The sequence below is a fragment of the Macaca nemestrina genome, chromosome 17 (genome assembly GCF_043159975.1).
Source record: "Macaca nemestrina isolate mMacNem1 chromosome 17, mMacNem.hap1, whole genome shotgun sequence".
Taxonomy (NCBI): domain Eukaryota; kingdom Metazoa; phylum Chordata; class Mammalia; order Primates; family Cercopithecidae; genus Macaca; species Macaca nemestrina.
In genome coordinates, this window is record NC_092141.1 from 64,036,166 (window position 1) to 64,106,315 (window position 70,150).

At 50.8% G+C, this 70,150-nt stretch overlaps 1 protein-coding gene across 2 annotated transcripts; it reads right to left on the reverse strand.

The window, feature by feature from the left end:
- Positions 1-10,182: 10,182 nt before the first annotated feature.
- On the reverse strand, positions 10,183-35,873 carry LOC105472419 (tensin 4). 2 transcript variants are annotated; one of them, XM_071083120.1, is made up of 13 exons: positions 35,783-35,873; positions 30,398-30,931; positions 22,975-23,398; positions 21,747-22,174; positions 19,611-19,697; positions 19,185-19,310; positions 16,976-17,068; positions 16,781-16,858; positions 15,046-15,114; positions 14,035-14,203; positions 12,934-13,002; positions 12,661-12,687; positions 10,183-12,054 (listed from the first exon to the last, which is right to left on the reverse strand). In XM_071083120.1, exons 2-13 carry the CDS (start codon positions 30,834-30,836, stop codon positions 11,913-11,915), a joined length of 2,151 nt encoding a protein of 716 aa, XP_070939221.1. In that variant the 5' UTR covers positions 30,837-30,931; positions 35,783-35,873; the 3' UTR covers positions 10,183-11,912. The 2 variants fall into 2 exon arrangements, with proteins under 2 accessions (XP_070939221.1, XP_070939222.1); XM_071083121.1 differs by having other exon boundaries at positions 11,231-12,054; positions 21,747-22,123; positions 35,783-35,870.
- Between the last annotated feature and the right edge of the window lie 34,277 nt (positions 35,874-70,150).

A 70,150-nucleotide genomic window follows, 5' to 3' on the forward strand; every position in this document is an offset into this window, starting at 1 on the left:
CCTAGGCCCAGGCCCACAGGGGTTTATGTTACAATATAAACTGGAGCCTTAACAACTTGGACAAAGTGTCTCATTTTTAGGGTTGAGGCGGGGAGTGGAGGTTGTCTTAAGAATGCAAATGGGGTCGGGCGAGGTGGCTCACACCTGTAATCCCAGCACTCTGGGAGGCCAAGGTGGGTGGATCATGAGGTCAGGAGATCAAGACCATGCTGGCCAACATGGTGAAACCCCGTCTCTACTAAAAATACAAAAATTAGCTGGGTGTGGCGGTGCGTGCCTGTATTCCTAGCTACTCAGGAGGCTGAGGCAGGAGAATCCCTTGAACCTGGAAGGTGGAGGCTGCAGTGAGCCGACATCGTGCCACTGCACTCCAGCCTGGGCGACAGAACGAGACTCGTCTCAAAAAAAAAAAAAAAAAAAAGAATGCAAATGGGCCTTGTAAACCCCTCCACAGGGATATTCTTAGGGCTCTAATGAGTGGGGAAGGCGCTGCAGGCCAGGGAAGGGCCAGCCTCCAGTTGTACTGTCTGCAGTCAGCAGCCCTGGGGCACTGGCAGAGGATGGGAGGGTCAGTGCAATCCTAAGTGGTGGGTGGGCAGGGAGGGGATAAAAGGGGGAAGAGCAGAGGCTGCCAGAGGCGGATCTCAAGGTTCTGGGGTGGGAGGTAGGAGAGGGGGCAGACCACACAGGAGGCTTTGGGGAGAGCAGGGCAGGGTCACGGCTGGAGAGGAGAGAGCAGGGTGTATGTGTGCATGTGTGTATGTGTGTGTGCATGTGTGCATGTGTGTATGTGTGTGTGCATGTGTGCATGTGTGTATGTGTGTGTGCATGTGTGCATGTGGTCGGGGGAAGGGAAGGGATGGCTCTCTCCCGTGGCTGAGAAAGGTCATCCCCAAGACCAGGGTTGGGACCAGCACATTCCTCTCCGGCAGGTCCATTATGAAGATGGGAAACCGAGGTCTCGAGGGGCCTGAACTGGCTTGTTGGAAGGTGTAAATGAACTGGTGGCGGAAGCAGATTAGAACTCAGGGCCATATTCTTTCCTCCAGTGTCTCCTGGTGGGATGAAAAGAGGAACCTAAATAGGAAGGGGCACTTCGGCCACCAGAGAGGTGAAGCTAAGCCAGGGGCTTTCATTTGGGAGGAAGGAAGGGGGCGCAGTTTCTGGGCAGAAGAGCCATGATCCTACGCAAGGGGGATGGATGTGTGTGAGGTCCTGCTGGGGACCACACACCTATGTGGTGGCCTTATATGCCTGAGCTCAGGGGCAGAGGAAGGCAGTGGAGAGGCCTCTGCTTGGGACCCTGTGTAACATCCTCCAGAGGCCTCCTGTTGAATACCTTCCTTGGCCTGTAGGGCTCTCTCCGAGTTTCTCCAGCCCCTTTAGCATGACGCTGCCAGCCTCAGGGCCTTTGCACATACTGTTCCCTCTGCCGAATCACTCTCACCCCTGCTCTTCACAAGGCTGGCTCCCCGACCTCCAGCCTTCAGCCAAATGTCACCTCCTATGAGAGTCCTTCTCTGACCATCCTAGGTAAAGAATCTCCCTCAACCTTACTTTTCTACCAGCTTGTTTATTTCCTGCATGATGTTTTTCACAATTGTTCCCTGGGTTCCCCTGTTTTTCTAAAACACATGCTGGTCTTATTTAATTACACTTGAATCTCCAGAGCCGAGTGCACAGTAGGTGCTCAACGAATGCTTATTGAATGAATAAGTGAATAAAAAAGGGCAGCAGTCCTGGGTGGCTGCAGGGCTGAAGGCTTCTTACAAGGGGACAAGGGTCCTCTGCTCAGTTCTGCCTTTCTCTTCACTCTTCCTGCTCTAACCCTGTGGGGTCCCTAAGGACAGCCCAGGTGGCAGAAGCCTTCCTGAGACAGGAGAGCTCAGTGCGACAAGAAAGCTGGCACTTCGACATCCTTCATCTTTTGTTGTTGTTTTTGTTTTTGTTTTGAGACAGGGTCTTACTCTGTTGCCCAGGCTGGAGGGCAGTGGTGTGATTATGGCTCACTGCAGCCTCAACCTCTGGGCTCAAGAGATTCTCCCACCTCTTGAATAGCTGGGACCACAGGTGTACACCACCACGCCGAGCTAATTTCTGTATTTTTTTTTGTAGAGACAGGATTTTGACATGTTGCCCAGGCCAGTCTCAAACTCCTGGGCTCAAGCCATCCTCCTGCCTCGGCATCCCAAAGTTTTGGGGTAACAGGTGTGAGCCACCCCAGCCAGCTAGCTGTCTTTCTATCTATGCCTCTGTCTTTCTGTGGGTTCCTTTGCCTCTGGTCCTGGTTCTCTTATTTGGGCCTTATCTTTCCATTTTCTGTGTCTTGCTATCCTGTGCTCCTGTCCCTTTTCTCCCTCTCCGTCTCCCTCTCCCACTCCCCCTTTTTTTCTTTTTTTTTGAGATGGAGTCTTGCTCTATTACCCAGGCTGGAGTATAGTGGCGTGATCTCAGCTCACTACATCCTCCACCTCCCTTGTTCAAGTGATTCTCCTGCCTCAGCCTCCCGAGTAGCTGGGATTACAGGCGCACACCACCACACCTGGCTAATTTTTGTATTTTTAGTAGTGACAGGGTTTCACCATGGTGCCCAGGCCGGTCTCGAATTCCTGACCTCAGGTGATCCACCTGCCTCGGCCTCCCAAAGTGCTGGGATTACAGGTGTGAGCCACCATACCCGGCCTCCCCCTACGTCTTAAATCTGCCCCATCACTGAGTTTTCCTGTGTCCCACTCCCCGACACTACTCTGTGGTCTGCCTGGAACTGAGGCATGCCCTCTCCTGCCACCACAAAAGACCCTCTGCAGTGTGAGATAGGCTCTGTCATAATGCCAAGGCTGCCCGGCTTTTGGGAGGGGAGGTGGATGGAGGAAGTGAGAGTGAGGCACCAGGGATCTCCCCACACACCTGCTCCCAAGCGTGTCTGAGGGCTCAGGCGGCCCCCACCCTTCAGGGAGGGCAAAGTGGGTGGTTTTCTGTTCATCTTCCTCCTCTCCTCCACCATGCATTAGTTTCCATCTTGGCAATTTAGTAGAATGATTGGCTGCCCTGTCTGGGAGGATGGTCTTCATGGGGGTATCTCAGAGAGTCCTGCCCAGCTGATGGGAGGGGTGGGGCGGGGATCTGACTCAGAACTCAGGTTTTCATCCCTATCCTAAGCTGGATCCTCCTGGCTCTCCCCATTTCAGGAGAGGGTTCCACCATCATTCCTGTAGGCTGGAACCCTGGAAGTCCTTCTAGATAACTCCCTCCCCCACTTCTCACTCCTGTTCCATCTCAAAGTCCTGTGGGTTTTAACTCTCAGTATCTCTCTGCTCTATCCCTGCTGTCCTGCCTCCATCCAGGTCCTAGACGTAGCCTCCACCATTGCTTCCTTTGCTTACTCTACAGCCATTCTCAGCTTATTTATCCTCAGTTTTTTGCTTGTTTGTTTTTTGACAGTCTCGCTCTGTTGCCTAAGCTGGAGTGCAGTGGTGCAATCTTGGCTCACTGCAACCTCCACTTCCTGGGTTCAGGCAATTCTCCTGCCTCAGCCTCCCAAGTAGCTGGGATTACAGGTGCATGCCACCACGCCTCACTACTTTTTATATTTTTACTAGAGATGGGGTTTCACCATATTGGGCAGGCTGGTCTTGAACACCTGACCTCATGTGATCCACCCATCTTGGCCTCCCAAAGTGCTGAAATTTTAGGCGTGAGCCACCACACCTGGCCCCCAATCAGTTCTTCCTACAATACCAGGAAATTGAGTCCTGTCAGCCTCTTGCTTCCCTGGCCTCTCAGGGAAGGGTCAAGACCAAAGCCCCCAACATGGGCTGAAGGTCCTGCTTGGCCTAGCCCCTGCTGACCTCACCAGGCCCCCTGCCCTTCACACCCCCTTGCTCTCTGGGGCCGCTAGCCAGACTGGCCGTATTGCATTCCCTTCCACCACAGGGTCTTTGCACATGCTGGTCCCTCTGCTTTCCAGGCTCCCAGTGCCCCCTTCTCCACATCCCCGACAATGGATTTTCTTTCAGCTCTCATCTCAGCCATCATCACCTCCTTAGGGAAGCCCTCCCTGACTTCCCTGAGCAGGTCAGTTCTCCCGACTATTCATTTCAGAGCACCTTGCGCATCTTCTCAACAGAAGAGTGTTTAGTTAGGCATTCACAGTGCAATTACTCTGTATCTTTGTCCCTCTTTTCTTTTTATTTTTTTGAGATGGAGTCTTGCTCTGTTGCTCAAGCTGGAGTGCAGTGGCGTGATCTTGGCTCACTGCAACCTCCGCCTCCTGGGTTCAAGAGGTTCTCCTGCCTCAGCCTCCTGAGTAGCTGGGATTACAGGTGCCCGCCACCACACCCAGCTAATTTTTGTATTTTTAGTAGAGACGAGGTTTCACTATGTTGGTCAGGCTGGTCTTGAAACCCTGACCTTGTGATCTGCCCGCCTCGGCCTCCCAAAGTGCTGGGATTACAGGCATGAGCCACCGTGCCCGGCTATCCCTCATTTGTATAAGCTCCATGAAGTCAGGAACCTCATTCATCACTGTAGCTCCAGGCTACCTATTTAGAAAATAAAAAACACAGCCCATTCAGTTCTGTGTGAATTTCAGATAAAGAACAAATAATTTTTTAGCATAAATGTGTCCCAACCCATCTCTAAGGGCTAAGCACAGTGCCAGATACACAGGAGGCCTGAGGCAGATATTGAATGATGACTGAATACATGTAGCAAGGGGCTTTCTGCCTGTCTCTTCAATGCCTACTTCCCATAAATGCTTTTCTCCTGTGCTCTGTACCCTTGGCACCTAGCAGCCCTATTTCTTCTTCGTCGTCTTTTTTTTTTTTTTTTTTTTTTTTTTTGAGATGGAGTCTCCCTCACTTTGTCACAGGCTGAAGTGCAGTGGCGTGACCTTGGCTCGCTGCAACCTTCGCCTCCCGGGTTCAAGGGATTCTCCTGCCTCAGTCTCTTGAGTAGCTGGGATTACAGACGTGTGCTACCACACCTGGCTAATTTTTGCATTTTTTTGTGGAGATGGGGGTTTCACCATGTTGGCCAGGCTGGTCTCGAACTCCTGACCTCAAGTGATCCGCCCACCTTGGCCTTCCAAAGAGCTAGGATTATAGGTGTGAGCCACTGTGCCTGACTTATTTCTCCATTTTGTAAGACGGAATGTGTCTCTGTAGATTGCCTTGATTTGGGTCTCCTGTCTTCTGGCCCTGTTCTTCCTCTGGGTTTTCTTCTTCTCGGATGCCCCTCCTCCTGGTTTCTCCATGCCCTTTTTTTTTTCCTTCTTGTTTCTCCATATCTCTTTTTTTCCTGTCTTTTCTCAGGAAAAGACTCCCGAGTAGCTGGGACTACAGGCGCCTGCCAGCACGCCCGGATAATTTTTTTTTTTTTTTTTTTTGTATTTTTAGTGAGACGGGATTTCACCGTGTTAGCCAGGATGGTCTCGATCTCCTGACCTCGTGATCTGCCCGCCTCAGCCTCCCAAAGTTCTGGGATTACAGGTGTGAGCCACCACACCCGGCCGGCTTCCAGTTCTTGATCCAAAAGAAGCAAGTGTGTGTGTGTGCATGCATAGATGGGAGTGGAGTGAACTAAGAATATGTCCCATGTCAGTGTTCACAGGGTGTCAAGTCTGAATTCTTGGAGGAGAGAATATCGCTTCCTGGGGCACGTGTAAGCCCCTCCCCCAGCTCCTGGCCAACCCCGTTCGCCTGGCTCTGCGTGGTTCACATGGGAGCACAGCGCTTATTTGTTGAATGCGTGAATGAATGAGTGTGTGTTGCTCGCCCTCCTAACCCCCTCCTCATTCTTCCTCTCTGGTTCCCTCCTTCCCGGCTTGTCTCCCTGACCCCCAGGCCTGCTCCCAGCCAAGCTCTACTTGCCTTTCTTGGCTAGTCCAGATGGGGAGAGGAGAACACTGAAAAGCCTTCCAGGAAACAGTTGCAAAATAAGCCCCCGGCTGGCCCTGGGAGCCCGGGAAGTTGAGGATCTCCTTTCCTGGGGCTGAGGGCTCCAGCCTGGTCTGGACTGAGGCTTGGTGGGGATGGGGAGCACGACTGGGCAGGACTCTGCCTGGATGGGTGCTGTGGATTGGGCTGTGTCCCGTCAAATTGGCATGCTGAAGCTCTCATTCCCCATGTGACTATATTTGGAGATAAGGCTTTTCTGAGGCTTAACTTAAGGTTCAGTGAGGCCACAAGGGTGAGATTCTAATCAGATGGTGGCTTTAAAATAAAAGGAAGCGAGGGAGAGAGATGTCCTTCTCCATGCACACACACTGAGGAAAGACCATCTGAGCACACAGGGAGAAGGTGGCTGTCTGCAAGCCATGAAGAGAGTCCTTACCCAAACCTAGCCATCATGGCATCCTGATCCTGGACTTCAAGCCTCCAGAACTGTGAGAAAATAAATTTCTGTTGTGTAAGCTGCCCAGTCTATGGTATTTTGTTATGGCAGCCCGAGAAGATGAATAATACAAGGGGGAATGCAGGCCCCTGGTCCTGCTCTGTCTCACATAGTCCTCCCAAGCTCAGAGAGAACCAGGGACCCAGGCCTGGATCAAGCAGGCTCCTGCCCCAGCGTGTCTCAGGGTGAGAGCTCCTCTTTTTAGGCTCTCATCCCTTCCCTGGTCCCAACTCCAGGTTCTCATCCCAGCATTCTTCTCCCCAGCTTCAGCCTCAGATGACATCTCCGGCCTCCATGTTTCTAAAGCATAAATCTGGTCAATTACTCCTCGGCTGAAATGTCTCCCTGATGCAGGGCAGGCGAGCCCCAAATTGGGGCTTAGCCTGGGAGGGTTCTTGGCTTCATTCAGGGAATAATTCAAGGGCAAATGGTGGTAGAAGAAAGCAGCTTTCTAGAGGTGGCAGTGTCACAATCCCGTGACTGCTCCTCCAGAGCCGGGCTACCCCAGTGTGCTGAGAGCTGCAGCTCAGTAGCTTCCACACTCTTATTTGCACCCACTTTTAAACACATGCAAGTTAAGGGGCAGAGTATGCAGAGATTTGTAGAAAAAGGGTGGTGACTTCTGGGTCATCAGGTTGTTGCTGCCATGGAAAGGGGTGGTAACTTCTGGGTGTTGCCACGGCAATGGTAAACTGACATGTCACACTGGAAAGCTCCTCCTACCTCATCCCTGTTTTAGCTAGTCCTCAGTTTGGACCTGTGTCCAAGCCCTGCCTCTGGAGTCCAGTCCTGCTTCCTACCTCATCCTCATTACCTATGGGATAAAGCTGAAGCAGGGTGCCATGTATGACCATGCACTGCATAGCCTACAAAATCGTACACGGCAGGCCTGAGTCCCACCTCATTAATTCAGCAAGTCTTCAATCTCCAGACATTCTCAGCTGGCACCCAAGGGTCCTGAGGGTCCTGTTGCTGCCTTTTTCTTCTGCTTTCTCTCTCACCTACTCCCTTAGGTACCATGTACTTGAGCCACATCAAACATGGTACATCTTTTCACACCTGTGTGCTTCACACACGAATGTCTCCATCTGCTTTCTCTGAACGCTGGGGCAATAGGATGGGCATGGACTTGAAATCCTGTTTCTCTGCCATTTACAGTTAGGAGAAGTTAACCCTCTGAGCCCCAGTTTTCTAACCTGTAAAATAGGATTAGGCATATATAATGTGCCTCTGATTATATGTAGCACATGAGAGCCCCTCCCCCTCCTAAAAGTTGGTTTCTACCTCTCTTTGCATGCTGAACTCCTATTCATCCTTGAAGACCCAACTCAAATGTTACCTTCTTGGTAACATTGCCCTCTTTCCCTTCAAGTGGGTAAAGTTTATCTTTTCCAGTTTCTACTCTTTCTGCCAGCCCTGCATAGCACTTGTAAACCTCTGTTAGAAACACTGTCATATTTTTCTGTTTTCCTGGTTCACATGAATAAAGCACACAGCCAGAAAACATTTGTTGCATGAATGAAGGCATTGGCCCTGGGTTGAAAGCCTTTAACCCTGCCCCTGCCCTGGGTCTAAGACCTTGCCCTGGGTCTAAGCCCTGGCACAAGAGTGAAGGACCAGAGGCCAAAGATAAAACAGAGCAGTGAGCAGCCTCAGCCCTTGGTGGGTCATGGGCATGGGGTGGCGGCTGGTCAGATGGTCGGGGTAAGGGCACTTCAGTCTCCTGAAGAGGTCTCTGTAGCCTGAGAGGAGGCAGGGTTTAGTGGGTGTGGGAACCTGAGTTTTTTTTGTTTGTTTGTTTTTTGTTTTTTGTTTTTAGAGACAGCGTCTTGCTCTGTCAACCAGGCTGGAGTGCAGTGGCACGATCACAGCTCACTACAACTTCCGCCTCCCAGGTTCAAGGGATTCTCATGCCTCAGTCTCCCGAGTAGCTGGGACTACAGGTGCGCTACCATGTCCGGCTAATTTTTGTATTTTTTGTAGAGACGGGGTTTCACCATGTTGGCCAGGCTGGTCTCAAACTGGAACCTCAGTTTTGAGAGACGATTGGCAGTGTGAGAGGTTCCCGGTTCCCTTCTCATGAACTCCAGCAGCAGCTGGACTCTGCTGCATGTCCAGCCACCTGGGACAAAGGGGTGAGGAAATTCAACTGGAAAAGAGCAAGAAGCTGGAAAGGTTTCTCTGCGAAGGGGTGATCGAGTAGAGAAGACATAATGAGGAGAGATGGTGAGAAAGGAGAGAGAGGAAGTGGGAGAAGAGAGGGAGGGAGGGTGGGTGGTATGTGTGTGTATGGAGATCAAGAAAGGGATGGGGAGGGATGAAAAGACTCGGGGGAGAGAGACACTGGAGCGGGGGCTGCGGCAGGGGTTAAGACCGAGGGCTATAAGGCCTGGAGCCTCCTGGAGAAAACTCTCCTCTGGTGTTCCTGGGTGGATAGGAGGGTGGCTCCTCCCCTCCTGGCTCCTGGCTCGGTGGTTGTCCTGCCTCCCCTCTGCCGTCCAGCCCTCCCAGCCTGTCCAGCCGTCCAGCCCCTGCCGGGCTGGCTGCTTTGCCCTCAGCAAAAGTCTTAAGTTCTCTGCTAAATCTTCTTAGGGGAAACATGAGCTGTGGCAAATGCAGCAGAAATGATCGCCTTCCACGAACTCTGTTCCATGCTGGGCTAAGCAGGGCCAGAGCAGGAGACTGAGAGGAGTCTCCATCTGGAACTGCACTGGGGCAGTGGAAAGGGAGGCAGGGTCTACCCGGCGGGGGTTCAAGGCCCCTGCCACTGGGTCACATAGCTCAGCCCACACAGAAGGAGGGGCTCTCCCGTTCCCAAAGCTCTTTAGGAGAACAGAAGTGCCACAGCCTCTCTTGCATCGCTTGCTGAGGCCTTCTCAGGGCATGCCAGCCTTGGCTTCCTAGTTGCAGTGAAGTCTGGAGCAGGTCTGGGAGGGGGGCATTCCTCTGCGACTGGTTTAGGGGAGGACTGCCACTGGAAGGAGCTGGGGGTAGAACTCCCCACGCCCAGGGTGGGATCAAGAGGCCATAGTCCAGTTCTTTTTCTTTCCTTTTGAGACAGAGTCTCACTCTCACTCAGGCTGGAGTACAGTGGCACAACCACAGCTCACTGCAGCCTTGAACCCCCAGGCTCAAGTGATCCTCCCACCTCAGCCTCCCAAGTAGCCGGGGCTACAGGTATGTGCCACCACACCTGGCTAACTTTTTGTATTTTTTTGTAGAGATAGGGTCTCCCTGTGTTGCCCAGGCTGGTCTCAAACTCCTGGGCTCAATCCTCCGGCTTTGGCCTCCCAAAGTGCTGGGATTACAGACGTGAGACACCACACCCAACCACAGTCCGGTTCTTCAGGGCGGAGCTGGCAGCTCTGGGGCCATCTGGTTTCGGGGACTCTTCCGGACTCTTCTTGAGGAGTTCCTGTTTTGCCCGCCTCTCCTTGCCTCTCAGTGGGGGCTGAGTGAGACTTTGGAATCCATCAGGGGCACCATACACACTCACTTTGGACCCCAGGAAATCACAATCCTCCTGTTTCCCTGGCAAAGAGGCAGGAAAGGGGTGATGAAGAAAGAAGAGCAAGCGTGTTGGGCGTGTGGGGGACACAGAGTGGTTTAAGCAATGGTTTACGACGTGGAAGCCTGTTGAGCCTGTAGTGCCGTGGCCAGGAGCGTGGGAGGGAGTGTGGCACACCTGGTCTCCCCTAAGACACAGCCACCCCCTCCCAAGTCAGGCCCCCTTCTCTGTTCAGGTCTCCATCTCCGAGGGCACAGCCCTGACTGCCTCAGAACTTACTGTTTTGCAAAGACAAACACTTTATTTTTCATGATAGGAGCTGTAGCGGAGTATATGGGGGCCTCTGTCAGCCCCCAGGCTGGGACTGGGCCCTGTGACCTTGAGAACCTCATCTCACATTCTGCAGACTTTGGCGGCAGGGCAGTGCTCGACCACCGGCTGGGTGGGCTGGTCTCAGCCTCTCCCGCAGGCCCAGGGCTGAAATCATAACCATCAGGCCCAACCTTGGCCAAAGATAATGCAGCTTTGGCAGGGCTAGCCGCTGGGAGGGGGCAGGCACTTGCTCCTCCTAGAGCAAGAGTGGGCTTCTTCCCTGACCCTCCCTTCCACCCCGGTAGTGTGGTTTCCTTAGGAACTCAGGCCTGCGGGAGAAATGGTTCCAGCTTCTGGAGGCTGGGTGGGGGTGGGGGTGGGAAAGAGCCCAGCTCCTCCAAGCCTCTTAGGGAAGCGGCCTCCTTGCATTCTTGACTCTCTGCTGCCCCCATGTGGCTGTGAGGTTGGTTGAAGCCACATAGCAGTAGAGGGGCGTGTGTGTGTGTGTGTGTGTGTGTGTGTGTGTGTGTGTGTGTGTGTGTGTGTGTGTGTGTGTGTGTGTTTTGGAGCGTGGGTTGGGGGAGGGCTCAGCAAGACAGGAGCTGAGGCAGAATCACAGAGAGATGGCCCTTATCTCTACTCCCACCGCCTAATATGCAACATTAGGGCAGCTACGATACCAGCTTTGGAATATTCGCCTATCAAGAAATGGAAAGAAGCTGGGCGCGGTGGCTGTGCCTGTAATCCCAGCACTTTGGGAGGCCGAAGCAGGTGGATTACTTGAGGTCAGGAGTTCAAGACCAGCCTGGCCAACATGGTGAAACCCCATCTCTACTAAAAATACAAAATTACCCGGGTGGGTGGCACATGCCTGTAATCCCAGCTACTCGGGAGCCTGAGGCAGGAGAATTGCTTGAACCTGGGAGGTGGAGGTTGCAGTGAACCTAGATCGCACCACCGCAGTCCAGCCTGGGTGACAATGAGACTCCGTCTCAAAAAAAAAAAAAGAAGTGGAAAGAAAAGATGGGGTGATACTCATTGGCAAGGGGGTGCAGGACAGCTAGGTCTCCTCTGACCAAGGGGGCAAGTTCCCCCTGCTGAGCTGCCCGAAATACCATACCCAGCTTGGCCTGCAGCATCCTGGCTGGGTGGACCCAAAAAGCCACCCAGAAAGTGGGAAAAGGAACAGAGGAACAGATATGGAAGGAAATAGAGTCTATCAATTCCCGTTTTGTAGTCAATCCTTGAACATCACTGGCTGCAAGCCAGATACCCCGTGGGTCAACGCCAGGCACCTGAAACAGGGGCTGCAGGTCTCTCGCTCAGATATTGTGTTGGCAGAGCCCAGGTCGATGGGGTCAAAGGGTTCTTGGAGGTTATTTTTATGCAGGGGTCTTCAGATGTGGGCATGCTTCAGAATCATGCAGGAGGGTGTTCAAATGCCCACCAGCATCTGAGAACAGCTGATCTTGTCTATTGGTCTCCTTCTGTGGTTGAGGAAACTGAGGCCTGGGGGGTCTGGATGATGGTGACTGCTGAAGGCCATAGCAGGTTCAAGGGTGTCAACTTTATACCAATCCCCCTAGTCCCACAGATTGGTCTGTCAATATGGCCACAAGCCACACCCATTCAGGGGGTGGAGGGGGGCTCCTTGGTGAGTCCCTGGAGGTGTTGGGAAGGTGCACAGGCAGTCTCTCCCCTACATCCTTTCTGCATCCTGCAGCAGAGCAGTCACCAGGCTGATGACCTGCGAGGCTGGCTGGACCGTGTCATACTCCGCAAATAGGTGGCACACGTTCTCCTGAGGCTCTGTCTGGCTCTTGGCCACAAACCCAAAGATCCTGGTGGGGAAGGGCAGTCTGAGTGAGGGGTGGGACCCAGGGAGGCATCAGGCTGGTGGGAATGGGGTGGTGGGGGGCCCTCAGCCTGCACCTCATTCCTCCCTGCCCCTCCCTTAGCCAATTGGCTCCAGCACCTCCTTAAGATGGGGCTCTCTGAGGAAGAAGGTGCCTCTCCTGTCAGACTGGGAGATTTCCAAGTTCAAGCTCTGGGTTTCGTTTGTTTTGAGTGGGGGCTCCTTGAGGACAGGACCTGTGCATTCCCCATTAGAGTGGAAGCTCCCTGAGGGCAAAGATGCGTCTTGATCATCAGACTGGGACATTCCAATAGCTTGAGGCTCCCTGAAGTTAGAGCCTGTACCTCTTGCAGAAGATTGAGGGCTCCCAGGCTCATGTCGCCTCTATCAGCCCAGAGGCTCTGAGGGCAGTGAAAGTCTTTCCCATCAGATGCGAGCTCCCTGAGGACCAGGGCCTGTGCCCTCATCAACACCTTGGACTATTAAAGTCAGAATGGGGCCTCTTTCCTTCTCTAGTTCCCTCCCCATGTTGGGTTTGGGGCCCTGAGACAGGGACCCCTCTTTGGTAACAGAGTAGACAGGAAGGCCTTACCAGGAGGGCTTGCAGTACTTCTGCCACCTGTAGGAAAAGAACACGATACCGAGTAATGAGGCTTTGCTCCATGCCACAGGACCCTGAAGGAGCCGCAGGACTGGCCAGCTGTGTCCCCGCCCCAGCACACCCCACCCTACCCTCATTCTGTCACCCTGACCCCTTGAGGTTCACAGGCTCCCTCTGGGATCCCAGTCCCAGAGTCGTCAGGACACCTTGGTGGGCAGCTGGGCCCTGGACGGCCTTCTTAGTTTGGCCCAGCCTTGAACTTACTTCCGTTGCTCAGGGTCCATACCACAGAAGCGGAGGGTAGTGAGGGGGTAATGGCGCCGGAAAAACACCCTAGGAGGAGGTGGGGAGAGAAGGGAAGTGATGAGAACCTGTCCCAGTGTCACCCTGCCTCCAGCATCTCTTGTTCCCCCCAAGCTCAGGTGCCCTGTCCTCTAAGAAGTCTCTGGGTTAGACCTCGACGACCGCTACGGCTTTTCCCACCGGGGGGTCCTGCTGCCCTGCTCCTGCCTCTCTCCTCTCATGGGACTTGTCTGCCTGTGTCTTATACTCTGGGGTTTTCTTTCATACCCCTACCATGCCATTTAACTTTTTTTTGGTCCCCTAACTTTTTGAGGACACGAATTACATCTTGGTCATCTCTTGTTTCTCCCTGTGAAGTGCTCAGCCCTGGATCAGGCTCCTGTTAGACTGTGAGATCCCAAGCCTGGGGAAGGGATGATCTCATTTCTCTCCGGGTCCCAGTGTCAGCCAGAGTCTGGCCTAGGGAAGATGTTCCATCAATGGGTGCAGACATGATCAGCACCCATGAATACTAGTTAACTCCATTTTCCTTCTTTTTTTTTTTTTTTTTTTTTTTGAGGTGGTGTTTCACTCTGTCACCCAGGCTGGAGTGCAGTGGGGCGATCTCAGCTCACGGCACCCTCTGCCTCCTGGGTTCAAGCGATTCTCCTGCCTCAGCCTCCCAAGTAGCTGGGATTACAGGTGTGCGCCACCACACCCGGCTAATTTTGTATATTTAGTAGAGATGAGGTTTCACCATGTTGACCAGGCTGGTCTTGAACTCCTGACCTCAGGTGATCCACGCGCCTCGGCCTCCCAAAGTGCTGGGATTACAAGCATGAACCACCACGCCCGGCCTCCGTTAACTCCATTTTCATGTCACGATAAACTGGGGCTTTGGCAGTGGATTGAGGCCTGGAGGAGGCAGGGAAGTTGCCTGGAGTCACTCAGCACATCACTGGCCCCGCTGGGTCATCCAGGACCCTAAACTCGACCTTCATCCCTGATCCGTGACTGTCTCAGCTATCCCCTCCAGCTCTATGCCGCCAGCCCTGCAGCCCTAGGGCAAGGGAAGGCCCTTACTTCCTCTGGACATCCGTCAGGGTGATGCCCTGCTCTGTGACTTTGAAGTGGACCACGGTGGGCGTGGGGAGGACGTCCCTCTCAAAGGTGGTGGAGATGGCCTTCTGCACGGCCAGGGCTCCGGTCAGGGTCTCCACGCTCACTGAGCTCAGGTACAGGGTGTGGCAGCCTGTGGGAGGCAGACACTGTGCTGGGCCACTGACCCAGGCCCAGGGGAGGGGGTGAGTCTCCTGTTCAGGAATCCAGTGGAGCTCCTCTTAGAGCCACCCAACAGGAAGTGGGTGTGTGGGTGATCACAGTCTGAGGCCAACCCCAGAGGGCTTTGGGATCTTCTGTGGCTTTGCATCGCCCTGGCCCCTGGCCCTCCAGCATGGGGCAGGGGAGGGGAAGTTGCCCTGTGTGTAGGGGTGCCCAGGAAAACATCCTTCTGTCCACACTTAACGACTGCCCTCCTCCCCACACCTCTACCCTCAAGGTCTTGGTTCATTGGCGACAGAAGGGACAGAAGACAAGAATGGGGAGGGAAGCCGTTCGTGCTCCGGGCATAGAGCAGGAGCTGTCACTGAGACAAGTGCTGATGTGTGCTGGCCTCTGGGAGTGTGGGTCAGGGACCTTTCCCCTGGTGAAGGCTAGAGGACTCAGACCTGACACCCCATAGAGGATCCCAAACCTGGAAACACCTCCAGGGCAGGCTCCTCAGACCCAGAGAGACTCTAGCACATGTGCACGTGCCCGTGTGCGTGCCCGAGAGACTGCAAGTTCTGCCACCCCACCACCCCCAACCCCACCCCACTTCCCTGCTGGCCTCTCATCTTGTTTTACAGGGGTAACGGGGGGGAGGGGTGGCACCTTGTTAAAGATGCACAAACGAAGCTGAGATGGGAAACACGTGTGGGCCTGTGCGTGTGTGCGTGTGTGTGTGCGTGCGTGCATGCGTGCGTGTGGGCAGGGTCGGGAGGTGCCCTCTTGGGGCACAGCCAAGCTTGGCGTCTCCCGTCCTGTACCACTCACCTGCAGATTTCCTCTGGCAGGAGGCTGGGCTGTCTGTAGAGTCCGAGGCCCCATCTGCACCTCCCAGTTCTGAGCCAAGGCAAAGAAACAGGCCCCCCAGAGGGGCGGGGGTGGAGTGAATGGACCCCTCTCACAGGAACAGGCCTCAGGAATCCCTTTGAAGATCTCCCACCTCCACCCCCATCTCCAGGAAGTGACTCAAACCAGGTGTGATTACCGTAATTAGGCAAACAGGCCACTTTGGGCTCCCTAAATGCTTAGTTTGCAACCCTTTTGATCTCTTCTTCCCCTCCTCGCCCTCTTAGATGGCTGCCATGATCTTGTCCTCACAGGCCCCTGACCTCCTCACTTCTTTTGGACCCTGTCCCAACCCCTGACCTGTCTTTGTGGAAAGCGAGGAGGCTCTCACCAATGCTCCTCTGGGACTCCCCTGCGCCGATGCCCTTCTCAAGCTTCTCCTGCATACCCTTGAGATGCTCTGTTCCATCTGAGCTGTCCCCCTACCTGGCTGTACGCTCTGGATAGGGCATGCTGATCTGAGTTCAAGGTCTGACTCTGCGGGCCTTTGGGCAAATTACTTAACATCTAGAACCGAATCCTTCCCTTCCCTTCCCTTCCTTTCTCTTTCTTTCTTTTTTTTTTTTTGATGAAGTCTCGCTCTGTTGCCCAGGCTAGAGTGCAGTGTCGCGATCTTGGCTCACTGCAACCTCTGCCTCCTGGGCTCAAGTGATTCTCCTACCTCAGCTTCCCAAGTAGCTGGGATTACAGCCACCCACCATTACGTCCGGCTAATTTTTTGTATTTTTAGTAGAGACGGAGTTTCACCATGTTGGTCAGGCTGGTCTCGAACTCCTGACCTCAAGTGACCCCCCTGCCTTGGCTTCCCAAAGTGCTGGGATTACAGGCGTGAGTCACTGTGCCCAGCCCTTATTTTCTTATCTGTGAAATGGGGATGATAACAGCAAAGTCTGCTTCACAAGCTTGTAGTGAAGCATGAATGGGTGAGTGAGTGCTCAACAAATATTGGACCCAGAAAAAGAAAACCTCTCCAAACTATTTGATTTAGGCTCTTTCATCCTCTCAAAGCAGGCTGCTATTTATCCAACATCCATTCTATGCCAGGCATTGCGCTAAGAGCCTTGCCTGAGCTATCTCATTTAGTCTGCACAGCAATCCTATAAGTGGGTACCATGATGATTGTCCCCATTTTATAGATGAGGAAACCGAGGCTCAGAGAGGTCAACATTCTTAAATTTTCATAGCTAAGAGGTGGAGATGTTGAGCGACTCCAGTACACGCAATTTTAACCGTGACACTAAAATAATCCACTGGCCGGGCGCGGTGGCTCAAGCCTGTAATCCCAGCACTTTGGGAGGCCGAGACGGGCGGATCACGAGGTCAGGAGATCGAGACCATCCTGGCTAACACGGTGAAACACCGTTTCTACTAAAAAATACAAAAAAAAAAAAACTAGCTGGGCGAGGTGGCGGGCGCCTGTGGTCCCAGCTACTCGGGAGGCTGAGGCAGGAGAATGGCGTGAACCCGGGAGGCGGAGCTTGCAGTGAGCCAAGATCCGGCCACTGCACTCCAGCCCCGGCGACAGAGCAAGACTCCGTCTCAAAAAAAAAAAAAAAAAAAAAAAAAAAATCCACCAACAAGGTAGAAATGAACCCCATTCTAGTGAGAACAAACAGGTCCCCCACCTTGGCATTCCCTCTTTGGGGCCCAGACCCACCTCTCTGCGGGATGGTGAGTTTGCAGGGCAGGGCCAGGGCCATGATGGAATGCTGGCACACGAAGGCAGAGAGGCTCCCTGAAAGGAAGCAAGCAGCCCTGCATGAGTAGAGCTTCCCTAGCCCACCCCACAGTTCAGAACAGAGACTTCGCTGGTCCCCCATCCCTGGGGAGCCTGGAGGCTGGGGAATCTCACCAAAGTAGGGCTCCTCATCGGCTCCTTTGAGATGCACTCCTTTGGCAGAAGACTCGATGAGGAAGTGTCGAATAAGGTCATTGCTGTCCTCGCCTGGATAGAGAAAGAAGAAAGTGCATTCGGATAGAATTCTACCTTGTGGCTGGGCGCAGTGGCTCACGCCTATGATCCCAGCACTTTGGGGGGCTGAGGCGGGTGGGTCACTTGAGGTCAGGAGTTCGAGATCAGCCTGACTGACGTGGTAAAACCCCGTCTCTATTAAAGATTAAAAAAAAAAAAGCCGGGTGTGTTTCACACGCCTGTAGTCCCAGCTACTCGGGAGGCTGAGGCAGGAGAATCGCTTGAACCTGGGAGGCAGAGGTTGCAGTGAGCCAAGATTGTGTCACTGCACTCCAGCCTGGGTGACAGAGTGAGACTCCGTCTCACCGGAAAAAAAAAAATGCCACCTTGTCCATCCCCCTGCCTCTCACTCCCACAGAGGAGGTGCCAACACATCTGCTCAATGACTCCAGCCACACCCCCTTCAGAAAACCTTTCTCTTCTTCTTCTTTTTTTGGGGGTGGGGTGGGGAAACCTTTCTGTTGCTCAAGAGTTACCAGGGATTTTTTTGTTGTTGTTAGACATTGTCCTGCTCTGTCTCTCAGGCTGGAAGTGCAGTGGCGTGATCTTAGCTTATTTGCCTCAACCTCCTGGGCTTAAGGAATCCTCCCACCTCTGCTTCCTGAGTAGCTAGGACTACAGGCGTGCCCCACCACGTCTGGCTAATTCTTCTGTAGAGACAAGGTCTCACTGTTTTGCTCAGGCTGGTCTCAACTCCTGAGCTCAAGCGGTTCTCCTGCCTGGGCCTCTCAAAATGTTGGGATTACAGGTGTGAGATACAGAGAGGCCTAGGGAATTTTTTTTTTAATTTATTATTTTTTTTTAGACAGGGTCTTATTCTTTGGTCCAGGCAGGAGTGCAGTGGTGTGATCATGGCTCACTGCAGCCTCAAAGACCTCCTGAGTTCAAGCGATTCTCCTGCTTCAGCCTCCCAAGAACCTGGGACTACATGTGTGCTCCACCACACCTGGGTAATTTTTGTAGAGACAGGGTTTTGCTATGTTGCTCAAGCTGGTCTCAGACTCCTGGGCTCAAGCAATCATCCTGCCTCGGCCTCCCAAAGTGCTGGGATTACTAGCGTGAGCCACTGTGCCTGGCAAGGACACTTCTTAATTATTGTATAGATAAATGTTGACTCTTTGCTCTGGTTTCTGTCTCCTCCTGCCCACCAGGTCATCTTTGCTGGAGCCACGCTGGCCCCGGGCGTGGCAGGGGGGCGGGGGGCTGGGGGAGGCGAACAATGACCTTCTGACTCCTTTCCACTAATCCACAGCGTTCTCCTCAGTCTGGGTTCATTGCCTCTTGCAAGGTGTCCTTTATAAGCAACACCCTCCTCAGAGGTCACTTTCTTATTGTGACAGTGAGGCGTACTGTCAAGAACACAAGGCTGGGTGTTTCATCCTCCCTTTATCACTTAATTGCTCTGGGGTCATTAAGTAACTCTGGGAGCCTCCGTTACCTCATCCATTAAATAAGAAGGTGCAATCCTGGGGTTTGAGTGAGGCCTATGACCCAGGTACTTTGCGTTGTAATCATGTTTTCATCTGTCTCCCTGGTGAGGTGGCGTCTGGGTCTGATTCCTCTGTATCCCTGCAACCTCACACAGTGCCTGGTGTGTGGCGGATGCCCTGTGGATGTTTGCTATCAAATGAGCGTGGGAGACCACAGGAAAGCATGTGATAAGAGCTATCACACACACGTGTGCTGAGCTCATACACACACGTGGTAAGCTATCACCCGTGAGATAAGCTAGCTACGCATATAATCACACATTAGGTTCCCTGGAAATGAATCCAGTTTGACTCCAAAGAGAGCAGCCTAGAGGGGGGCTGGGACCCTCCTCCTTCTCTCCCACCGGGAGGAAAAAGCAGGGAACTGGGGGCGGGGCTCGGGAAGGCAGAAGCACTCAGGCTTGCTGTGAAAGGCATTTTTCAGGGTGCCTTGGGGCTGGAGGGCATTGGAGAGAGTACTGGAGTGGACACTTCTCCTAGGTGCTGTTTTAAGACTGGTGCCATGTCACCCTGAAAGCTAATGCCAGAGCCAGGACTGGAAGCTACCACACCCCGCTGCCTCCATGAGACTTTGAGCGAGCACAGAGACAGATGCATACCTGGTCGATTCTGGGCAGATGGGGGAACCTCCTTGACCTTCAGGGCCAGGCCGAAGGAGCCTCGGTATGAAGAGCTGTCCCTTATGACAAAAGCCCCTGGCTCCTCCTTCCTCAGCAGCTCGATTGCTGGAACAATCCTTGAGTCAGAGATGGACACCGCCCCACCTGGACACCCTCTGTCCCCCGTAACAGAGCAGATGTTACAGAGTCACCTTTTGTCCCCAGGAAGTTCTTTCTACTGTCAAATCTCCACCACTCTTGCTGTGGTTCCTACTTCCTTGGGAAGTCATGAGGTCAGCAGGACATCCCCCTCCCCTGCTTCCCTGGACCCACTATTTGCCATTCCTTAACTGTAACCCAGGGCCCTGCCTGATGCAAAGTGCAAGACCCAGATCCGATTCTGGGGTCGCTCATGCTTCCTTTTACCTTGCTCTCGGGTGATGTTTGGCTTAAACCAGTATTTAGATGTGTCCATCACGAACTTCATGGTGGGCTGCATGTCCCTGGTGGGACCTGGAGACAGACAGAGAAGGGGGACCCTGTAGGCTGGACAGATGGGAGCTGAGGGATGTTCACCAGAGAAGGCTGGAGACCCTTCCCTATTCTATTGCTCCAAGGTCTCATTCGACCACCATCCCAGACCCTAACCCCATTGTATCTCCAAACTGCCTACGAGAGGGAAAATCAAACAGAAGGATGCCAGGGTTTGGTGCATCTAGAACTCAGAAGTGCCCTTGTATCCTTGGTAATGAATAAAAAAATGAATAGATACAACCTTAGTTTAAGGAGAAATGGTTTCTCAAATCTAGTGTTGAGTCCCCTGGTGAGGACTGAAATAAGAGATAAACAAGGAATTCTCAGATGCTTCATGTTTGATATCACATTCTCCTCTGTCTTCATAATCCTAAGAATTCCTCAGGGGAATATTCAGCTTGGAAAAGAAAATGACAGAAAACGTGAAGGAGAGGAAAATAGCAGATCCGGGCAGGAAAACATGCCCCTGGGAGGTGGGAGGCTGGGTCTTGACTCTGATATGGGATAATCGAAGCTCAGAGGGAACCAAGTGGACTAAACAACTTCTGAGGGTCTTTAATGTTCCAGTTGCCTATTAAATTAAAATGAATGTTGTTTTGAGAATATTTTGCAGAATTTGAGAAGATCTGGGGGTACAGTTAGTGATATTATGGGACCAAAGCAGGATGGGAATATCACTAGGCTAAGTAAATGTACTCTTTGAGATGCCAAAATGGCCATTTCTCTGGGTCCCTAAGGCAGAGAGCAGTAGCTGTCAACCTTGGCGGCTTGAAAAGGAGTGTTGTGACCAGTTACTCTCAAGTAACTCATTAAAAAAAAGTACTGAAATCTGCAACTGATTTGTCCTAGGAAATCGATCAGGGCAGATGCAAAGGCATGCTGGAAGTGTCATTTTCTCCTGCTTGCCTCCACATGGCTTTGTGAGTGGGAGGGAGCTGTGGGCTATAGTAAACATTTCACCCCACTCCCCCAGAGTTGCCTTGATGCCTGTGAATGTCATGGCCAAGTGGGGGCTGAGAAGCCCTCCGATGGCCGAGGGAGGGGGGACAGGGGGTTGGCAGGGGACTCTGCTCATGGGAGAGGCATCCAGAGGGTGCTAGAGCTTAGCTTCTGTGTTTACTGCCGTAGATTCTGGTTGATTTTGTTCTCCTTGGACGCCTGTGGTCTCAGACCCCGGGGAAGGAGGGTGTTTGCTGTTTTGTGGTTTTCAGCTGTCTGAACTGGAATGCATTGTCTCTATTGCCCCATCCACCCCCTCTGCGTTCTCGTCATCCATGAACGTCAGAGTCAGAACTGACTCGCCCTCTTGCTCTCCTTAAGTTAGTCATCAAGCACATCCTGAGGGTCGCCTGGTTCTGTCCTCTCTCCTCCACCCCCACTGCCCCACCCCGGTTCAGGCCCCTGCTATTCGTTGAGCTGCCAGGGTGATCCACTGAGTGTGCACCTCTGACCCCATCACTTTTCTGTGTGAGGCTCACTGATGGTACCCCATTGCTTAAAAGGCAAATTCCATTTTTCTTTCTTTCTTTTTTTTTTAGTTTGGCATTGAAGGCCTTTCACAATCTGGCTTCAAATTACTCTCAATGACTTGAACCTGCACCCAACATTCCGGCATTTCCTGAACATGCCATGTGCTTCCACACCTTCCCGACTGTGGACTCCCTGCTCTCTCTGCTGGGAAAGCCTTTCCTCTGCTTCTCTGGCCACAAACTTCTGATCTACTTCACAGATCCAGCTCGGATGTCGCTTCCTCTATTCTCCAGACTGAAAGAATCATTCCTTCTACTTTGGCCCATATGATTGAGAATATCTCTTTACCTCCACATTTATCCTACCCTACCGTGAGGATTTGTGTTTGTCTCTTTCTAAACTGTGTCCCTTTGTGTGTCCTTGCTACCTGGCATAGTACCAGACACACAATAGTTGCTCAATAAATGTGTTGACTGGCTGTTGCAGAAACCTACTGGCACTTTATCTATTCCCCCAAGCCAAACCTTACGTTGCTTGAAATATTGGTTTACAACGTACCCTCTGGGCATGTGGTGAAGGGGGCATCTGACAGGGTCTGGCTGTGGCTCCTGGTGCCTGGACAGACCTGGTTGCTGGGAGAAGCAGCTCCAGGTCGAACAGAGCTCTGGTGTCCTGGGCTCCACTGGGGTGGAGAAGACCCTGGTTCTGGGCAGCCGTTGATCAGCACAATGGGTATGTCCACCATGGAGTTGGTGATGGATGGGGGGCAGCTGCTGGCATGTTCTTTGGCCAGTGGTGGACAGTGGGGTGCTCTGGGTTGGCCCATGGTTAGGGTGGGGTTTCTGGGAGCCTGGAAGTCACTGGGTCTCGTACACAGGGACGCTGAGCCAAGGCTGTGGAGGCTGGAGGAAGAGCTGGCTGGACTTTCCAAGGATCTGGAAGATGATTGATGACTGGAGTTGCTGGAGTGCAGGAGGGACTGGCTGCTGCAGCAGGAGAGTCAGACAGGTTGTTAGGGCAGCAGGTGGCTCAGGGGCTAGAGCCAGGCTCTGGATCTGGTGATCTGGGTTCCCGTGGCTTTGGCTAAATAGAACACTGCATACCCCACCCCGTACAGCCCACAGCAAAGTGCACCCCCACCTAATCCTTAAGAGATGGTAAGGATACAGAAATGTCCCTGGATGGTAGGGTCTTTGGTCATTTGAAGTAGCCGATGAGCTGACCCCTGCAGGCTTTGGGCATAGGCTGGCCCCCATTCCGTCTGCCTTCCCAGCCAGGTCGTTCTGACTGAGCTGTCGGATCAGGATCTCCCCAGGCCCCCATGACTCCCAGGAGCCGTGCAGATGGGCTGGACCTACGCTGGACCACAACGTGGCTGATACAGAGGGAACTCCCCAGCTGCAGGAGGAGGCCAGCTTCCCATCCAGCCAGACTTCTCCCCGAGCTCAGAGGCCTGTGCCAGTGGGCATGGCTGTGGAATCCCCAGCCTCTGTGCCAGGGACTGCCTTGGCCAGTGGCTTTGGAGGTGGAGTGGGAAGCAGAGTCCTGTGGTTCGGTCTTCCTGGGGCAGAATGGGTGTGCATGTGCCTGCAGTTCTGCTGTGAGGTCAATAGAGAATTGACCTGGGATGATTGTAAGCGATGCCTAGGCAGGGCATTCCCTTTTGGTTTTGGTGCATGCCCAGATTTTGCTCAGAGTAGGGTGCCTTTCAATGATTTTAGGGGATGTGTGCGTGTGTATGTTTGTGTGTGTATGTGTGTGCAATGTTAGAAGCTACCGAACCTACCTTCCAAACATGTAGCTGACATCAGACGCTGGGCTGGCTGATAGCACGGAGATCCTGCTGGCCCGCTGTGGGGCCAGGCCTCCCAGCCGCTTCTCCAGTCTTGGAGAAGCCACCAGTGGGGAGCCCAAGCCATGGGGGCTCAAGGCTTTGCTCCCCATGCAAGGGATTGAGATACTGGGGGAATATGGGGGTTGAGGGGAGAGACCCTCTGAGGGGGGCAGAGGGCGCTGGTGCCCCCTGCCCTGGTTCCCAGAGAAGATGAGACTCTCACTGCTGCTTCGTGTCTCTCGGGGGACGTCTCTGGAAAGGAGGAGGCCACCACTGCGAGGGGAGCCGAAGGGTGGGGTGACAGAGGGGCTGGAGCAGCGTTGGGGGCCATCATGGCACCTTGATCTGGCGGAGGTCACCTCGATGTACTTTATGTCTTTGGGGGAGAAAAACAGAGCATTGGTGAAACACAGGAGCCTGGACTCATAGAACAGAAAGGCTGGAAGTGTCCTCAAGGCCATTCTGTCCCCTCTTTTATAGAGATGAGGAAACTAAGGCGCAGAGAGGAGGGCCCAACTCCATCTTCAGGGCCCAGTTCCAAAGTCACCCTTCCTGTGACAACTTCTCTTGGGTGAGGAGATGCCATAGAGGACCGAGGCCTTGGAATGAGACAGACCCAGGCTTCAGATCTGGCTCTGCTACTTTTTCTCTGAGAGAGTTTGGCCAAAAGACTTCACCACCCAGGGTCTCAGTTTCCACACCTGTAAAGTGGGGCAACTGCATCCAGCCTCTTGTTGTTACAAAAAGGATGAAGTGACACTTGTGCAGGCAGCACAGCACTGTTCTTGGCACAGAGCAGGTGCTTAAAAATTGGGCAACCCTCTCCTTTGTCTGTGCCCTTTTCCTAGGTTGAAATGGCCACTTGATGGGTTGTACCAGTGATACTTTCTGATGCCTCTGCTACTCAGGGTGTGTGAAAGTGGTTTCTCTGAGGCTGGGCGCAGTGGCTCACATCTGGAATCCCAGCACTTTGGGAGGCCGAGGCGGGTGGATCACCTGAGGTCAGCAGTTCAAGACCAGCCTGGCCAACATGGCGAACCCCATCTCTACCAAAACTACAAAAATTAGCCGTGCGCCTGTAATCCCAGCTACTTGGGAGGCTGAGGCACGAGAATCGCTTGAACTGGGGAGGCAGAGGTTGCAGTGAGCCGAGATTGTGCCACTGCACTCCAGCCTGGGTGACAAGAGTGAAACTCCATGTCCAAAAAAAAAAAAAAAAAAAAAAAACCCAACAAAAAAACGAAGTGATATTTCTGTACCTGCAATGAAAGCAGGGATTCCCAAGCTTGGTTACACACTAGACTCACCCCAGGCTGCGCCTCCTGCCAATTAGATTAAACTCTCAAGGGTGTTAACCCAGGCCTCAGTTTTGTTTGTTTTCCAGTTTTTCAGGTGAGTGCAGTAGACCATGAATGGCCCAGCAGGACCATATCACCTGGGCTCCACCCCTACGGAAACATAATCTGCATTTTAGCGAGGCCACCCAGGGCATGTGAATATGCAGTGGAGTTTGAGAACCCTGCTTTGGAGCAGGCACTCCCTGAGCGCAGGGCTTGCTGCATTCTTGAGCTATGGATCTCCCGGGGGGATCGTAACTGGTACACAGGGATCACCCAACACACCCCAGGCTGCCGACTCGCTCCAGCGCCCTTTCCGCTCCCCGGTCGGGGCACCTGGGACTCTTGGGATTCTGAGGCCTTGTTCCTCTCCCGAGGTCAGCCTAGGAGTGGGCTGCTCTGCGGTTCTCCCTATGGTGAGGATGAACACCCTTCCTCCTGACCTGGGGGAGGGGAATTGTCCTTGGTCTTGTTCCAGCAAAGCTGGAGGAAGGCGGGGGTTAATGAGCTGCTCTTTTCTGAAGAGTGTGAGTCTTGCCTCTGGCTTCCTGGCATGGAGGCTGGGGAAATTGGGGAGAACGTGCACCCTCAGCTCCCACCTGCCTGGGGCCCTGGCACATGTACTGTTCCTCCCCGTTATGACTGTGGAGCCCCAGCCTGCCTCAGCCCGCTCCAGGGTAGGGCCATCTGGCCCTGCTCACGGTTACTGCCTCTGTCTGAGCCTGCTTGGGCCACACGGAGGGGGTGGGGAGTTACATCAGATGAGCAAGGGCTGGCAGCTGACCGGGGCTTGCTGCTCAGCGGGTGGAGGAAGAGCCTGGCTTTGTAGCAAAACAAACCTGGGGTGAGTCCTGGCTTTGCTGCTTTTCAGCCAAGGGCATTGTGTAACTTTCCGACCCTCTCTGAGCCTCTGTTTCCTTATCTGCAAAGTGAGGATCTGAAACCAGTCTTCCAAGGCTGTGATGAGGATGAAATACAATAGCCTGGAGCCCGGCCCATGGTGAGGCTCGAGAGAGGAGCCTTTCCTACCTGCCTGCTTTTTGGGGGCAGTATTGGCCAAATGGAGCCCTCTTTCTGGCTAAGGTTGGGGATCTCTCTGCTTAGAAAGATGACTGCAAGGTGAGACTCTTTGGGGGACTGTATGGTGGGCTCCGGAAGAAAAGAGATCTTGGAATGGGCTGGATTCTTCTGGAAGGCTGGAAAGCACAACTTCAATTTTTATAGGACTTTATAGTGTTTATACCCATAATCTCCTCTGAACCTCGTAACAGCCCTTGAGCAGGGCAGGCATTATTTTTTACAGAGGAGGAAACTGAGGCTTGGAGAAGAGTGGGGATGGAGCTAACACTTAGTGTACAACGATGTTTCATAGAGACTGGTCTTTATTGAGTGCAATGTGCCGGGACCACTACGAACACATTGCTTGTATTAGCTCTTTTAACCCTCGTGACAACTCTATTGAAGTAGGGAATGCTATTAACGCCCATATAACAGATGGGAAATCTGGAAGGCTCAGAAAGGTGAAGTGAGTTATCTGATGCTGCACAGGCAGGGAGCGTTGCTAAGCTCTGTTTAGGGACTGCTTCTTCCAGGATGAGCCCTGCCCCAAGGCCTTGCCCCGTGAGAAGGTGCTTGGCTGCTTTGGGGAGGATCTCTTGGCCTGGTGAAGCTCTGGGCTCCCCACTCACTGGGTCATCTAAACATCCACCAGGGACCTTGCTGGGGGCGCTGAGTAAGGAGAGTGGGAGGGGAGGGAGGAGCCCCGTGCTCACCTTCCGTGGCTGTCCCAAGGTGGGTGTAGCTGGGGGGGTGGGGCTGGGGGCCTCCACCCACCGCAGGGGTTTAGTCGCTGTTTACTGGCCTGTGGGGCAAGTCTGAGCAGTGCTGGGTGGGTGCCGGCACCAGCCCCAGGCAGGCGGGTGAGTGGAGGGAGGGCATGTAGGTGAGGGGTGGAGAGACAGTTATTAAACCCCCTTCACTTGGGCTGGTAAACAGCCTTGTCTGGCAGAAATTGCTGGAAAATGAAAGTGGGGGCCTGTTCCAAAGATGGGGTGGGGGACGTTGGAGAGGATAAAGGAAGGGACATGGTGTTTGCTTCTAGGAACCACATTCCCTGTGGGATGGGGGCGCCCGGGACAAGTTTAAAGGAAGGCAGGAGCAGGGAACCTGGGGAAGGTTTGTGAAGCGCCCAGGAGGATGGGTCTCAGAAGAGGAGCCTGCAGGCTGTCTCCAACCTGATGGATTCTGTGATGCCCCAGAGGGCAGAGGACTAGACTTTAGAAAGAGAGAAAGGACAGTGGCCTACGGAGCCCAGAAGGCTGGGGTTTGAGGCCTGACCTGTCTCTCCCTGGCTGTGTGACTGTGAGCCATCACGCACCCACCCTGAGCCTCAGTTTCCTCATCTGTAACAGGAGGTTTCCACTATTTCCTTCAAAAGCCAGACACTGGGATCATGGATTACATGGACTCTTTTTTTTTTTTTGAGACAGGGTCTCACTCTTGCCCAGGCTGGACTGCAGTGGCAGGATCTTGGCTCACTGCAGCCTCCACCTCCCAGGCTAAGGTGATTCTTCCACCTCATCCTCCCAAGTAGATGGGATGACAGGTTCGTGCCATCACACCCAACTAATTTTTGTATTTTTAGTAGAGACGGGTTTTCGCCATGTTGGCCAGGCTGGTACATGGAATAGTTTTTTTTTTTTTTTTTTTTTTTTTTTAAATTCTGGGCTGGGTGATATGGCTCACGCCTGTAATCCCAGAACTTTGGGAAGCTGAGGAAGGAGGATCACTTGAGGTAGGCTGGGCAACATGGCGAGACTGTGTCTCTACAAAAAGTTTAAAGATTACCGGGTTGGCAGGGCGTGGTGGCTCACACCTGTAATCCCAGCACTTTGGGAGGCCAAGGTGGGTGAATCACTGAGGTGGGTGAGGTCAAGAGTTCAAGACCAGCCTGGCCAACATGGTGAAACCCCGTTTCTACTAAAAATACAAAAAAATTAGCTGGGCATGGTGGTGGGCACCTGTAATCCCTGCTATTCGGGAGCCTGAGGTATGAGAATCGCTTGAACCCTGGGAGGCAGAGACTCCATCACCCACCCAAAAAAAAAAAAAAAAAAAAGAGATTAGCCGGGCGTGGTGACATATGCCTGTAGTCCCAGCTACTGGGGAGGCTGAGGTGGGAGGATTGCTTGAGCCCAGGCATTGAAGGCTGCAGTGAGCTACGATCACACCACTGCACTCTAGCCTGGGCAACACAATGAGACCCTGTCTCAAAAAAATATATGTATATATATTAGGGGAAATGTCAACATAGAATTGCCAATGTTTAATTTTAAAATTGTCCACGTTAGGACGAAGAGGAACAGTAAACATCTCCTAGCACGGTAATGTCAGAGTTCTTTCCTTGAACAGCCCAAAAGTAGGAAGGATGAGATTGTAAAATGGCAGGGGATCCTCCACTCTGAATACATTTAGAGGTAAGAGAACTCACCACAACGCTCAGAGTTGTAGGCTGCCATGGGCCAGTGAGAGCTTTGTCACCAGCAATAGGGTCTGCGGGGAGGATTTTGGGCGCAGGTGCCTGCTATTCTTAGTGATGGTGGAGAACTTCTCAATGGGGAGCTGACTGGCTGGGCTGTCTTAGGAGGCAGTGAACTCCCAGGCATTGCAGGTGTCCAGGCGGAGGTTAGAGGAAGGGATTTTTTTTTTTTCTCCATCAGAAGGGGCCAGGGCAGTGAGGCAGCTTCCTCAGGACCTTCTGGCCGCTGCCTGCCTTACATTCCCTGTTCCCCAGAGTTAGGTGGACACACGTTCACAATGGCATGTGGTGCCTGGGGCATCTGTGGATGTGGACCCATGGCATCAGCCCTAAGCTGACCATGAGCCCCTTCCGTGGAGGAAGGGCCCAGTTGTCACCAACCCTCACCCAACATGTGTGGACGTTCCACAGGGACTGGTTTTGCCCCACCTGGCCTTGGATATGTGGAACTCCTGTCCTGGGGCATGAATGGTAAGAGCCTGGGCTTACTCCTGCCAACAGTAATTAGGCCCAAGACGCCTTTCCTGCAGTGACGTGCCCATGACTGGCCTTAAGAAACAGGAAGACCCTTGAGGGACAGTTTCTTTAACAGGCCTGGCAGGCAATGCTTGGCGAAAGGGGGCAGAGCAGGCAGGAGCCCAGGAGCCCAGGAACCCGGGGTGCCAGAGGGCGTGGGTGCTGGGCTGGCCTCCACCTCAGAGCCCAAACCTACCCTGGGGCTAGCCCGACGTGCAACCCCAATGTTTAATAAAAACAGCTACGATTTAGAATAGCGTATAGTATGCCAGGATTAGTGATAAGCAGCCAACAAATGTAATTTCTTTCAATCCCCATAACCCCCTTTGAGGTAAGAACTCTCATTATCTCCATTTCTCGGATGAGGAATCCGTGACACAAAGCGGTGAAGCAAGCAGCTTGTGAAAGCTCTGCCTGACGCCAGCCATTAGGCTAGACTGGCTCCTTACCCAACCCCAGCAACCCCAGCTTTCTCATTTGCGAAACGGAGATAAAATATTTGGCTGGGCTCACGCCTGTAATCCCAGCACTTTGGGAGGGCGAGGTGGGTGGATCACTTGAGCTCAGGAGTTCGAGGCCAGTCTGGCCAACATGGTGAAACCCTGTCTCTACTGAAAATACAAAAATTAGCTGGGCCTGGTGGCAGGTGCCTGTAATCCCAGCTACTGGGGAGGCTGAGGCAGGAGAATTGCTTGAACCTGGGAGGTGGAGGTTGTAGTGAGCTGAGATTGTGCTGTTGCACTCCAGCCTGGGTGACAGTGAGACTCCATTGAAAAAAAAAAAAATCAGCTCAGGGAGTGGATTGAGAGGATTGAAGATTCCACATAAAGTGCTCAACACAGTGCCTTATATATAATATGTGTCCAGTAAGTGGAATATCTTATGGCTCCTATCTCTAATCCTAATGATGCACCCCCTCACCCTTGCTGGTCTTCCAACCTGTCTAATGTGCCTGCTCCTTGACCCTCATCAAGAGCTTCCTTGAAACTCTTTGTTCAGGAAACTGAAGCCAGATGTAGGAATTTCCAGGTTCCTTTGGACTCGGTGGTGGCCTGGAATTGGCTTGTATCGGCTGGTTAAGAGCTGATTGTTAAATTTTCAGGATTTTGTCCAGCTGGTTACTAAACCCAGCCATTGAGTAATTACATTATGTACACTTACAATGAAATAACTTCCATTAAAAACAAAGGTAATAAATACTCAAAATTCATCACATCCCAATTATTTTACAACAATGTCTCCCCATCCTCCTTATTATTGTCTGTGCTGTCAGGGTTATTGACCATCTGTCGTGTCGGTGTGGTGGCAAGGCTGTGTAACAGCCTGCTACTCCACGTGTCTCCAGCTCCTCATTCAGTGACATCATGTTGGTAGCTTGAAATTGGCCAGAGGGGGAGAATTTACACTGTGGAAATGGGCAGAAGCTTCAAATCAGCTCCCTCTGCCCCTGCTCCCCAACCAGGGAGCCAGGGAAACATTCACCAGCATACCACTGCTTGAACACTACTGGGTCCTTATCCTACCATTTCCAGTGTAGGCCTCTCCGGAAAGATACCCCCCTAAACAAGGACAGAGGTCCAGATAGCAATCCTACCAACATTTCAGGGGGGCCCCAGGTGAGGCTCTGAAGTGAAACACCCTAGGACAGTGGGGGTCAGGGATCCACATTTACTGAGCTCTTCCTTATGGGCATGGTACTGCACAAAACACTTTCTATAGGAGCTTATTTGAGTCCTCATAAAGTCATAGAAAATTGGTATCTATCACTTTCCAAACTCAGGAAGCAAATAGAATTGGCTAGTGAGGGAAACTTGTATTTATCCCTTTTGTGTAGCATAGAAAACAGAGGGGTTGGTAACTTGGTTAGGTTTGCACAGTATCTCCCAACAGGACAGGGTCCCCTTCTCTGTACAAAGGAAAGTCCTTCTTCCTCATAAGGTCTGGCGCCAAGCCCTGCTCCTAGTACTGTGCCCCAAATCCTTACCCAAGGCTTCAGGTTCCTCCTTCTTTCTCACTGACATGGTGCTCTGGGCCGGCTCAGCCCGGGGGCCCCCAGTCCCTTGGGGAAGCAGCTGGAAGGTGGGGTCCAGTTCCAGGATCATCTGATTGAGGCTCTCCAGTGAGAAGTCAATGTAGGAGTCAAGGTCTTCCGGGGTTCCCAAGGCCTGCTCGCCAGGGGACGGCAGGAAGCAGGTGGCTTTGGCCTGGGCCTGTGGGGCTTGCTGGAGTCGGTCAGGGGGCCCCATGCAGGGCACGGGGGCCATCAGGGCCTGGGCTCCCCAGCCTTCTGTGGTGTAGTAAGAACACTGGGGCGGCAGGCTGGGGCTGGGTGCTGGGTGCAGGGTCCTCCTGGGCTCGTCACAAGGTGCCAAGCTGACAGCATGGCCTCCTGCCAGCAGTGGGCTGGACATCACCTGGGACATGGTGGGGATGGTGACCTCTGCGGTTTACCTCTGGTTTTCAACCAGCCTCACTGACATCCCAGAGATCTCACTTGCCAACCAGAAGCTCCCAGGACCTGAAAGAGTCCAAGAGTGGGAATGGAGTAACTTCTGTAGGTGAAGCCCCTGCCTCCCCACCCTCCATACAAGAGCGAATTTATTCATTCATTTAAAAGCATGGATGCTGGAGCCAGACCACCTGGGTTTGCAGCCTGGCTCCACCACCTACTAGCTGTATAACCTTGGGCAAGTTAATTGACTTCTCTGTGCCTCAGTTCCCTTGTCTATAAAACAAGTTAATATTTGTAATGTGCTTAGAACAGTGCCTGGCACAAAACAAGCCCATTATGTAAGTGATCATTAAATAAAGTAACTTCAGGCCGGGTGTGGTGGCTCAAGCCTCTAATCCCAGCACTTTGGGAGGCTGAGACGGGCGGATCACGAGGTCAGGAGATCGAGACCATCCTGGCTAACACGGTGAAACCCCGTCTCTACTAAAAAATACAAAAAACTAGCCGGGCGAGGTGGCGGGCGCCTGTAGTCCCAGCTACTCGGGAGGCTGAGGCAGGAGAATGGCGTAAACCCGAGAGGTGGAGCTTGCAGTGAGCTGAGATCCAGCCACTGCACTCCAGCCTGGGCGACAGAGCGAGACTCTGTCTCCAAAATAAATAAATAAATAAATAAAGTACCTTCAGTAGCTGTTTACTGAATATCTACTACATCCCAGGTGTGTTTATTAAGTAAATACTACTTAATGTTTACTGAGTAATTATCCACATAAGCTCTGGTATTTTTAAAAATCCTCATCACAACTGTATAAGGTAGGTACTATTATCCCATTTTACAGGGAGAGAACTGAGGCACAGAGAGGTAGGTAACTTGCCCAAGGGTCACACTGCCAACAAGTGTCAGAGAAGGAATGGGCCCCCAGCTGCGTGATGTCCGAGTGCCTGCACTTGGGCCAGTTGGTGAAACAGACAAGTAAGCGAGCGAACAACTGTAAGCAGTGTCACGAGGAGGAGAGGAGGGACAGTGGACTTTCCTAGTTTAGTGGGGGAGGTTAGGGAGGCCTTCCTGGAGGAAGGGACATGCAAAGGGAGATAAGCAGGAAAAGCAAGAGGTAGCTGTGGAAGATGGGTAGGGATGAGGAGGCAGAGAGGAAGGTTTAAAGCAGAGGGGATGGGCTGGGCGCGATGGCTCACACCTGTAATCCCAGCACTTTGGGAGTCTGAGGTGGGCTGATCCCTTGAGGTCAGGAGTTTGAGACCAGCCTGGCGAACATGGTGAAACCCCATCTCTACTAAAAATATAAAAATTAGCTGGCATGATGGCGTGTGCCTGTAATTCCAGCTACTCAGGAGGCTGGGGCAGGAGGATTGCTTGAAGCTGGGAGGCAGAGGTTGCAGTGAGCCAAGATAGAGCCAATGCACTGCAGCCTGGGCGACAGAGCGAGACTCTGTCTCTAAATAAACAAACATCAAATAACTACATAAATAAAACAAATAAATAAATAAAGTAGAGGGGACCATTTGTGCAAAAGTCTGGCCAGCAGGGAAACTCACAAGACACTATTGAGCACCTGAGTAACAGGGCACCTGGGGTGGGTAGAGGAGATGGGGCGGGGGAGGCAGGCTGGCCAGATCCCGCAGGGCCTTGCAGGCTGGGCTCAGGACTGCCAGCTCAACCCTGAGGGGCAACAGGGAGCCTCTGAAAAGTTTTGAGCTGGGGAGTGACATCATCAGATGCTATTCATTTCCTTGGGGCTCATTTGGGAAAGAGATGTCCCAACCTCTTCATTTTCCTGACTGTGAAAAGTCTTTTCCATTGTCTAACCTTAATGCCACATGCTAGTTTCTTGTAGGTGGGGCTTGGTAAGGAGGTAAGAGGTTCTGGGATTGAGGCTGCCAAGAAAACTGTACAGAGCTGCAATGTGCTGGTTGCACTCCCAGTGGGTGCTCTGAGCTTTGCTGCCTGTTCCCAGCCCCCACCAACACCCCCCCCCGACTCTCTTTCTTCTCATTGCCAAGACGCTTCCTTTACATCCTGCTTTGGAGTCAGACCTTAGCACTGGAAAAGGTATCTGAGACTAGCCTGGGAGAAGAGAAAATGGGCTCAGGGATCCGAAGATTTAGATTTGACTTCTAGCTCAAATAAGCTCCTTATGGTATGACTCTGACCCTGAGTTTCCTCATCTGTGAGATGGGAGTGAGAATTCCTGCCCTGCACCCTCCCAGAGAGTGTTACGGCACCAGTGAGGTGCTCCTTGTGAAGGTAGTTAGGCAATTCTAAATAGTACTTAGAAAGAAGGACTTAACGGAGTATAACAGCCTCATTAACAGTAGCTTCCATTTTTTGAGCGCTGACCATGTGCCAGGTAGTTTACATTTGGGAACTCAATCCTCTCACAGCTCTAGGAAGTACTGCACCCTATTGTCAGTCCTCTTGATTTTTTTTTCTTGAGACAGGGTCTCGCTCTGTTGCCCAGGCTAGAGTACAGTGGCACAGTCATGGCTCACTGCAGCCTTGATCTCCTGCGGCTCAAGTGATTCTACCCTCCTGAGTGGCCGGGACTACAGGCTTGTGCCCTACACCCCGCGAATTTTTTTGTAGAAAGAGGGTCTCACTTTGTTGCCCAGGCTGGTCTTGAACTCCTGGGCTCAAGTGCTCCTCCTTCCTCGGCCTCCCAAAGTGCTAAGATTACAGGTGTGAGCTGCTGTGCCTGGCCTTATTTATTTATTTTGAGTTATCAGTTCATTTTACAGATAAAGATAGTGAGACTCCGAGAGGTCAAGAAACACGCTTCACATCCAGCAAAATGGTGGAGCTGGGATTCAAACCCAGGTGTGGGATTTTGGAATCTTAATTCCTTATGCCACATGGAATTCAAGTGCAGAGGGACACCTGGGATTTGGAGAGGGGGCGTGATTGGCTGAAGGTCGCACAGGTTTCATGAGAAAAGCCAGGCCCCCTTCCCCTCTCCCGCCTCCCCACACCCCCGCGGCTCCCGTAGGTCTGATGCCAGACTTTTCCTTGGCCAGGTCCTGCAGGGGGCGGGGCATCCCGGGCACGGGAAGCTTTCTATAAATGGAAGTGGAAGGGAGCCGGCCTCTGCGCTCCCGCCCTCCCGGGACAGCTGAGGACACAGAGCCGGAACCGCGGCTTTTTCCACACAGGCTCCAAGTGGACTGGGTTTGTTGGGACAGGAGTTTTCTGGCTGTGTCCTGCAGAGGAGGCTGGGGCTGCTGACTTTGCAGAGCTCAAGGAGGGCTGGGTGTCCCCTTGCGACCAGGATCCAGGATACCTGCTTACTAATTTGGACACAGCTTTGGTGCCACCCTGGGCAAGCATCCTTTCCTCTCTGGGCAGACCTCAGTTGTCCCATCTGTATGATGGGGATATGATAGTAACAGACACCAAACACCTTGCATTTTCTCAGCAGTTCTCTGAGGAGGGTGCTATTGCTGCAGGGCTGGAGAGGTTGAGGAATTTGCCCAAGGTCATACAACGTGAACTGTGAATAGGGGTTTAAACCCAGGTGGTCTTCCTCCAGGGTCTCACACTTTTAGTCTCTGCTGCTGCTGCACATATTTAAGAACCCTGTCCAACATTGCCCCTTCTGGGATTCTGGAACCAAGAGGGACGGACCTGGAGCTGAGCACAGGGCAGGTAGCCCCTAAGCTCCTCTTCAGCTTCCCCTCACTTTTAAGGCTCCACATTGCCCTTGGATGTCCCAGGGCAGGGTTTACCCCTGTATTCCTGAAAGCTGCGCCTTTCGCGGCCCCACACACTCCTCTAACTTGCTCTTTCTTGGTGGAAGTGGTGAGGAGAGTCCCTGGGCCCGGGTCTCTGTGTGGTTGGGATGCACGGGGCAGGGGCAAGGAGGGCTCCAGCCACCTCCCCGCCCTGTTTGTGGGTGCCCCTCTCCGGCTCCCACTTCTGATTCTGACTCAGATCTCTTTCTTTGTTCCCAAGGACTCTGGGGAGTCCTGGCACCTTGGCAAATCCCCTCTTCTGTGTCATTGCCAACCTCTTCTCCTGACTTACTCTCTCCCTACGAGCCCAGGTCAGTAAAGGGAGAGGGTGGGGCAAGGGTAAAGCCTGAGTCTCCCCCAAAAGCACTTTGCCTGATTAGCCCAATCTCCACTGCACCCCGTATTTTTGAAAACTGGCTCCCGATCTTCCCATCCCTCCCACCCAGACCCGGTGACGCAGGATGTGGACCGCAGGCAGAGACTACAGGACCAGTGAAGGCCAGCCGCCCCACCTCCCATTCCTGCCTACCTCTGAAGGGCCCAGAGGGCTCCCGGAGTGCTGGGAGGCAGGAGGCCTGGATGCTGTGTCCAGTCCCTTTCCATGACCTCAGGCAAGCCTCTTCTCCCTGGCCCTCAGCTCTCTCATCTGTTCACCGAGGGGCACAGTTTTAGTTCCCTTAAAGTGCTGAACTCTGCGGTCTGTGATCCTGAGACCATCTCAGTCTCATCCACATCCTCCACCCCATTTCTCCCAATCTTCACTCTGAGCCCTGAGAAGTGGAGAAGCTGAGGACAAAAGGTTAAATGAGTCTGGGCTCACGCCTGTAATCCCAGCACTTTGGGAGGCTAAGGTGGGAGTATCACCTGAGGTCAGGAGTTCGAGACCAGCCTGGCCAACATGGTGAAACCCCGTCTCTACTAAACATAAGAAAATTAGCCGGGCATGGTGGCACACACTTGTAATCCTAGCTACTTGGGAGGCTGGGGCAGGAAAATTGCTTGAACCCTGGAGGCAGATGTTGGCAGTGAGCCGAGATCATGCCACTGTACTCCAGCCTGGGCGACAGAGCAAGACTCCGTCTCAAAAAAAAGAAAAAAAAAATTAAACAGTTAAATGAGTCAGGGCTGGCAAAGGTGCTCAGTGTTCCTCTCTTCTTAAAGAATAAAGGCACCTACCTGGTGTCCACGGGTGGGCAGACTGTTGTGTTCACTACTGGCTCCTGGGACCAAGACGACTCAGAGTCCAGGTGAAGAGTCACGAGAGGCGCCAGTTCACCTCCAGACCTGCCTTAAGAGCAGCTTGCCCGCCCTCTCTCCTCCCCTCTGGGCGGGCCCTGCACGTGGCCCTGACAGCAGTAGGCCCCACCCCTGCTGGGTCCAATGAGCTCAGGTAGGGCTGACACAGGCAGCAGGAAGGGAAGTACTGGGTGGTGGGTTTTGGGGCCGGGTGTGTGTGAGGGGCTCCCAAGTTCCTGCTTGGCCTTCTTGTGGCACCACATGGCCAGGGAGTCCTTCCTTGGACAGGGCATTGCTAGGATCAAGGTGTGCAGTGGGCACTCCTCAGGTGCTGGCTGGGGCAGAGGACATGGGTTGGCAGAACTGGCAGAGAGTGAGGGCCTTGACAAAGCAGGGTGCCAGTGGGCAGGAGACCCTCTGCAGCCCCCCTTTGTGCTGCGTCATGCTGGAACAGGCACAGGGTAGGGGCCCACTGGAGGTAAGGCTAGGCACGAGCTTGTCTTGTCTTCTTTCTCTCCTTTTACAGTAATGACTCTAGCCTGGAATGGGGCCTCTAACTCAAGGAAAGGAGGCTGAAGTGTCTGGAGGCCTTCAAGAAGGGGCTTATAGCTGTTCCTTCACTCACGGGCTCTCTCCGTCCCTCGTCTGGTCTGTGCCTCAGGGTGGAAGTTCCCTGAGGGGAGGACATTGGAGGGTGATACCAGGAAGCCCGGAAGTCTGGTTTGGTAGCTCCTTCTCCGTGGTTCCAACTCTCTGCCTGTTCTAGAGGGGCCAGGGGTCCTAGAATGTTGTAAGGGGGTGTTCGGCCATGGTGGGGGAGGGCGCTGATGGCAGAGCCTGGTCTGGGGGCGCTGGTCTGAAGTGAGGGAGCTGGCGAAGTCTCCAGCCCAGGGACTTATGGTGACCCCAGTAGGCTAATCTCAGGGGTGGGTTGCCCCATGCCCCCATTATGCCCAGTGGAAGGGCTTCTGGCCTTACAGTTTTTGATGCCCTGGGGTTTCACTGAGGCATGGTGAGCTAGCGCATGGGAGGCTGGTGAGCAAAGCTATGCAAAGTTATATAAGGTGCCCCTTCCTGATGGTGACATAAAAGGTGTCCCTAGGTGTCCATGCAGCCTTGTTGGCACATGGCTTGGTGAGCGATTATGTCTTTGGATGAAAAATGTGATGCTCCTGCCCTGGAGTGGATGTCGCTGCACACGGTAGCTTCCCCCATGAGGCTGCGGCTCAGGATTGTGGGAGAGTGGGCAGGGCAACTGGTGAGTTTCTTGAGCGGAAGGGGCAGGTTACAATAGGGCGAAGTGTTGGGCTAAGACTGTGGCAACTCTGGGGTAACCCTGGCCATCTCCCCTGGGGCTGGCGTGGATAGCCTCTGCAGTGGTTCTTCAGGGCCAGGGGACCCTCCAGCCATTCAAACCCATACCTTGAGTTATGGTCTTTCTTGGCAGATTGGCTCTTTTGTTTCACACCCAGCTGCTTCCTTTAGCTTGGTGGTCCTAGAACACTGCCTCACAGACCCTGCCCAACACCATGCCACTGCCCTTCGCCATGATCATCAAGGGATGGATGGAATGGCATTTCTTTATACATCTGTAGATATGACATTTTTTCTTTAGCCGATGGATGTGATAGATTACATTACTTGACTTTTGAATGTTGAACCCTCTTGCATACCTGGGATGAACCCCCTGGTCATGGTATATAATTCTTTTTTCTTTTTTTTTTTTGAAATGGGGTCTTGCTATGTTACCCAGGCTGGTCTCAACCTCCTGGACTCAAGTGATCTTCCCATTTCATACTTTGGAGTAGCTGGGGTTACAGACATGTACCACTATGCGTGGGTCTGTATAATTCTTCTAATACATTATTGGGTTCAATTTGCTAACATTTTGTTGAGGATTTTTGCATCTATGTTCATGAGTGATATTGGTGTATAGTTTTCTTTTCTAATGTCTCTGGTTTCAGCAATGCTGGCCTCATAAAATGAGTTAGGAAGTGTTCCTTCTGCTTCTATCTTCTGAAAGAGGTTGTAGAGAAGTGGTCCTATTTCTTCCTCAAATGTTTGGTAGATTTCACCAGTAAAACTGTCTGGTCCTGGTGCTTTCTGTTTTGGAAGGTTATTAATCATTAATTCAATTTCTTTGCTAGATATAGACCTATTCACAGCATTTGTTTTCAACCTCAAAATACACTATTTCCCTAGTTGACGGAATCACCTTGTCCTGCATCTACTCTTCTGAGAGAAGGGATTCCAAGTAGATTAAAAAAAAAAAAAAGTCCAACATACATTTTGTTGTATTCTGCATGTCTCTCACTGAGGCAGAGGGAAAATCAGTTAAAGAAACTAAGAAATGTAATTTCTGACTGAGTATTTTTCTTGTAGAGAATCCACATTACTCATTCATTCAAAATGCATTTATTTGGCTGGGTGTGGTAGCTCACACCTGTAATCCCAGCACTTTGGGAGGCTGAGGTGGGCAGATCACCTGAGGTCAGGAGTTCAAGACCAGTCTGGCCAACAGGGTAAAATCCCATCTCTACTAAAACCACAAAAATTCGCCGGGCATGGTGGTGGGCACATATAGTCCCAGCTACTCGGGAGGCTGAGGCAGGAGAATCTCCTGAATCTGGGAGGTGGAGGTTGCAATGAGCCGAGATTACACCACTGTACTCCAGCCTGGGTGTCAGAGTGAAACTCCATCTAAAACAAACAAACAAACAAAAAACAACCACTTATTGAGTGCCCCTGCATTCAGATGTTAGGATGTAGAGATGAATGGGACAAGGCTCCTGCCCCCAAGGAGCACACTGTTCATGGGGGAGTATGACTCATAGACAGAAAGGCGCCCAGATCACAGCCTGGTGCAACCAAGAGGCCTACAAAAGGCTGGAGCTGAGCCATCTTCTGTCAGCGTTAGTCGCGTGTGGATACCGAGCACCTGAAATGTGGCTAGTCTAAACAAAGATGTGCTGTGGGTGCAAAATACAATTCAAATTTTAAAGACTCAGTATGAAAAATTATATGAAATATCTCAATAGTAATTGAAGAATTTTTTTTTTTTTTTTTTTTTTTTTTTTTTTAGAAATGCAGTTACATTATGTTGCCCAGGCTGGTCTCAAACTCCCAGCTTCAAGCTATTCTCCTACCTTGGCCTCCCAAAGGGCTGGGATTACAGGCGTGAGCCACCATGCTGGCTCGGTAATTTTTTATATTGATTGTGTGTGGAAATGATGCTGTTTTATAGATATTGGGTTAAATAAAAATATTATTGAAATTAATTTCCTCTGCTTCTTTTCACTTTTTAAGATGTGTTTTATTAGTTTCCCGAGGCTATTGTAACAAATTACCACAAACCTGATGCCTTAAAACAACAAACATCTATTCTGTCACAGCCTGGAGCCTGAAATTGGACAGGGCCATGCTCCTTTCCGGCCCTGAAAGGGAGAATCCATTCCTTGCCTCTTCAAATTTCTGGTGGCTGTCCTGGAATTCCTGAGCTTGTGGCTGCGTCACTCCAGTCTCAGTCTCCGTCTTCACATCTCCTTCTCCTCTTCTGTCTGTCTAATCTCTCTTTGCCTCCCTTTTATTTTCTTTCTTTATTTTGAGAGAGGGTCTTGCTTTGTTTCTCAGGCTGAAGTGCAGTGGTACCATCATGGCTCACTGCAGCCTCGAACTCCCAGGCTCAAGCAATCCTTTTGCTTCAGCCTCCTGAGTAGCTGGGACTATAGGCACATGCCACCACACCCAGCTAAGCTTTTAATTTTTTTTGTAGAGATGGAAGTCTCACTATGTTGTGCAGGTTGGTTTCAAACTCTTGGCCTCAACTGATCCTCCCACCTCAGCCTCCTGAGTTGCTGGGATTACAGGCCTGAGCTGCTGTGCCCAGCTCGACGCTGGGCACTTTTTTCAGCAGCTGGTTTCTAACATCCAGTGTTCAGCTTTGTGGGCATCAAGAGGTTGTTGCCGAAACAACTTCCTGAATCAGTTATGATGATGGTTCTTGAAGCCCACAGACCCTGAGCGGCTCCTGATTCTTTTTTTTTTTTTTTCTGAGATGGAGTCTTACTTTGTTGCCCAGGCTGGAGTGCAGTGGTGCGATCTCAGCTCACACTGCAGCCTCCACCTCCTGCGTTCAAGCGATTCTCCTGCCTCAGCCTCCCGAGTAGCTGGGACTACAGCTGTGCGCCACCATGCCTGGCTTTTTTTTTTTTTTTTTTTTTTTGTATTTTTAGTAGAGACAGGGTTTCGTCATGTTGCCAGGCTGGAACTCCTGACCTCAAGTGATCGTCTGCCTCAGCCTCCCAAAGTGCTGGGATCATTACAGTTGTGGACCACTGTGCCTGGCCACTCCTGATTCCTTACTCTCCTGCTGGTACCAGAGGGCAAGACTCCCAGGTGGATTGCTCGGCCCCTGTCTTCTGGGAGCTATTCCTGCAGTGCAGCTTGCTCCTCTGGCCCTCTTGATCATTTTCTAAGGACAGAATACTGCATGAAATTCCTCTCTGCTTACACCAGCTAGTGTGGCTTCTGTTTCCTGCAGGTGACTGATACCCATGGGTGGGGCCAGGGTGTAGACTGGCCTGAGCGGTGGGAATTTTCTGTGGTGGGCGGTGGAGATACAGAGGGAGCCTTTAAGCAGGTCAAGGTCAGGGAGGGAGTGACATGAACATATGTGTGACTTAGGGAGGTCCTGTTGCTTCAGGGAGGTGCTGAGCCCCCTGAGAAGGTAGCAGAGGTGCAGACTTCACCTTTCTCTGGGAGTCCCTCTTCTGTGGGGTTAAGACAGACCCAAAAGATTGGAGAGAGATGTTCTTTGCTTCAATGGGGCAGATGATTGACTTTGAGTATTTAGACTCCAGAGCATTCTAGGCTTTATTTGCCACATGCAAATCTAAAATGAATAGCAGGGAGGACTTGACAGTAGAGAAGATAGTGAGAATTTTGGTAACCAAAAACCAGGCTTGGGATCAAGAGAGAACAGAGCAGGTAAAAGCTCAGCACTGGCGCTCTGGGTGTCTGAATTCACACTTAGTCTCCATTGCCAATTTGCTGTGATACTCCAGGAAAGAGAGTTACCCTTTTAGGGCCTCTGAATTCCCTCTGAGTGGGAGGAAAGTTTCCCTTCTCTTGTTGCGTAGGAGGGGTGAGGAGCGGTGGAGAGAGAGGTCCTTCTTTTACCAGGGGAGGAGATGATGGTCTTCCCAATGAGGCTGCCCTCAGGTCTTACGCTTTTGGACCTCTGACCCCCTAGCTATAACATGCACATGCCTGGCCGGGCGCAGTGACTCACGCCTGTAATTCCAATACTTGGGGAGGCCGAGGCAGATGGATCTCAGCCTCAGGAGTTTAAGACCAGCCTGGGCAAAATGGTGAAACCCTCATATCTCTTTAAAAAAGGAAAACAAAAATTAGCTGGGAGTGATGGTGCCTGTCTGTAGTCCTAGCTACTTGGGAGGCTGAGGTGGGAGGATCTCCTGAGCCCAGGTAGGCTGAGGCTGCAGTGAGCCATGATGGTGCCACTGCATTCCAACCTGGGTGACAGACTGAGACCCTATTTCAAAATAATAAGAAGAACAATAACACCCACATGCCTGAAGCTGTAGTCAATGGCTTGCCTCTGCAGGGCAGGTGAAGCCCAATTCGGGAACATCTTTATTATGAAGGCTCACATCCAGGTCAAGTGGCCCTATGCATTCTCCAACCCCAGACGGGAGGGCCCCTCAGGTACTGCTGCATCCTCAGACTCAAACTCTGTTGTTCATGCATCCCATCGGTAAAAAATGTTGAGCAGGAACCCCAATAACTATTTGTTTATAAATTACAGATATATAGGCCAGGTGTTGGTGGCTCATGCCTGTAATCCCAGCACTTTGGGAGACTGAGGTGGGTGGATCACTTGAGGTCAGGAGTTCAAGAGCACCCTGGCCAATATGGGGAAACCCCATTTATACTAAAGATATAAGAATTAACAGGATGTGGTGGTGCACGTTTGTAATCCCAGCTACTTGGGAGACTGAGGCAGGAGGATCACTTGAACCCAGGAGGTGGAGGTTGCAGTGAGCCAAGATCATGCCACTGCACTCCAGTCTGGATGACAGAGTGAGACTCCATCTCAAAAAAACCCCAAAAAATTATGTATATGGAACTTTACAAATTATATACATGAACTATGTATACATAAATATATTAGTATTTACATTATAAAAATATATGTACATTATAAAATATGTTATGCTCATTATACATATATGTATAAACTATATCTATTATATGCATTCTACAATTATAAATAAAAATGAAGAAAAATACATTGAATCTTTTTTGATGATACATTTAAAGGCAATTTTATGGCATTTCATTTAATAAAAACCCTTTTGTTCTCACAATGAGAGCAGCGTGATTGAATGTGCTTGTTGATTTTTGAAGATCCTGGTTTGTGAAATCGGAAAGCACTCTGTGGAACAGTGATTTGAATATCTCATTCTAAATTCAGTGTATTTCAATATTCAGTTTTAATGGTTGTCACAGCTGAAAAGAAGGCCTCGCGAAGATACCTAGATCCAGACGGACGGGGTGCCTTGTGGGCTCAGCTCATTAAATCATGACATTAATTTTCAATTTTCAATTTCATCCACCAATTATGCAAAGGTTTTGTTCAAAATTGGCTTGCAAATTTCCGTCTTCTCTCATGTCAATCAGTTGTTCTTGCAAAGAAATTGGAATATGTTGCATTTTAATACTTTCAGCAAATGGATTTTAAACCCACTCAAACTCTTCATTTAGAAGATTTTTAAGCAAATTAAACATTTCTTTTTTAGTTCGTTGTTTGAAGGGCAGATATGAAAGATCTTGGGAACACGTGAGGTTTTCAGCAACAAAATCATGTAACAATGGGAACGCTTTCCGACCTTATTTTCAAATGCTCTGTCATATCTTTTCCTTCCCCCACAGTTGCTTCCTTGATAACTTGGCTGAACTTCACCTTTATCCTGATGAAAAGAGATTTCATTTTTGGAAATCTCCACTGTAGCACTCAATAGGCAATACTTGTTCTTCCTTTGTGAGATGGCAGATGAGGCGATCTTCTGCTATTTTCTTGCTGTTTCTTTGCAGAAATCTTTTTAGGTCATTTATCCTTTTTTTTTTTTTGAAGGAGGGCTAATTTAGTTTGAATCAGGCAGTATAAATTGGGCATATGCAGACATCAATATGTCATAATACATTGAAAGTGAGCAACAGAGTGAGAGTATGGCCCTCAAGTTCTCTGCCTGATGGAGTGACTAATTCAGGAGACACAATTGGCCGACAAACAGACCGAGTGAGGGTGCCTGGGTCAATCTGTATGTTAAATATTAGTTGACTTGAATTTTTCCTTCCTTCCTTCCTTCCTTCCTTCCTTCCTTCCTTCCTTCCTTCCTTCCTTCCTTCCTTCCTTCCTTCCTTCCTTCCTTCCTTCCTTTCGAGTCTCACTCTGTTGCCCAGGCTGGAGTGTATTGGTGTGATCTTGGCTCACTGCAACCTCTAGCTCCCAGGTTCAAGGAATTCTCCCTGCCTCAGCTTCCTGAGTAGCTGGGATTACAGGCACCTGCCACCATGCCTGGCTAATTTTTGTATTTTTTAGTAGAGATGTGGTTTCACCATGTTGGTCAATCTGGTCTCGAACTCTTGACCTCAGGTGATCTGCCCTCCTCAGCCTCCCAAAGTGCTGGGATTACAGGCTTGAGCCACCGTGCCCAGCCTCTTTCTTTCTTAAAAAAAAAAAAAATTATTCCTTTTATAAATTTTTGTAGAGATGGGGGTCTCACTATGGTGCCCAGGCTGGTCTTGAACTCCTGGACTCAAGCAATCCTCTTGCCTTGGCCTCCCAAAGTGTTGGGATCACAGGCATGAGCCTCTGCACTCTCCATCTTTCTTACTTTTAGATACAAATACACGTATATGAATTCTAAAATTTTCTTTCTACATTCCGTGGTACCTTTGGGGTATGTATGTGTAACCTCATTGGGCTGACTGGTGAGCTGAGGCTTAGTGTGGGGGTTGCCTACGGGACCTATTGCCAATGGAGTGATAATGCCAGACTGAAACTCAGGTCCTTGCCTTCCACAATCCTCCCTGGACCCTGACAGTGTGGATGTGGAGGTGATGCAGGGTAGCCTGTGCAAACCCCACCCCTGCATAGGGTCCTGTGGCCCTAGGAATACCTGTCTCCCTGGACTCAGGGCCGGAACCTGAACATCTGCTCTGCTCTGTGCTCTCTGGGGAGCAGCATCAGGTAAGCCCCAGAGCAGGTGTGGACATGCTTCTGATTAGAATGCCCCTTTCTTTTCCCACTCCCTTCCTTCCTCACATCACAGCCAGGCCTCTCAGACCAAGTCTAGAGTACCGTGACCAGGGGTAAGTTTTGTGGGCCTCTCAGAACCGAGGAATTTGTACTTGGCTTTGGGACATAATTTGTTGATTTTTACACCTCAGATCTGAAAGGAAAATCAGCCATCTGTGCCCAAAAACAGATAGGCTGGGGGTTGGGCACTGCCATCCTTGGGCTTGTCCTCCTGGGCCTCTCACTGTCCTCGGAGGAGGGGAAGTGCGGGCTGCTCTTGGTGGCATCAGTACCTGTGCAGCAATGACCCAAGTTGCTGGACCGTCTGTCCAGGCACTGGCCAGGAGAAGGGCATCCCCGGCCAGCTCATGTGCGATCCCGCATGGCCCTAGGCCCAAGGTGAGCTCATGGGATGAGTAAAGCCTCCTGCTGAGCCTGGCGGCTGAGTAAGAGGACACGCTGTGCTCTCACACCTCCCTGGCCCCACCGCGGCATGCCCACCCTTGTCTTCCCTTCTGCTGCTTGGCGTGTTGTCACTGACGGCATGGGGCAGCCCTTTGCACACCGCATCCCTGGAGCCACGTGTTAACTGTGAGTTAATAAATGGGTGTTGTTTTTAGCCACTAAATCTGTGGTCGTTTTTTACATTGAAGTAGAAGAGGAATACATACCATAAGTCTGAATATTCAAAAGCCATAAGTCAAGCTTACAAACTGTTAATAAAATATGTTCTATCCATCTACCTTGATCTTTTTTATGACTGTGAAGGCCAGGGTCAAATTCATAATTCTCTGACAACTAGGAGTTCTGTGCCAGGAGGTAGCTGCCTGGGGAGGGCTGGCCCCTGGATCCTAGTCCCTCGCTGGGACTTCTCATCTTCTCATTCCTGGCTTCATCCTGCACCAGAAGCAGGGGGGACAGAAGAGCCAGGAGAAGCCAAATTCTAACCACTCTCCTTCAAACAGCTGTCCCTTGGGCCCTGAGTGTGACTTGGCTTTGGGAAATTAACCTAGAGAAGAGTTTCAGGGCTGTATGGGCAGGAATACCATCGTCCTCCATGGGGAATGCATGGTCTAGAAGGGAGGGCTGTGGTTCTGGTGGGTACATCCACGCGGACCCACAGACTCTTCATTCCGTGGGGGTGGCCAAAGCAGAATTCCTCTACAGCCGGGGACCCAAGCCAGGGACCTTTCATTTTATCCTTTTATTGTAGTAAAATACGTATGACATCAAATTTACCATTGTGAATTTAATACATTCACAATGTTGTGCAACCACCACCTCTATTTCGGTCCAGAACATTTTTATAGCCCCAAAAGGAAACTCTATACCCTTTAAGCAGTCACTCCCATCTCCCTCTCCTCCAGGCTCTGGCAACCACTAATCTGCGTTCTGTCTTTATGGCTTTACCTATTCTGGATATTTGATATAAATGGAATCACACACTACGCAGCCTTTTGTGTCTGGCTTTTTTCACTTAGCATAATGATTTCAGGTTCCTCCATGCTGGAACACATTTCGGTAGCTCATTCCTTTTTATGGCGGAATAACATTCCTTTGCACGGATAAACCATATGTCCGGGGGGCTTTCCTGCCAGGATCTAAGATGGTATTGGACTGGGGCCTGGGGGAGGTCAGCTGGCGACTTTATCTCTTTGTCCTTTTCTCCTCCATGCCTCTTGGGGTTTGTCACTTTAGAATATGCTGCCGAGGCTTGGGGACCCAGGAAGACAGCCTGTCTCACCATGTCCGCTAGTCTTTGAAACCTGATCCTGAATCCTGCCTGGCGGTGGCCGCAACATCATACAGAGCTGGAGCTGGTGTGACCCCATCCCAGGAGGACGCTCCTATTTCGGGGCTCCCAGCTGTCTGTCTCTGGTCAGGGTGCCCCAGCAGAGTCTGGGAAAAGCCAAAGCCTGTCTCTGGTGACAGCTCTGAGGTCCCACAGTGGGGAGAGGTGGTGGGTGGGGGAAGGAGTTGGACTTGCTCAACCGCCGTGCCTGGAGGGCGGAGGGAGTCCATCCTGGCACAGGGCAGAGCAATCAGACCCACGCCCAAAGAGATGCTTAGTTCTTCACTTGCGGAGCCTATTTTCCAGGGAAATTTAATTCCACATTGTTTGTTCTCTGCTCTGCAGACGCCTCGGGGTTCTGTGCCAGGAACCGAGCTGAGGAACTCAGCTGAGGAAACCACGGAAATCTCATTTGAAGAGGAATTTGGCCCCTGGAGCCCCCTCCCCACTCACTGGTGAGAGGGTGCCAAGACTTCAGTTGCCGCCGCCGCACCAGCAAACCCCAAACCACAGGAATGCAATGGGGTCACCTGGGGACAGAGGGAGATGGCTGGACAGCGAGTAGGCAGTGAGCCCTTGGGCCTGCATTGCATGGGGGTCTGCTGTTTTGTGACAAAAGCACTGGACTTGGTCTCCAGGCCTGGGTGTGGATTCAGGCTTGCCACTCTGGTCATGGGATCTTGGGTGGTCACGCCTGTGGCTAACCATGCTCACCTGGCCACTCTGGCCTTTGGACCAACTCAGGCAAGGAGCTGAGCTTGACAGGGAGGGAAGCCACGGATGGGGGTGGACGGAGGCGGTGAGTGAGAGTAGAATGTTCTGGTCTCCAGGCTCGGCAGCCTGAGCTGGGGAGGCACCCAGCACTTGTTACCCAGGAAAAGGAAACTACAATAATGACATCAGCTATGGGTCAAGGATTGCTCCAGGCCCTTTTTTTTTTTTTTTTTTTTTTTTTTTTTTGAGAGAGAGTCTTGCTCTGTCACCCTGGCTGGAGTGCAGTGGCGCCATCTGGGCTCACTGCAAGCTCCGCCTCCTGGGTTCGCGCCATTCTCCTGCCTCAGCCTCCCAAGTAGCTGGGACTACAGGCGCCCGCCACCACGCCTGGCTAATTTTTTTGTATTTTTAGTAGAGACAGGGTTTCACTGTGCTAGCCAGGATGGCCTCGATCTCCTGACCTCATAATCCACCCGCCTCGGCCTCCCAAAGTGCTGGGATTACAGGCGTGAGCCACCGCACCCGGCCGGCTTCAGGCACTTTATATAATACATTGCATTTCTCCTTATGATGGCCCTCTGGTGTGGCTGGCATCATTCTCTTTCACAGACAAGGAAACCAAGAAAGGAGAAGGGGACTCCCCTAGAGTAACTGGTACCAGGGCAGAGGCTGGGCAGGGGGTGGTCATCCCCAAATGCTGAGTGCTCCACACCATGCTACTGGCCCCCGACTCAGTCCTCAGACTTGTTCCTTGGTGAGATCACAGTTGAAATGATAGTTTCTTCCTCTTAAAACTCCTCCTAGTTAAGAAAAGAATCATAGTATTTTTGAGCGGGAATGGACTTGGGTACGAGTTACCATTTTATAAATGGGGAAATTGAGGCTTGGAGAGGAGAAGCTGCTTTTCCATTTGAATCTTCAAATGAGATTCCCGTGGTTTCCTCAGCTGAATTTCCCAGCTCGGTTCCTGGCACAGAACTCCGAGGCGTCTGCAGAGCAGAGAACAAACCATGTGGAATTAAATTGCCCTGGAAAATAGGCTCCACAAGTGAAGATCTGGAAGATCTTCCTGACTTTTATCCCCCAGGAAGACAGCAGATCCAGCTCCAGATGCTCTCTGGCCATTTGGCCCATAGGGGTAGAATCCAGGGTCCCCGAGGCCAAGGCTGTCTTTAGTGCCCAGTGGGGCAGAATCTCCTTGCTCTGCCCAGGTTCCACGCCTGTCTGTTGGTGTGATCCTGTGTCCAACCTGAGAGGCCAGTGATGGTTTGGCGCACCCTGTCCCCACTATTAGAACCCTGCTGGGTGGGTTCAGGAGTGCCACGTTGGTAGACGAAGCACTGCTCTATTTTGTCCCTCACCTTAACAGGCACACGTCACCTTATTGGGTGGCTCTATCCAGCAGAAGGAGAGAAGGTGGGAATGAGTGCCATCGTGGTTCAGACACTGTCCAGTGGGGTCACCTTAGCCTAGTCACTTCATATATGGAGGGATTCCTGGCAGCAGGCTCTGTGCTAAGGTGCTGGGGAAACAAAAATAAAATAATGTCCCCCTTCTCAAGGAGGAACTCTCAGTCTAGTGAAGGCAGATATGCAGTTTAACAATGACTATTTCATGATGTCCTTGCTCTGCAGAGGAGGAGGTGAGCAGCACAGTGGGAGCACGGAGGGAATCAGGACCGGCTTGCTAGAGGAGGCAGGGCTGAGATATAACGAGAAGGGTTATTTGCCAGGTGGACGAAAGCAGAGGTCATTGAGTTTAGAAAGTGGGTTCAAATTGGGTGCACTGGTGCACTTCTGTAGTCCTAGCTACTTGGGAGGCTGAGGCAGGAGGATCCCTTGAGCCCAGGGGTTTGAGGCTACAATGAGCTATGATGGTGCCACTGCACTCAAGCCTGGGTGACAGAGTGAGACCCTGTCTCAACAAAAAACAGCAGACTCAGCAAGTGCAAAGGAATGAACATGTGGCACGGAAATGTGGAATAACTTGGAAGAGTCGGATAATACAAAGTGGCATGGTGGCAGTGATGGTGCGGGGATGTCAGGCTGGCGAGGGAGCGATGCCAGATGTAAGTCTTTATATACCATGCACAGGTGTTTCTACTTCATCCTCAGAGGCGTTGGGAGGCATGAAGCATTTCAAGCAGGGGATGGACACAACCAGATCTGTGTTGTGGAAAGTCTGCCTGGGCTGCCCCAGGAAGGGCGTGATGAGGGTAGGGAGGACACCCAGAAAGCTGATACTGTGATCTGGGTGAGATGGGGTGGGGTAGGGGAGGAACCCTAAGGCTGGGCAGTGAGAGAAGTAACAGAATTGAGGGATTGTGCTTAGCTGGTTTGGGGGCCTGGGGAGAAGGGATTTGGTTTTTGGCTTGAGTGACTGGGTAATTGGGGCACCGTCCATCCCAGTAGGGAAATGGGAGGTGTGTAGGTTTAATGGTGAGGATGGAGATGCATGTGCATTAAGTTTGGGGACCTGATGATTTGAGGTGCTCATGGGACATCCAAAGTGAGATGTCTGGGTGACAGTTGATATAAAGTTTTGGAGGCCAAAAGACAAGTTAGGGCTGTAGTTTGATATTTGGGGCTCATCACCCTACGTCAAATACAGACGAGTTAAGGGGCCACAGCATGCTCTGGAAGCTGCACAGGATGACTTTGGTGCCCTGTACATCCACCGTTGGCATTTGCCGTTCCCCTGCATGCTGAGGCTTCTGCCTGCATCCCTGCAGCTCTGCCAGAGGCCTTCTCTGCAGACAGGAGCAGGCTGTCTGTCCTGTGCATGGGAGACGCTAGGAGTGCCGTGGAGGTGATGACCCCAGGAGCAGCCTTCAGCCAGTGACAGATGAGAACTGGATGATGAAAACTCCGTCTTCGCCTCCCGTAGGCGTGTTCCGCCATCTCCCAGGGGCTTCCAGTGGGATTGCGTTTGAGTTCCCAGTTGCCCACAGGTGCTTGTCAGTCCTCCTCCAATGGCTTTCTCCCCTTTTCTGTGTCACTCTTCCATTTCACTACAGTGCTTCCTGGGATCACCTGCCAAGTCAATGAATCTCATGCTCATCCTTGTCTCAGAGTCTGCTTCTGGGGAACCCGTTCTAAAACACTGGTTTCCTTCAGTAGGATGAGCATCTGCATTGACTGCTTCCTGTCCTGATTGCTCCTTCATGTTTCCAGCATGTCTTGACTCTCAACTGGCCTGGAAGTGACTTCAGGGTGTTTTCATCTCTGTGTCTCCAGCACCAGGATGCCAGGGAAAGGGATTCCTCAGCAAGCGGTTGTTGAATATACGAATAAACCCACCAGTGGCTTCTCATTGCTTTTAGGATCGAGACCCAACTGTTCAATCAGCTTCACCAGGCTCCTTCCCACCTCTCCACCTCCACGTCCTGCCACCCTCCCCTCTACCCTCTGAACTGCAGTCACTCAGGCCTCTCCTCCTATTCCTCTTCAATTTTCCATGTGCTTTCCTCCCCGATGGCGCGTGTGGCACATGTGGGTCTCTGCCTGACTGCTCCTTCGCCGAGCCATCCTCTTGACACAGTACTAGTTCACACCTCCTCCCCTATCCTTCCCTTTGCACTCCTCCATTTCCCCCTCCCCACCCCCTTCTCCCTCAGGCATCCTCTCCGCAGCAAAGAAGTCCCTGAGCACTGTCTCCGGCCCGGACCAGTTGGGGTCCTGCTGTTCTAACCTCCTGCAGCACTCTGTGTATTTCTTCATGCTCCCTATCGTTGATTTCGGTTATGAATTTTTTTTTTTTGAGACAGAGTTTTGCTCTTGTTGCCCAGGCTGGAGTGCAGTGGCGCAATCTCGGCTCACTGTAACTTCAACCTCCTGGGTTCAAGCGATTCTCCTACCTCAGCCTCCTGAGTAGCTGGGATTACCGACATGCGCCACCATGCCCGGCTAATTTTTTTTTTGTATTTTTAGTAGAGATGGGGTTTCACCATGTTGGTCAGGCTTGCCTCGTACTCCTGACCTCAGGTGATCCATCCACCTCGGCCTCCCAAAGTGCTGGGATCACAGGTGTGAGCCACCGTGCCCGGCCTTGGAATTATTTAAATAATGCTTAGACTGATGTTTCTCAAACTTTTCTGATTATGAACTACAGGAAGAAAAGGACTTTATGCCAGGACCCAGTTCACATAATACATGTATAATTGAATGCTTATCCTTACTGCATGGGCCACACTTATATTTTCTATCCCATGCTCTATTGCATTAAAAAAAATGCTGGCTGTGACTCACTAAATGGACTATAGGCTGGCAGTTGGGAAAAAAGGTCTAGACGACAAGGTAGATGCCTGCAAATTCAGGAGAGTAGGGACTTAATTCACTTGTGCTCACTGCTGTCCCCCAGGGCACTGCACCGTGCCTGGCACCCAGAAAGGTGCTCCATCAGTATTTGTTGAATGACTGTATGATAGGAACAAACACGGATGAATGAATGAATGAATGAATTGCCTGCCCCACCCAGACAGGAAAGTGTGGCTTCTATCAGATTTTTCTGTTACCAAAAAATACCAGCCCACTTCCTGTGGCTTTGATCTGCAGCCTTAATTCTAAACTGCCCTGCCTCAGTCAACAGCTATCTGCAGCTCATTTCCTGCTTTCTGGCCATCTTATCTCTCTCTCCAAACATTTCTCAGCTTTCTCTTTCCAGGTGAGTATACCCAGAGCCCCAGTTCTTCCTCTTGCAACTTTGGCAGCACAGGGTGGGGCTGCCCTTTTGGGCCAAGTACTTCCCAGATCTCAGGCTCCTGGGGTGCGGGGCCTTTCTGGGTCAGGTGTGTCCTTCTGACTCCAGCCTCCTGGGGGGCAGGTGCTAGGACTGGGCCTGGGCATTGGTCCACATCCTGTTGATAGTCTTTGGGACAGGATGGGGGGTGAGGATGGAGGGTAGACGTTGATGAAATAACCATGCAAATGTCTAATTATGGACTGTGAAAGAGGCTATGAAGGAAAAGTCAAGGTTGCCTTGAGAATGTAACAAGGTACATGCCTATAGGGGATCAGGGAGAGCTTCCTCAATTAATCCAAGATCTGGATACAGTGGAAGTTAGCCAGGCAAAGAGGGTAAAGGAGAGAGAAAGAACTTGCAGATGGAAGAGACTGCAGGTGCAAAGGTCCTGGGGTAGGAGTGAGTGATAGTTGTCCTCTTGAGGAGCTGAAGAAAACTCAGTGCAGCTGGTGGACAAAGACACAAGGATTTACAACAACAAGGCCAGAGAGGCAGCTGGGGACCAGCCCCAGTGCACCAGCTTAGAGGATTTGGATTTACCTTGAGAACCGTGGAAAACAGAACATTTGTAGAAGTGTGACGACATTGTGTTTGTTGTTGTTTTTTGTTTGTTTTCGTTTATTTTTATTTATTTATTTTTGAGACAGAGTTTCGTTCTGTTGCCCAGGCTGGAGTGCAGCGACGCTATCTTGGCTCACTGTAATCTCCACCTCCCGGGTTCAAGGATTCTCCTGCCTCAGCCTCCCTAGTAGCTGGGACTACAGGCACATGCCACCATGCCCAGCTAATTTTTTGTATTTTTAGTAGAGATGGGGCTTCACCCTGTTAGCCAGGATGGTCTCAATCTCCTGACCTCGTGATCCGCCCATCTCGGCCTCCTAAAGTGCTGGGATTACAGCTGTGAGTCACAGCGCCCGGCCCTGTTTTTTGGTTTATTTTCGAGACAAGGTCTTTCTCTGCCACCCAGGCTGGAGTGCAGTGGCATGATCATAGCTCACTGCAGCCTTGACCTCCTGGGCTCCAGCAATCCTCCCAAGACATTGTGTTTTGAAAGATCCTTTGAGTGTGTTTGGCTAACGGGTGGGGGAGCTGATCAAGTGTAGAGGCAGAGCCTAGGGTGGTGGTGGTGGAGACACAGGCACATGACTGGCTTTGAGAAACACAGTACTTAGTAGGCACTGTCCAAAACAGTCCAATACAGTAGAGTTGAATTTGTCCATTCAACACTATTAAACACCATGACTCTAAGGACCAGAGAGCCAGGCTGGGCTCTGCCTTTAGGCAGCTCTCACTCCCAGAAATTGGAGTGCAAGTTGGAGGCAGATTGGCCAGGCTGAAAGTGCAAAGTGCTCAGGGAGGTTCAAATAGCAAGCATGCGTCCTGGAGCGCATGCCCAGAGGAAGAAGGAGCACCTTCAGTGGATGTTTTCCTGCAAATACTGTTTGAGTTCCAGGCAGAAGAGAAAACGGGGCCCTGGGAGAGGATTCATTAGGGTCTCCTCCCTGATTCCTCACCATCATTTATAGGACTTTTGGCTACAGGGATCTTCCCTGCATTCCACCGGGGCCCGTAGTAGGGCTGAGAGTGTGAGAGGGAACAGGGGTCTCCTCAAATGCTTGGGGCAGCCGAGCCTCGTAGGTCAGGTGAGAGAAGGGACATCCAGACTGCTCTCACTCTCCTCTTCCTGCCTCTGACTCATTTTCCTTGGAAGTGCATTTCTCTGTAAACCTGCTTACTCATGGAGTCTCCGCCCTCCAGCTGCAGGCTCGCACCCTTCCCTGGGGTGTCTCAGTGAGCAAGCTCGAGCACCCACCCATATCCCCTCATACCCATCTCCAAGTAAGGCCTGGGTCTTCCCCTTGGAGTGGGAGCTCCCTGAGGGCAGGGCAGGGATGTTTCTTTGCTTGGTGATTAGGGCTCCTCCAAGGCCTTGAGGAGGGTTTCTCACCCACAGCTTGTTGCCAGCCACCCTCGCGCCAGCCCTCTGCCCCTCAAAGGGCTCTGAGGGATCCTCCTGTTATATGGAATGGCAGGTTGTGGGGTGGGTTTGTGGGGCTCCAGCTGCCTCCCCAACTACTTCCTGCCACTGAGGACTGTCTAGAGGGCTTCAGGCCCTGGCTGTGGGGAGTACAGACAGCCCTTGAGGGTGCTTCCCCATCAGAGCCCACTCTGTCCATTTAATCCAAAGAGCTCCAGGGCAAACTCTGCTGTGACTGGAAATGGGGCCGGGCTTTAAGGGGCTGCTGGGGGCTCATGGAGGTCAGGTTGTGCTCTCCAGCCTGGCTTTCCTGACTCCTGGGGGCGCTGACAGCAGTGCTCTCTCCCTGGCATCTGGCTCCCTCCTCTGCCGCACCCCCTGCCCCCGCTCCGCCTGGACTCCTGGGTCCGCTTCAGAGACCAGCAGCAGAACTGCACAGAGAGGGTAAGAACTGCCTTCTAGTCAGCAGAAGCTCGGATGGAAAGAGACTCTGCTGACCAGCACCAGGGCATCTGGGGCAGCCCCATGGGAGCTCCCCAGGGCTGGGAGCTCACAATCACCTGCTCCAGTCCCTGCCTTCCTGCCAAGGGGTGGACCCTCTCCAGTGTGAGCTGGGACCTGAAGCAGGCGCCTTTCCTTGCTCTGGTCTCACTACGCTTTGGTGTCCACCCAACCTCCTAAGATCACATCAAGGGGCGCTTGGGAGAATAGGACGCCTGCTCCCCCAACCTGCCCCCTGAATCCCAGCACTCTCAGACTTTGGATGGTGTAGCACGGAACTGTAGAGCTTTAAAGAAGGCAGCAGAGTTTAGGGGAAGAGAAAAACAGCTGATCTCCAACAGGCATTCTAAGTGGAGTCCTCGACAGCTGGGAGCAGCTCCACAGCCTTCGAGGTGTGGGTGAAGCAAAAAGACCAAGTGAGACCCAGGGAAGCAGGAGGAGCTGTGGGAAGGTCAGAGGGCACTGGGGCAGCCTGTGCCTTTGAGGGCCTCAGAAATATCCCACACACACTCCCTTCCGGAAGGACTGAGGAACAAGCTCTTGGGAGTCGCATCCAAATTGGGCAGAACCGGCTGGGTGCAGTAGGCTCATGCCTGTAATCCCAGTACTGTGGGAGGCCAAGGTGGGCAGATCACCTGAGGTCAGGAGTTCGAGACCAGCCTGGCTGACATGGCGAAAACCCATCTCTACTAAAAATGCAAAAATTAGCCAGGAGTGATGGCACACGCCTCTAATCCAAGCTACTTGGGAGGCTGAGGCAGGAGAATCATTTGAACCCAGGAGGCAGAGGTTGCAGTGAGCCGAGAGGGCACCACTGCACTCCAGCCTGGGCAACAGAGTGAGACTCGGTATCGAAGAAAAACAAAAAAACAACAACAACAAAAACAAAACCAAAAACAAATTGGTCAGAACCACCGGGGTAAAACAGACAGCAAGCTCAGAAGGTTTACATCGTTGGGGGGTGAGGTTCAGGGGAGGTGTCCCATGGAGACGGTCTCAAAGGGAAGCCATGTGTTGAATACTTCCAGTACCAGTAGCGGGGTGGGGGGACCCAGGAGGAGTGAAGCAGTGAATCCCCTGGCGCATTCCCAGCCCATAGCCTGGAACGTCCTCCTAAATGTACAGGAAAATCCTTATTTAATAACGATCAACAGAACAGGATTATGAACAGACGCCATACAGAGGTATTTGTAAGAAAGAAGGTGGATGCAGAATCCTTTCTTCAAACAGAAGCTTACCAGTAAGTGCAGACGAATACAACAGGTAGGTCAAGGCTAATCCAGTTGGAGGGGGTGCTGGTGGAGGTGGGCACTGAGGGAGGGGTCAGCGCCCTAGCCGTTCAGCCCCCTCCATCCTCCTGCAGCCCCCACCTGGGTTCTATGCAGCCTGATGTGTCCCCGCCCCCTCCTATGCAATGAAGGAGGGAGACACAGAGAGGGAGAGTGGCTTCCCCAAGACCACCCAGGTTTGTGGTGGAGCGGGAAGAGGTCACGAGGCCTCCTGCCCAGCACCGCCTCTCTTACCCCAGCCTGTCTGTTGCCGCTTGCATCCCTCCATTCACACAGTGTCTTCTCCTGCCAGACCCCAGCAGGACACAGTGGGCAGGACAGGTTCCTCTGGGTCTGCCTGAAGGACCCAGAGTCCAAGGACAAGAGTCTCTTGGTGGCCTCAGGAAGGAGAGAAGGAGGCACTGTTTCAGATGGGCTGGGGGAAGTGGAGGTGGGATGCAGGGCTGTGGAGTCCTCCTGGCAGCCTGGGCTGTCTGTGGGGCGTGGCAGGATGTCAGAGGGTCTGTGTTGAGGCCTAGCCCTGTCTTCTCTACAATAAAGGAACTGCTTTGGGCCTCAGTGTTCTCACCTGTGAAATGGGGCCACACTCTGCCCTTCCAGCTTCGTGTTGCTGAAGGGAGGCTCTGAGGAGATGCAAGCATCCTGTGGCTGTAACAAGATGCCACGAGCGAATCATACCCTCAGCCTGGGCCCCGGGAGTCTCCTGCCTCTGGGCTTCCGGAGTCCCCCGCTCCACTGTGACAGCCAGGGAGAGTCCCCAGGTATCCTCCCCGGTGTGGAGGGTGCCCTCACAGTTGTCCCTGAGCCGCTCCAGGATGAGTGGCTCCACAGGGAACGTCCTCCCACTCTGTAGGAAGCGGAGCATGGCTGAGAGGAACTTCCTGTGGTCAAGTCACTCCTGTCCCCAGACGCACACAGACACAAACACATACATATCCTGAGGTATTGAAGAAGAATTCACCACACCCTGAAGATTGCTTTCCACAAAGCACCCCCTCCAAGCCCTGAGTCACCCAACTCCTTCACTCTGGACACCCTGCTAGGGACAAGGATATTTGTTCTTTTGGCAGACATGGGTTCAAGTCCCTGCTCCACTGCTAACTAATGGCATGGCCTTGGTCAAGCATTACTTGCTAATCTCAGTTTTTTCATCGGTAGAATAGGGATAATAGCATCAACCTTATACGGTGGTTGTGAGGATCAAATGAGATACTGTGTGTGTGGCAGGAGGAAAGCTATGGGGGCGGGGTGAGTGTTCCATCCCAGTCTCTCCCTTCTCTCTGCTCATCAGAGAAAATCCTGGCTTGGCCTATTTGAATTGTGTGTGTGTGTGTGTGTGTGTGTGTGTGTGTGTGTGTGTGAGTCTCCCTTGCCCTCTAAGAAAGGTGCTGATTTATTGGAATAGTCCTTAGGCATAGGTGATGGGAGGAGAGAGAGAGGGAAGAAGGATCTGCAGCAAGACTGAGGGAGGAGGGAGGTTTGAGCAGCTGTAATGGGTGAGGGAAGAGAGTGGGTGGGAAAAAGGAGATTTGAGAAGCATCACTATGATCCATGATTCTTTGTAGTCAAGTTTAAGAAATTCAAGTAAATGGAGTTATTGTGAAATTATTATTTTTTGGTTGCTATTCTCTCTCTCCCGTCCCCCTCTCTCTGTCTTTTTTTTTTTTTTTTTTTTTTTGTGAGATGGGGTCTTGCTCTGTCGCCTAGGCTGGAGTGATGCAGTGGTGAGATCATAGTTCACTGCAGCCAATTTTTTTTTTGGTAGCGACAGGGTCTTGTTATATTGCCCAGGGTGGTCTCAAACTCCTGGCCTCAAGTGATCCTCCTGCCTTAGCCTCCCAAAGTGCTGGGATTATAGGCATGAGCTACTGCGCCCAGCTTGGTTGCCATCCTTGATGATAACACAGCTTTGAGACTGGACTATTTTCATGACGGCCTTGTAAGTGATACCTATGTAACGTGCTTAGCACACAGTAGGGACACAGTAGGCGCAGTGACTGGTGCTGCATCCTCCGAGTTTGGATGACACTTGTGTGCACATGTACTGTCTCCCATATTGGACTGGGCATTTCCTGAGTGTGGGTGGGATCACATCAGCCTGGGACTCTATTTATAGTTTCCCTGCCCTCCCACCCCCCGCTATATTAGATGAGAAGCTCCTTGAGGACAAGGACTTTGCCTTCTTCATTAGACCTGCGACTCCCAGTGTGGACGATGCTCTTCCTCCTCTTGGCTCTGCCCAAGGCCCGAGAACAGGATCCTGCTCACAGATTGTGTCTTAGCTCCATATTTGTCTGACTAATGGGCCTAACTCTGCCTGGGTGGGAGGCGAAAGGTAGAGGGAGGAAGAAGGGAGAGCTCAAGGCCTAAGGTGTTTTATTCTGACTTGTGCTGCCCAAGGCGGTAAAGAGAAGAACAGAGAAAGCATCCTGCCCCAGCCCTGCCCCAGAGCTAAATGTGTCATTCTAGAGAATGAAAAATTCCATCCCCACCCAGTGGGTTCTCAGAATTCCAGGTGAGCTCTGTCTAGTCTAACTGTCTTTCTTCCTCTGACTCTGTCTCATGGGGTGGGGCAAGGGCCAAGCCAAACCAAGGATGTGTCTCGTGGAGTGGAACGTGTTTACTTGTGTTTGGCAAAGTGGCAGGGTTGGCTACGGAGGTCATGACAGCAGCTCAGAAGCTCCTGCAAGAAAGGAACAAAGTGTTTGTGTTGTGGGCAAGTTAGAATCTGTCTGTCTAGGTCATAACTTGGCTCCTTTCTTCCTTCCTCCCTCCCTCTTTCCCTTCCCTTCCCTCCCTCCCTCCCTCCCTCCCTCCCTCCCTCCCTCCCTTCCTTCCTTCCCTCCTTCTGTTCTCTCTCTTTCTCTCTCTTTTTTTTTTTTTTTTTTTGAGAGAGGGTCTTACTCTGTCACCCAGGCTGAATTGCAGTGGTGCAATCTCAGCTCACTGCAAACTCCACCTCCCTAGATCAAGTGATTCTCCTGACTCAGCCTCCCAAGTAGCTGGGATTACAGGTGCATGCCACCATGCCTGGCTAATTTTTGTATTTTCAGTAGAGACAGGGCTCCACCATGTTGGCCAGGCTGGTCTCAAACTCCTGACCTCAAGTGACCCACCTGCCTCGGCCTCCCAGAGTGCTGGGATCACAGATGTGAGCCACCATGCCCGGCCATAATAGCTTGGCTTTCATATCTCTGCCTGGCAGTGGGTTTGGGCTCTTCATAATCCGGTTCAGTTTGCTGCAACTTAATTAGACTCTAATACTTATTGATTGCCCACTATGTGCTAGCTATAGGACTGGGTATAGGGGAAATATGAGGAATCAGATCAGGATACTCTCTTTAAGGACTCCCTCTGTACCAGAGGGACAGGTGTGTGCAAAGCTCTCTTGGTTGCAGAGAGATTGGAACAAAGCAGAGGTGTGAACAGGTGTCAGGGGGACCCAGAAGAAACAGCAGTTAATCTTCTGGAAGGTTGGAGAAGACTTGTGAATGTGGGGATGTTTAATCTGAACCTTGAAGAACAAGCATAAATCCAAGAGGTACAGAAGAGGGGAGGTGGAAATAGCATGAACGAGGTGGGGCATGGTGAGTAGTCCAGTATGGAGTGGAAAGGAGGAACAGCAATGAGCATTTATTGAGCACCTACTAATCACTGATTCTGTGCTAGGTGCTCTGTGTATATATGATCTCACTTAATCCTCACGGCAATCTGAGAAGGTAGGTACTGATGAGGGAACTAACATTTGGAGAGAACAGATGGTTGAACCAGGATTTGAATCAGGTTTGTTTGACTCTAAACTCCATGCTCTTTTTTTTTTAATCATGCCAGTGGTTTTCCCAGTATATTCTACAAAATTTTTAGGGTTCTGAGGAGGTGCTTTAGGGACACGTATAATTTTAGTTTCATATTTAAAATATATTATAATCAACAGACACTGAAATGTGTCATGTAACAAAAAAAACTTTCCTTCCATCTCTGTGCATATTTTTGAGTTTCTTGTAAATGTGTCATTGATTAGAAGGACCGCACAGTCTACTCAGGTCTGTCCATGTAAAAGCACACACCCACGCCCACCAGCCTTCATTACAAGGTCAGTGGGACTTCCAGTCCAAGAAGGTTAACTAAATGCACATGGGCTTATCTTTACCTCTTCCAGAAATGTCTTCATAATAAATAATAAATATATCAATGCTTCCAAAGGAAAATTTGAACTGGGAGGGGGCACTTGTGTACAAGAGAAATCTCAACAAATTTCTGGAGAAGTGGTTTGATGGGGAATGATGACCGAGTAAGCAGGACAGAGGAAGCTGCAGTGTGGAATGCACATGGCTGGGTTTGCAGCCAAAGAGGGAGCTGACCTGCCCGCAGAGGCCCAGAGAAGCTCAGGACTTGGATGTGCTAGGTGCAATGGAGGGTGGGAAAGGGATGTGTGGCTGAAAAGGGGGAACTTAACTGGAAGTCTAATAATGGAACAGTTAACTTCCCTGACCCTTATATGCAAACTGTTCAGCCAGCAGATGTTTGCTCTGTCCCCCATTTTGCTCCTTCCCTTAATTTCTTCTTTAAAGAAATTAAACTGCCTGAGGAAGACTAGGATAGCTGGGTTTTAAGGTGGCATCTGAGAGCAAAGCACACTGCAGGCTGACATTTAGAAATCTCAAGGCATAAAGATCAGTTTACTTGGAAACAAAGCCTGCCATTCATCTCCTCTTATCCATGTACACAGAGCTTCCAGGAAACTTTTCTACTGCTTCATTCTTAAATATGAATGGACAACCATAAGCCAGAAGCTATTTGAGGAAGCCTGAAATATGAAATAGAGAGACTAAGATAAACAAAGTGAAAATAAGACCTCTGAGGAAACAAAGACAATTCATACGTAGAACAGAACTTAAAAAAAGAATTCAAGAAGACACTGAATCTATAAAACATGAGTAGTGATATGAAAAAAGAAACAATGAGAGAACACAAAAGCCCCAGACATAGAAAAATATAATCAAAATTCATTGGAAATGTTGAAAGTTAAGGTCAAGGTAATCTCTCAGAAAATAAAGCAAAAGGGTAAAGACACAGAATTTTATTAGAGAATATATGAGACATAAAAAATCAATACAGGAGGTCCATGTTTGATTTATAAAGATTTCAGGGAGAAGAGAGAAATCAAGGGAGAGAATTTTCAAGTAAATGACTGAATAGAATTTTTTAAACACAAAGCACTCCAGTCTTCAGAATAACAGGACTCATCAAGCCCCCAGCATGAAAAACATACAAGATTTAGAAATTTCAGAATACTTAGGAAAACGAGAAGGTGCTAAAAGTTTCCAGAGAGAAAAAAATCACCTATAAAGGACTGAAAATCAGAAAGGCACCAGACTTCTCACTAGCAGCATTGGATGCCAAAAGACAATGACGCAATCTCTTCCAAGTTCTGAGAGAGAGTGATTTTCAATTTAGAATTCAATACCCAGCTAAACTGTCTACCGGCTAAGAGGGCAGATCAAAGACACTTTAAGACACACGAGGACTAAGGAAGTTTACTTCCTGTAGACTCCTTGTGGTAATGCTGCCGGAAAAAAAACAGCAATGGAGGATGTGCAGCAGTAAAACAAAGGAGAAACCAAGATTGAGAAAAACATGGAATTTTTGTCAGCTTATAAGTTGGCTTGGTATGTAGTTTTAATTAATTTGTTAATTTAGTGTGTGTTTTCTGTTATTAGGTTTAGGTATCAGGGTTGTGCTAGCTTTGTAAGATGAACTAAGTTTTCTACCTTTTTATTCTCTGAAAGTGTTTGCACAGGGAATAATCTCCTTCTTGAATGTTTGCAAAAACAATTGTCCACATCTTTTTAAAAAACCACTTTTTGGACAAGATTTTTTTCTATTTTCTTTCATCATTTTGTGCTCTTTGTGGCAGGCCATTCTGCTATCCAATATTCATTCTTCTTCCTTTATTGAAAAGAATCCAGTTTTGCCAAGTTCAAAGTTAAATTTCATGGACTCCCTTTCAGAGAGAGGGGCAAGTGACACAGTTTTGGCCCATGAGATGAAAACACACATTTACTGAATAGAGTTTCTGGAAAAGTTATCCGTTTCCTGATAAGAAGGGACAGATTTAGCTGTCTCTTTGTCCTCCCTGCCTTGTCTGGAATGTAGACAGGCTGCCTAGACATGGAGGAGCAATCTTAAAAGTGTGAAGACAAAAGCCACTTTCTAAGGATGGTGGAGCAGAAAGGCAGATGGAGTCCTGCTCCCTGGCACCATCATGGAGCATGACCCAGCCCAGATCTGCCCCCCTCTGAATTTCCTGTTGCATTAGAAAAAATGTCCCTTTTTAGTTTAAGTTACTGATCTCAATTTTGTGTTATTTGCAGCAAGTTCACTTCCAATTGATACGGCCTTTTGCCTCAGATCTGCTTCCTGTAACACAGAAGTTTTCAGATTCTATGAAAAGGTATTGAGTGAATTGAAGGCTCTGTTAAGGGGGCAGCTATCTCCCCTCCCCATTCTCCTATCAGCCCGTAAAACAGGAACTGACAACCTCTTGGAAGAACTGGGAAGAAGCTTTTCGACTTTCTTGGTACAATCTTCACTGGTTCCTCTCTGTGAGAGGAGGAGGGAAATCTTGGGTTGGTGCAGTTGGGAAAAGGGTATGAAGTGTGCATGGCTCAGCCTGTTCCTGGCTCTCTCTCTGGGACTGACCTGACTGCAAGCAGCATGTTCTCTCTCTGCTCCTGCCTCCTCCAGGCAACGAGCACCAGGGCGGGTCCAGCCCCTGCTTGGGAGGACTTCAATAGTCCAGCTGCTTTGCCGCGAGTGGGTGAGTGAGTTCAAGTCAGGGGAGAAGACACAGAAAGCTCATTTGGGCCTTGGGTCTTAGCCACATCCTCCAGTCCATCTGGACTAGCAATAAAGCTGACATTTTAATCCCTACTTGTCTCCTGTGACTATTTCTCAATTGGATCAGACCTCGGAGAAGTGAGGGGTGTGATTAACTAGCACCCGCAAACCCCCAACATCTGTTGAATATCTAGCCCCAGTGGGAAAAGCCAAAGTTAGATGAAAACACTGGTTTAACATTTTGGTAATTATTAGACAATATTTCTTTATCCTTGTTCGTATGTCTTTTGATCTTACTATAAAATGTGTGTCACGTGGGTTTTTTAATTTTTACATTTTCTTTTGAAGATAAGAGCCTGGATTGAGAGCGGTAAGTCTCTTCTGAGTCTTGGCTACCACTCACTTTCTCTGTTCCTTGACTTCTCTGGGCTTCAATTTTACCAATTATATAAAATGACAAGGTTAGACTAGATAATCCATCAGGGCCATCCCAAGCTTCGGTGTTCTTTCATCCATTCGACCCCATTTTTATTGAGTATGTGTTGAGTGCGTGCTGGAAGCTGACTCTGTGATGTACGAAACAAACCTGGCCCCTGCTGTCTTGTCTCATAGAAGAGACAGACATCAAACACACCACAAATAAGTGGACAATTACAAATATTTCACTTGTTTAGCCATTAAACGTTCCTAAGTGTCATTTGGATTGCTAAGATTCCTGCTTCTTCTCAGTTATCCACACTCAGGGCAAACCTTGCAGGGTCCAGCAGTCACACACAGCGTGCCACTACTGCAGCCGTGTCCCAGACGTGTCCCAGCCATTGCACTCAGGAAGACAACGAAGAGGCTTCCAAAGGGCTGGCCTTTCGGATTAAAAAGAAAAAGTTAAGCATTTTTTAAAAAGTCACAAATGAGTAACATGCTTGTTATAAAAATTTAAGCAATAAAGAAAAAAAAAGAAAGGAAAAAATCTTTCCTTTGTCCCCTCCAAGCCCACTTGGAAAAAGAAATAATGGGTAGATGTGTGTCCTTCCATCGAGCTGCATACTTAACTGCAGGCTCCAGGAGGGCAGGGATGGCACCTGCCTTACCCACGGCTGTGTCCCTGGTGGGTGCCCAGGAAATACTTGCTGACTGAACTAATGCATAAGTAGTAATCACACATAGAGGCTCATAGATAGTTGTTTTTTTAAAGATTAAAAAGGGAATCATGCTACATATGTTTTTTTCTTGCACCTTCCTTGTTTTGACTTTTTTTTTTCACTCAAAAATCTGTCATGGAATCCTTCCATGTATTGGTTCCCAATTTATCCATTCCCCTTGTGATGGGCTGAATTGTATTATCCTCAAGAGCTACATTGAAGTCCTAATCCCGAGTCAGGCGCCATGGCTCACGCCTGTCATCCCCAGCACCCTGGGAAGTTGAGGTGGGTGGATGATTTGAGGTCAGGAGTTCGAGACCAGCCTGGATGACATGGTGAAATCCCATCTCTACTAAACAGACAAAAATTAGCTGGGCATGGTGCCCCTATAATACCATCTACTCAGGAGGCTGAGGCAGGAGACTCGCTTGAACCAGTCAGCCGAGATCATGCCACTGCATTCTAGCCTGGGCAACAGAGTGAGATCCTGTTTCAAAAAAAAAAAAAAAAAAAAAAGAGGAAGAAGTCCTAATCCCTAGTACCTATGAACGTGACCTTATTTGGAAATAGGGTATTTGCAGATGTGATCAAGTTAAGATGAGGCCATGCTCGATTAGGGTGGGTCCTAATCCAATATAGCTGGTGCCCTTATAAAAAGAGACAGAGAATGCAGCCATAAAAAAGAATGACTTTATGTCTTTTGCAGGGACATGGATGAAGCTGGAAGCCATCATTCTCAGCAAACTAACACAGGAACAGAAAACCAAACACTGCATGTTCTCGCTTGTAAGTGGGAGTTGAACAACAAGAACACATGGACACAGGGAGGGGAACATCACACACCAGGGCCTGATGGGGGTTGAAGGGCAAGGGGAGTGACAGCATTAGGACAAATACCTAATGCATGTGGGGCTTAAAACCTAGGTGACAGGTTGATAGGTGCAGCAAACCACCATGGCACATATATACCTATGTAACAAACTTGCACGTTCTGTACATGTATCCCGGAACTTAAAATTTAAAAAGAGAGAGAGAGAGAGAAACAGAGACACAGGGAGGATGTCACACAATGACAGAGGAAAGATTGGTGTGATGCAGCTGCAAGCCAAGAAGTGCTGAGGGCGGATAGCTGCCTGTCAGAATCTAGAAGAGGCAAGGAAGGAGTTTTCCCAGAGCCTTGGAGGGAACAGAACCCTGCTGACACCTTGATTTGGGACTTCTGGTCTCCAGGTTGCAAGACAGTCCATTTCTGTTGTTTTAAGCCACTAGAAAGGAATCCCCGCCTCCTCAGATGTATTCAGGTTGCTTCCAGTGTTGAACTATCACAACAATGAAAACCGCTTCCGTGGACTGTTTGGAGAGGTGAGCCCTAGGAGTTTTTTTTTTTCTCTTTTGAGAAAGGGTCTCACTCTGTTGCCCAGGCTGGAATGCAGTGGCGTAATCTTGGCTCACTGCAACCTCTGCCTCCTGGGTTCAAGCAATTCTTGTGCCTTAGCCACCTAAGTAGCTGGGACTAACAGGCGTGTGCCACCATGCTTGGCTAATTTTTGTATGTTTAATAGAGACAGGGTTTTGCCATGTTGGCCAAGCTGGTCTTGAACTCCTGACCTAAAGTGATCTGCCTGCCTCGGCCTCCCAAAGTGCTGGGATTACAGGCATGAGCCACTGTATCCAGCCCCCCACTTTTTTTTGAGACTGGGTCTCACTCTGTTGCCCAGGCTGGGGTGCAGTGGTGTGATCATGATTCACTGCACCCTCAGCCTCCCATGCTCAAGGGTTCCTCCTACCTCAGCCTCCTGAGTAACTGGGACTACAGGTGCGTACCACCATGGCTGGCTAATTTTATATATATATAAATATATAAATATATATATATTTATATATATATAAATATATAAATATATATATATTTTATATATATATATATTTTATATATATATATATAAAATTTTTTTTTTTTTTTTTTTTAAAGACAGGGTTTTGCCATGTTGCTGGTTTCGAACTCCTAGCCTCAAGTCATCCTCCCACCTTGGCCTCCCAAAGTGCTGGGATTATAGGTGTGAGCCACTATGCCTGGCCCTGAGTTTATTCTTGTCTCCAGGAAACCCGTGGAGTAATCGTGGACTCTGGCCTTGGGGCCTTAGCATCAGCTCATAACCTTGGCAGCATTGCCAGTTAAAACATGTGACACTTGAGTCATATTTGGGACATACCTATGTTACAAAATTATTTGTTGTTTATTTGAAATTCCAGTGTAACAGGGCTTCTGCATTTTTCTTTGGTAAACCTGACAACCCTAAACCTCAGTCTCCGCCATTGTAATCCTGAGCAGCTGGGCTGTGAGTAGACTACACTATCCCAGAGAGAGCCTGAGGTTCGTGGTTTTCTGCCTGGTGACTGCTGGAGCACTGGAAGATCTCTCCTCTTCCTGGATCTCTGTCTCTTAGCATCCTGAGTGTTCTCAGTGGGACCTGGATATCCTGCGGCACCTGCCTCCCCCAACAGTGCCCAGCCAAGCCTCTCTTCAGCCCATCTCAGCAGCAATGTGCTCATTTGCTCCACCCCACCTTTGCTTTGGCAGTGCCTGTCCATCTCCCTCCAGCCTGCTCTCCCCCTGCCTACTTACCCCTACTGGGCTTAGGCGAGACAGATGTGGGCCTGGCCCGCAGGGGTCCGCAGGGCAGAACCAACTCATCAGCTCTAGGTGTGCTGAGTGGGACCGGAGAGGGAAGGGTGCCAGGTGAACTTGTGAAGACAGTGGGTAGTGCCTCCCAAACTTGCCCTATTTTAAAAATTGCCTAAGGGCTGGTTGGAAATGCTATTTCTGGTTGGAATCAGAGATCTCCTGGGGGGGAAATCACTGGTAGCTCAGGGAGCTGGCGGAGACTGGAGGCTTGGGGGTGGCCCCTGCAAGGAAGTGCTGTCCAAGCGGAGGTCTGAAGGCTCAGTAGGAGTCAGGCAGGTGAGGCTTTGGGGGGCAGGGCGGGGATCCAGGAGAGGAAAGAGCATAGCAAATGCCTCATTGGAGAAGAAGAGCCTGGCCTCTCTGAGGCCAGAGAAGAGGCCATTGTGGTTAGCGTGTGGAGAGAGTGAACAGAAAGGCGGGTTGAGCTTGGAGAAAGCGGGCGAAGCCACATCCGGACACACCTTGTTGGGCTGGTTAAGAATTCAGCCTAAAGCAATGGTAATGGCCTGGGGCAGGCACCAACTGAACCTTTTTCAAAGGCGAGTCCTGAGTTGCCTCCCTCCTCTGACGTTTGACTTCTGAAGGTGCCCATGTTGCCCCCATCCCACCCCCACCCCACCCCCAATCTGGCAAATAGCCGCTCACTCACCCGGCAGGGACTTTCCAGTAAGTCTGGTGGGGGCGGGGGACTAGGGGGACCGGGGGCTGTTGCTTGCGAGAAATGGGTGTGGGCATTCACCAATGGATTTAGAAAGTTTCCATATTAGACAAGTAACTTGAGAAAATACTGTTTTTGTTATTGAGAAGATGCTATAAATGTTCAAGTATGTGGTAGGCATACCACGCGTCCTTGTGTAATCCCCTCCCCTGAGTGTAGGCTGGACCTGGCGACTTGCTCCTAATGAGTAAAATATGGTAGAAGTGGCGGAATGTCACTTTTGAGATTAGACGATACAAAATTGGGACTCCCCTCCTGCTCACACTCTTCAAGACTTCTTTCTTATGTGTTCTGATGAAGCAGCTGCCACATTGGGGGCTGCCCCATGGAGTGGCCAACGTGCTGAGGAAGAGAGGGCACAGGCAGTGAAGGGCATCGGGGCCTTGGATCTAACAGTCCACGAGGAACTGAATCCTGCCAGCAACCACTAGAGTGAGCTCGGTATCGGGTCCCCAGCTGACGACTCCAGCTCAGCTGACAGTTTGACTGCAGCCTGCAGAGGTGCTGAAGCGGAGGGCTCAGCTAAGCTGCACCTGGATCTGTGACCCACAGAGACTGAGATGATAAAAGTTGTTGTTTGAAGACACTGAGCTTTGGGGTACTTTAGGATGCGTCAAGAGGCAACTAGTAAGTAGTCCCAGCTACTCGGGAGGCTGAGGCAGGAGAATGGCGTGAACCCGGGAGGCGGAGCTTGCAGTGAGCCGAGATTGCGCCACTGCACTCCAGCCTGGGCGACTAAGCGAGACTCTGTCTCAAAAAAAAAAAAAAAAAAAAAAAAAAAAAAAAATTAGGCCGTGGGCGGTGGCTCATGCTTAAGTATCATTTGGAGAAGACCAGCCGTACCTGTACCCTCCTTAAGCATACATTTGTACGAGTTGAAACCATGGTGGGTGCACTGATTTTGAAATCTTTTTTAAAAATCACTTTATCATTATGGGGGAGATAGCATTCATCAGGGTCCATGGTCTATGCATGTATCAGGGTCTGGTCAGAAAACAGAAACCACACCAGGTATCTTAACAAAATTGAATATGACGAATTAGATGGCTTAATAACGAGTATGGTGTGAAAGGTGAAAATCATCGATAACCAATCATCAAAATCACTCTCAGAAAATGTCATACATCATCAGGACCTGGGGCCTTGGAAACTCAAAAGCCAAGAATTACTGAGCTTATTGTTTTTGTTGCATTGAAGCTTCTTTTCTGTTCCTTTGGGGTGTCAGAGGCTGAGTTTATTTTGAATACGAACAGGGAGACCTCTCTCCTTGACAAGCATGATTTGTTGAACTAGCTAGTTAGGTGGGAGTGTAGTGGTGATACACTGTGTAGTGGAAGCATCCTCCATGTTCCCATTCCCTGTCACAGTCACACAGCTGTGGATTTCCAGGCCTGATTGTCCATTGTGTTGATGTCCCAGTTTATTAAACCACTTCCTTATTGTGGTTCCCAGTTTTTGACCTTTAAAGAAAGATTTCAGTGCACGCATGTATTCAGATAACACTTGGCTTCGTTTGGATAATTTCCTTGGAATAATTTCCCAGGAAAAGAGATTATTGGGTCAAAGGGGGAGGAAGAGCTTCGTGCCTTTTGCTAGTAATTGCTTTACTGCTTTCCAAAGGCACTAAACCAAACCAGCATCGACAGTTTATAGCGGATGAGGGGTCAGTTTCAGGGCACCAAGTTATTCACTCTTAGGAAATCGGCTTCCAGGTCCTTCATCAACCACCCAAAAGGGCCTGGAGATGTGAGAAGTGGAGTCCAGCACAGAGAATCCTAGGCTGAGAAGTAGGATGTCTGAAAGTCCAGCCTCGAGGCAGCAGAGTGAGCAGTTAACAGTAGGACCTATGGACAACAGGTCCTGAGTTCGAATTCTGCCTTCACCACTGAGTGACCCTGGGCAAGTTACTTAATTTTTCTGAGTCATTAGTTTTTTCATCTATAAAGCAGGAATTACAGCAACACTGAGACTTGCAGAGGTGAGAAGAAGATTAAACAAGTCATGACATGTGAAGTGCTTAGACCAGGGACTAGCACTTGGTAAATACTAAGAGAGCACTTGGTAAATTATTACCATTTCTGTTATTTAGACGGAGACTCCATCTCCATCAGCCCTGCTTCTCCGGTGGCTGACCACCTCCTCTTCTGGGTTTCCACGCGAGACCCCACCCTGGTTCTTCAGTTTTTCCTGGGATCTTCTCCTCTCTCTGAGACCAAGTTTAAGTAGCAGTCTTGGCTTTGAGATACTGAGTTTGATGGTCCTTGAATGCCCCCTTGTGGACGGCTGGCTCTCTTTCACGCTCAGCTAAAGAGGAAAACCGACCGTGTGTGTGTGCGTGTGTGCGCGCGCGTGTGTGTGTGCGTGTGTGTGTGTGCGCGCGCATGTGTGTGTGTGTGCGCGTGTGTGTGCGTGTGTGTGTGTGCGCGTGTGTCTTGGGGTGGGGAAGAAAGTGGAGGAGGCCTCCGTGTTTGCAGACAAAACAGGAAATAGCACGTCATGGCATCTTTCTTGCCGGCTAGGAAGGCATGGGTGTATGGGCCTCTGTATACTTACATAAACATGGAGGGGGGCTGCATGTGCTGGTGTGCATGTGTGTATGTGGGCATACACTTGATACCACTCTCCTTGTTATTGAGGCCTCTCACTGGGTTCTACTGAGACAATGTGATTAATGTGATTTGAAAAATGAAAGCCCTGTGCGCACACGAGGCCATTGTTATGTAGAATAGTGTGTATAACCATTTGGTTGATCCTTTCACTGATTTGGACATTCAGTCCCACAGTTGTTTATTGAGTACTTACTATGTACCGGGTCTCCTGAGGTCTGGGGAGGCTACAGTGACCAAGACAGAATCTGTTTCCATCCTCGCACAATCCAGTGGGTGAGACAGACAGGTGAGTAAACCTGTGGAGTGCTAGTCCTCAAGGACTAGCACTTGGCAAATATTCACTAAATATGAAGAGTGAGTGTTATTACCATATTCCCAGAGGAGTGGCAGAGCTGCTGTGGAGGAGGAAGGCAGGCTGCCTGGAGGAGGTGACATCTGAGATGAGCTATGAACTGTGAGTGATCTATCCTCTCCCTGGCTTTGGGGCAGAGGGCTTGGCACAAAAAGCATTTGTAGGGTTTTAGAAGTGCAGGCTGTAATCCCAATTTCCTGAGCAAGTCCCTTTTTTTGGGGACTGGAGTTTCCTCCTGGACTAAGCCAGGGGATTTGGCCATGAAACCCACAGTTTCCATCAACTTTGATGTTTTCTGACCTTTTTTTTTTTTTTTTTTTTTTTTTTTTTGAGACGGAGTCTCGCTCTGTCGCCCAGGCTGGAGTGCAGTGGCGCGATCTCGGCTCACTGCAAGCTCCGCCTCCCGGGTTCACGCCATTCTCCTGCCTCAGCCTCCCGAGTAGCTGGGACTACAGGCACCCACAACCGCGCCCGGCTAATTTTTTGTATTTTTAGTAGAGACGGGGTTTCACCGTGGTCTCGATCTCCTGACCTTGTGATCCGCCCGCCTCGGCCTCCCAAAGTGCTGGGATTACAGGCGTGAGCCACCACGCCCGGCCGTTTTCTGACCTTTTATTCCTTCAGCCTGAG

What these genes read in the sequence shown, in the direction of transcription:
- LOC105472419 (XM_071083120.1), bottom strand. Translation starts at nt 30,836, where the DNA reads ATGTCCCAGGTGATGTCCAGCCCACTGCTGGCAGGAGGCCATGCTGTC. An exon ending in CTTCACCACATGCCCAGAGG is followed by an intron (nt 19,698 to 21,746) that starts GTACGTTGTAAA and finishes GTCTGTCTCCAG; the next exon opens with GTCCCACCAGGGACATGCAG. An exon ending in ATGGACCCTGAGCAACGGAA is followed by an intron (nt 12,688 to 12,933) that starts GTAAGTTCAAGG and finishes CTTTTCCTACAG; the next exon opens with GTGGCAGAAGTACTGCAAGC.